The sequence below is a fragment of the Epinephelus lanceolatus genome, chromosome 18 (genome assembly GCF_041903045.1).
Source record: "Epinephelus lanceolatus isolate andai-2023 chromosome 18, ASM4190304v1, whole genome shotgun sequence".
In the NCBI taxonomy this organism is placed as follows: Eukaryota; Metazoa; Chordata; class Actinopteri; order Perciformes; family Serranidae; genus Epinephelus; species Epinephelus lanceolatus.
In genome coordinates, this window is record NC_135751.1 from 16258774 (window position 1) to 16330547 (window position 71774).

At 41.7% G+C, this 71774-nt stretch overlaps 4 protein-coding genes across 9 annotated transcripts; 1 reads left to right on the forward strand and 3 right to left on the reverse strand.

Annotated features, from left to right (window-relative positions):
- Positions 1-3325: 3325 nt before the first annotated feature.
- tlk2 (tousled-like kinase 2) lies at positions 3326-18285 on the reverse strand. Of its 5 annotated transcripts, XM_033645172.2 has the most exons (22): positions 17675-18285; positions 16488-16570; positions 14900-14977; positions 14737-14806; positions 14607-14650; positions 13220-13318; positions 12856-12891; positions 12660-12761; positions 12347-12439; positions 12031-12141; positions 11728-11864; positions 9309-9461; positions 9152-9218; positions 8933-9030; positions 8745-8826; positions 8086-8177; positions 7864-7953; positions 7568-7737; positions 6922-7060; positions 5202-5313; positions 4816-4923; positions 3326-4592 (listed from the first exon to the last, which is right to left on the reverse strand). In XM_033645172.2, exons 2-22 carry the CDS (start codon positions 16566-16568, stop codon positions 4419-4421), a joined length of 2136 nt encoding a protein of 711 aa, XP_033501063.1. In that variant the 5' UTR covers positions 16569-16570; positions 17675-18285; the 3' UTR covers positions 3326-4418. The 5 variants fall into 5 exon arrangements, with proteins under 5 accessions (XP_033501063.1, XP_033501064.1, XP_078017892.1 ...); XM_033645173.2 differs by lacking the exon at positions 12856-12891; XM_078161766.1 differs by having other exon boundaries at positions 9152-9461.
- Positions 18286-18633: 348 nt separating this feature from the next.
- Positions 18634-24048, reverse strand: mettl2a (methyltransferase 2A, methylcytidine). 2 transcript variants are annotated; one of them, XM_078161186.1, is made up of 9 exons: positions 23861-24048; positions 22908-22996; positions 22337-22599; positions 21991-22040; positions 21840-21915; positions 21602-21741; positions 21386-21492; positions 19366-19431; positions 18634-19247 (listed from the first exon to the last, which is right to left on the reverse strand). In XM_078161186.1, exons 1-9 carry the CDS (start codon positions 24013-24015, stop codon positions 19084-19086), a joined length of 1110 nt encoding a protein of 369 aa, XP_078017312.1. In that variant the 5' UTR covers positions 24016-24048; the 3' UTR covers positions 18634-19083. The 2 variants fall into 2 exon arrangements, with proteins under 2 accessions (XP_078017312.1, XP_033501683.2); XM_033645792.2 differs by having other exon boundaries at positions 21840-21900; positions 23861-24043.
- A 1976-nt stretch (positions 24049-26024) lies between these two features.
- itgb3a (integrin beta 3a) lies at positions 26025-44161 on the reverse strand. Its single transcript, XM_078161185.1, has 15 exons — positions 43986-44161; positions 42448-42533; positions 41936-42140; positions 41602-41854; positions 41298-41460; positions 40577-40738; positions 40397-40492; positions 40205-40294; positions 39954-40088; positions 39447-39876; positions 31858-32080; positions 30144-30244; positions 29787-29906; positions 29253-29419; positions 26025-29085 (listed from the first exon to the last, which is right to left on the reverse strand). The coding sequence occupies exons 1-15, from the start codon at positions 44050-44052 to the stop codon at positions 29020-29022; spliced, it is 2364 nt and encodes a 787-aa protein (XP_078017311.1). The 5' UTR covers positions 44053-44161; the 3' UTR covers positions 26025-29019.
- Positions 44162-54167: 10006 nt separating this feature from the next.
- rprml (reprimo-like) lies at positions 54168-55682 on the forward strand. Its single transcript, XM_033644413.2, has one exon. The coding sequence runs from the start codon at positions 54614-54616 to the stop codon at positions 54947-54949; it is 336 nt and encodes a 111-aa protein (XP_033500304.1). The 5' UTR covers positions 54168-54613; the 3' UTR covers positions 54950-55682.
- The last annotated feature ends 16092 nt before the right edge of the window (positions 55683-71774 follow it).

Below are 71774 nucleotides of genomic sequence, written 5' to 3' on the forward strand. Positions count from 1 at the left end.
CTCAACACTACACTATCTTTCTCTAGAGACATATACGGCACCTTAAAAGGTGCAGTATGTAGCATTTAGTGGCATCTAGTGGTGAGGCTGCAGATTACAACCAACTGAATACCACTTACCCCTCCCTTTCCAGAAAGTAGAGAACCCACGGTGGCCTTTAGGTAACATACAAACGTGAAAGGCCCTCTCTAGAGCCCGTGTTTGGTTTGCCCATTCTGGGCTGCTGTAGAAACATGGTGGTGTAACATGGCGAACTCCAAGGAAGAGGACCTGCTCATTCTATGGTAACACAAACACAATGATTCTTTCAGGTGGTTATACACAAATGAAAACATAGAAATTAAATTCCATTTCTGCCAATAGATCCCTGTTATACTAGCGTTATTGGTAGATTAATGAATGCCTTGTAGATGTGGGTGTAGTTTAGGCCAGTGGTAGGAGGCAGGGTCAGCACTGATGTCACATTTGGGGACTGGTGGTATTGGCTCATTAGTCACTATTAGCCACACCTGGAGAGAGAGCTAGGGAGGCCTTTGAGCTGAATGGGCATGCCACAAGGGAGACGCGGGAGGCAAGACATTCTGAAGACAAAAGAGACTGAGGAAACGTTTGACATGCCACCACAAACCATCCATGTAAATACACATGCACTCTGAACAACCACGAAGACAAGCAAGCTGGCCGACTTGTCCGATGGAATGGCACCCAAGGGATGTCCTGTGGTGTCCCGATCTGAGCGAGCTGGTTACGAATAGCAAGAGCGTTGCCCTGGTGGTGAGCTATGTGGAACATCACCCCTCTGGCAAGCAAGGAACCAGAGCTCTGCCAACTCAAAGTTGGCCTTGTCTCTTAGTGTATACTTGGTCTGGAAAGGGCTGGACCTTCTGCTTTTCTGGTGTTGCCCAGGGTGAGAGGCGCAGGAGGCATGGAGGAGATTCACCCTGAGATGCTGAAGGCTCTGGACATTGCTGGACAGTCCCCCTTCTTAAGAGAGGGTACCCAGAGGGTGTGCTCCCTGGCAAAGCTTATGACGGGGTGCTGGAAGGGAGGTATTGACTGAATATCAGACCTCAGATTCAGAAGGAACAACAGTGGTTTAGCACTTTCCCCTCCCAGGATTACTAGAGGGGACTCAGACGTTTGCTCATCTATGGTTTTTAAAGAATACCTCACCCCTCAAATTATCATTTTTGTAGCAATTACTCGCCCCGTTTTCAGTTGAATTTGTAAATTTGCATGCCTCTGTGGTGAATGAAGAATCCAAAAAACGTAGTCATGGCAGATCGCATTATACAACAGCAAAACTGTATTAAAACATTAGAAACTGTCACACAACTCTTGCAGGATAATCCAAGTCTCATTTATCCAGTCGCATGCCAAGCAAACGTTATCATTTAAAACACTAATGCATACCCTGCCCAGGTGTGCTACTTATCTGCGTGGAAGTGTTTTAAATAGGTTTTAAGTTGTGGTCGTGTGTAGGGCAGGGTATCAGATATATTTAGTGTCAAAACTTCTCCAGTCAAACCACACCTGCAGTTGATCCTTTTAGTACGAAGATGTAGAAAAAGACTGTTTGTATGGTTTTGTTGCAGCCAATCACTGCAAGTGTTTTCGATTTAATACAACGTGTGACTGGCCACTACACCAGCAGCTACAATCCATACAGTCTGTGGTGTGGTGAAGTCAAGTGTGGTGCATTTGATGGAGTAGGCAGTTCAGCTCAGATGCCATAAAATGATTGGTGGTGGCCTTTCTCGCAACTGTATGCTTCCATTCACATAATGGATACTGAATGAAGTAGTCTGTTGGTATCTGTATCACTTTAAGGGTCCTGGTATCACAAGTTTTTAAACGATACCCTGCCCTCGTCATGAGCTTTGGGTAGTGACTATAAGAATGAGACTGCGAGCAGCTGAAAAGAGTTTCCTCAGTAGGGTAGCTTGGCTCTTCATTTGAGATAGGGTTAGGAGCTCAGACGTCCTGAGGGAACTTCGAGGAGACCTGCTAGCCCTCTTCGTCAAAAGGAGCCAGTCTGGGTGGTTTGGGCATCTGATCAGGATGCCCTTTTGGGTGCCTTCCTTTGGAGGTTTTCCAGGCATGTACAACTGGTAGAAGACACTGGGATAGACCAAGAACACGCTGGAGAGATTACACATCTCACCTGACTTGGAAACGTTTCAGGATCCCCCAGGATGAGCTAGAAAAGGTTGCAGGGGAGATTGACATTTGGAATACTTGGCTTAGCTTGCTGCACAGCGATCCAACACCAAATAAACAGTAGGAAATGGAAGGACGGACTGATATAAAAACTGATGTGTTCCACTTCATAATCATGTACAGCAGGGATGCTTAACTCGCTTTGCCCTAAGGCCACTTATGCAAAATGACAGGAGGCCAAGGACCAGTTATTAAACAGACATTAATAATTAATATAGAAATAATTAGCCTAGACCTCTGTCAGGGAGTCTCTGTGATCCTCCCCTGACACTTGTATTGGATAAGCAAGCTCTACTTTGCTGCATTATCATGCACTCTGGCACCTTATTTACATTCAAAGTACAAAAACAATACAAGTGTGAATCAATTTATTTTCATCGTGAATTAGAAATTAGTCAGCAGGCCAACCAGTACCCTGTCATGGGCCAGATTTAGTACAGTACGTGTCAAAAGAGAGCTACTTGTCATCTATACAGAAAAGAGTGCAAAATCAATGTCTGAGGTCTGCTCCCAGAGTATGCGGGCAATTTATATTCAATTTGTGGCCTTTTATGGAGTTTCACATGCATGCTTTTTATGGGCTACATTGTTTAACATGCTGCCACAGAGACAGAGGACAAAGAGAACCCACTGAATATTGGCTTTTAAAATGTTCTATTAATTTTGTCCTTCACCTCCCGACAGAGGCTTGGTGACGCCAAACCAGCACTGAATCTATAAATGAGAGACAGCATTCGTCATGATGCTTTGCTGATGTGACTGCTGCACAGGTCAGAATATCAGTTCTTTCTAAATCAGCATAGTCAATGTGGCACTGGTCTACGTTTACAGTCTGTTTTCTGGCAGTTAACGAGATGTTTGATCCACTTAATTGTCAGAGAATAACTTAATTCTGAATGTGAACAATGCAACCCATTACTACTGAGAAAAGTGGATACATATCTTCTCTAGAACATATCTTACATTTATAGTCTGTAGCCAATATTCCTTAAGAAGTGAGGAACAAAACGTATGATTTGTGTCAGCTGTGTTGTTAATAGAGGGATATTCCTTCAAAGAAAGCAGTGATGGCAAACCCTTTCAGACAGAAGCCCAGAACAACAAACACATTTTAACCAATAGTATTTAATGGTTTATGCAACTCTCTGCTAAGGCCCAATCTCCCCCAACAGTACTATTAGGTAAACCAGTCCCTTGCATTTTATTGGCCAAAAATAAATTCAAACATACCTAAATAAATATGTGTTTATGGTAGGGGGTCAATCAAAAACAATAACAGTTCTAATTAAAAGGCAACTTGAAAAACACAACAGTTTTCTCCACAAAACTGGTTAAATTGAAAAGTTTTTTAAAAAATGTAAAAGGGGTCATTTCCTCAACAGCTTCCACTCCATATCAAGTAACACGACTCTAAAACCATTCATTATAAAAACGGAGGTGGAACACTGCCACCAACTGGAAGTTATAAGCTTTGGTCACAGGAGTTTGACGAGGAGACGGGAGAGGGTAAGGGGGAATAGTAGCTTCTGTCCCTCCTCGTCACAAACTATCTGGGTCTGGAATTTAAGCGGGGCACAGGATCCCAGAACAGCGGGTTGGGTGACATAGTGCCATAGATATTTAGGGTTCAATACAATAACAGGCCAGACTGGTTCTCTCAGCTAGGTTCAGGGAGATGAGAACAAACAAAATGTTTGAGCTTGGGGAGTTCAGACTACCTCAGACCAGAATGGCTCATGCATGGGTGTATGTGTGAGTGCGTATGGATATGAGGCCTTCCGCAGTCCTCTCCGTCTGCCAAGCTGAAGCAGTTCTATACTTCTTTTATTTTCTCTTTTTTAAGCAGGAAAGAAAAATCCCAAACACTGAACCCCACTTTTCACCAACACAGTGCCAAACCTCGCCCCTTACTGCGTGAGTCGTCCAGGGCTTTGACCCCCAGAACAATGCCACCCTTTTGAGAAAGGAGGACAGGTAGGCTGGGGTGGGTGGACATGAGAGATATTAAGGGTGACGTGAGTCTCCGTTTCCAACCCGTCTATGCCTTCTCACCCACCCCTTGCCGTCGTCTGACCTGTTTCTCTTGGGCTCTTCATAGCAAGGTGGGATGCTGTTGGGAGGGGGGACACAGTGTAGCGTCTCCCCCGCCCCACCCCACTCTTTCAAATGGTTCAGTCAGTCAGTTAAGGGGCATGGGCTCAGTTTGAGGCGCTGCTGTTGGAGGAGCTGGATGTGGAAGCCACGGCCATGCCTGAGGTGCCCGAGGAGGCCACCGACTTGCGGATGTGGGGCATGAGGAAGGGGTCACTGGCCAGCTGGTGCACATCGATGCGGTCCTCCTTACGGTAGACTAGACAGCGCCTTATAAAGGCCTGGGGAGAGACAGAGTGAGATTGGAATGACTGAGAAAATAAAAATGTTCAGCGCAGATATCAATGTTTTGGTATAAAGATAAGATTCCTAAATATATGCATCCAAAAAAAAACCCTTCTGAAACTATGTATATGAACACGTGTAGTTACAGCACAAAGAGAAAATACAAGGGAGGAAATGAAGAGGCATAGATGGGATGCAAAAGCAGCGAGGTGCCAATACCTTAGCTTCAGGTGTGACTACTGGTTTAGGGGGGAACTGCACATCTGTTGCCTTCAGTATGGTGTTCTCCTGCAGGATGTCCTGCTGCGACTGGTTGTGGCCGAAGGGCTAAAGAACAAAGAGAAGGAGAAAATGTGTTATTGAAACAAATGAAACATGAACTAAATAAATAAAGTGAGTAGGTACAATTAAAGTGTGTGTGTGTGTGTGTGTGTGTGTGTGTGTGTGTGTGTATGTTTTCAATACACTGTCCATAATAAAATGTTACTTCGTCTTCCTCTAAGTCTACTTTCACATAAAAATGATCCTCACAGCATTTTATTTACTTTACAACTGACTCAGTAGCTTCAGTGTTTTGCTGCAACGTATTTGTATGTGTCCCCTACCTTGCGGCCATACAAACACTGGTAGAAAATGACGCCAACGGACCACACATCCACCTTGTTGGAGATTTTGGGTGGTTCCTTTCCAACCACAAAGCACTCTGGGGGCAGGTACCTAAAAGACAAAGATTGTAATAACATGAATCAGTTTAAACAGATAAGACATAACGACACAAGACTAGAGTAAGAATGTTTTCCCCAACATGATCTGAGATCTCTGTCCCCACATATGAAGTAGTCACATTGCCGACAACAAACAACAAATGCTGTGCACTAGGAAATCGTCAACAAGAACCAGGGTCTGTGAGTTTGTTTGTGACTTGGACGAGTATTTTGTACACTTATATACCTATTCATATCTCAATGATACAACAAATATTGTGATTAAAGGCACTGCCCCACAAGATGTTTGTGCTGTGTGTTACTACAGTATTTTAGCAACAACAGCACTTTGCTGTTCGCAGGTTGAGTACAGTTGGTATTGTTTTTCCCCTTCATAATCCCAAACTTTACATTGGCATCAAGATAGTGGAAAAAACCCTTAACTTAATAAAAATTTATCGCACTGTACATATAGTGAAACTCTCTGAAGCCCATTTCCCACTGGACAAAAAACACCATCACCCACTAACATCTGGCTTTTGTATTTAATGAGAAAGGTTACAATCAGCATTCACTCCTGGGACAAATGACTCTGCAGCAGCAGTGGGTATTAATTGGCTCCAGCTCCGATCGACTGGTGCACTGGCAATGGGAAAGGAGTCTACTGCCTATTTTTAACAAATATTACCACATTAAAAGAATACACATACACGTGCAGATTTTGGTGGAAAAGGAGTCTAACACTGAACCTATTTAGAAAATCCTGAGATATGCAGTGTAATGTGATTATGACCACTATTTATTTTTGGTTTAATATCTGTTAATAAGTCAAGTCTGCAACTTGCATGTTCTTTGCATTAATTTGTGAAATGACACACTCTATTCTTCGCCATTAATTTATCATCTCTTCTATTACTGTTGCCATGAATTCCCTAATGTGTGAGCCATGACACTGTTTAGCCTGGAGTGCAGCTTCTGGCAAACTAGTCAATCCAGGGTGCTGTCAGACATGGTAACCATATACTAGGACACTGCTCTATGTGCCATGAGAAAACTCACTGCTGCAGTGTTTACAAAGGGATTTCAGGGATGTAATGTTTGTCAGTGTGAAGTAAGGTTGGAAGAGTTCAATTAAGAGGTGGTCATTCAATACAATTCGTACAATTATTTTGCCTTAGCTTTGCAGTTCTGTTCTCAGGATGGATTTAGTCACACCTCTTTGTTGCTTCCAACTGTGTTTATTGCTCTAGCACATAAGCGTCATATGTCTATGTAAGATGCTTTCATTTATGCTTCATCAATACTTTATCAGTGTTTCAGCTTCCAACTCTGATTCTGCATCTAGAAACACTGATACTACAAACTTTAGATTCTGCCATTTTGTTTTTCCTTCTATAGCATAAAATGCCTCCATACAGCAAAATAATGTTTTTGTTTTTTTTTTTAACTGCAATGTGTTGTGGGAAAGCACAGACATAGAGAAATATTTCAGACCTGTCTACCGAACATAAATTTGACCCTTGAGGACAAACGCTCAGCAGAAAAAATATCAGGCCAATTTATTATATCACAGATGGTGGCAGCCCTGCAGCAGAGTGGCATCTTCCAGTGTAAATCTCACCAGTATGTCCCCGCTCCCTGTGACGTCAGCTCCATCCCGTCCACTGAGTTGTAGCTGTCGTCGTCCATGATCTTCGATAGGCCAAAGTCTGTGATCTTGATCTCCCCGCAGGCAGTGCCGTTCACCAGGAGGATGTTACCTGAGCAGGGCGAGGAGAGGATGTACAGATATGAAATACAATCTCCGCATAGTTCAAGTTTATATTCACATTTTGAGTCTGAAATGACAATTATACTTGGGATGGTTGAGTTCTGCTGAATGCACAATGATTCCAATTATTAAAAAATCAAACATTATTAAATTAATTTGAATAGAATAATGGGCAACAACTGGATTGGATGCCAAACCATCTATCAAGACAATTTGTTACTGTAATTAGCCCTACAATTGTATTGTGTGTCCACCCATTAAGCCATTTGTAAATAACCAATGTTGGGCACCATGTGAACCACTTAAATTTCCCCTCTCATCACTACAATAGCTGCAGTGGTTCAAGTGGTTAACTTAACCAATAGTTATGCTAATAATTCAATTTAACTGACAGTCACACTGATAATTTAATCCGAAGCAGAAGTGTGCCAAGAAAATTTGAACAGACTCATGCAAGCTCTTTGAGTGTAAGAGCCAGAGTGGTGCAGAGACCCACCAGGTTTGAGGTCGTAGTGGATAATGGGCGGTCTGATCTCATTGAGGTACTTCAGGGCGTTAACAATCTGCATGATGATGGAGCGGCCCTCCTTCTCCGACATAAGCTTGTGCTGCTTCAGGTAGAAGTCCAAGTCATTGCCCTCGCAGTACTCCAGGACTGTGCAGAACCTGCTCCACAACGAGGGAGGATTTGGTACATCAAATCGAAATTAAGGCTCTAAATTAACACAATCTGCGTGAAAGGTGAGTATATATTTCGGAAGGGAAGCATTTGTTTAAAAGGAAATGACTTACGAGTCAGTGTCAAGCGAAAAGTAGTCGTAGAGTTTAACTATTCGTGGGTGATCCAGCTCTTTATGGATTCTATATTCTCTGCACGCGTGTCTGAAACAAAGAACATTTCCAACATTTATTTCAAATGTGGATGATACACACAGTGAATGTAAAGCATTAATACTCATTCATAGCCATTGTAGATGTACTACAGTGTTGCTTTGGAAATTGCACAGCACTCACTTGTGATAATTTTCCTTCTTCTCATCCCTCCAGTTCTTGTTTAACTGGTGGATTTTGACCGCAACATACCTTTGCTCTGTTAAGTCAAAGGCCTGGAAAATAAATGTCTCTTATTAGTGAGGAGCTGCATTTGGCATGACTTTGTTTTAGCTGCAGTGAGGCTCTTGCTTCACATTAAATGGCTGGGTTCATTCATCATTTTTACAGCGATGACAGCAGGTTCTTGGAACAACTCACACTCTGGCACAATCATTTACTTAGAAATGTTGATGACGTCAACTTAGTGTAATGTAATGAAACACGCATCCTCAAATATTTTCCAAAGTATGCGCAGCACAGCCGCTCCGCTCGCTTTCAAGAATACGAGCAAGTTAGTTTTCACCAGTGTAACACCACAATCTCTGACCTCAAAAATTACCACAGACTTGAATCAACTCACAGCATCACTCTTTTTTAGGCAACAGAAAACTGGTAGTTAGTGCAGGGCTACTGGATAAGATTGCACCAAATTCTGCCTGTGCTTATGACCTAATTTTTTTAGTTTGTAAAACAACTGTAATAATGAGTGGCAATGCTACCTTTTCAGTGTCTATTAGTTTGACATTATTATAAATTACAAAATAGAAACTGGAATGCCTTAATGACAAAGTTCCTCTCACCTTATAAACTTCACTGAAACCTCCCCGTCCAAGTAAATGGAGTAGCAGGTATCGGTCATTTAGCGTGGGGTGATCTTTGAATCTGGACAGAGTGAGAAACAACTCAATTAAACAATTAAAATTAAACAGAGGACAGGGACACATCAGTACAGAGAACTACCAAAGGGCCATATAAGAAGAAATCGTACTGAGAATTATCCTCGTTGTGGATCCTTTTCAGCTCGCGAATGTGCAGGTTCCGCACTCGCTCCAACCTCTCCAGCTCTGCCTGGATCTCTGCCTCCTCCTGCAAAGAACAACAAACTAATATCAAAACCTGTGCAGTTAACAAAACAACTCAAGAAAAAAAAAAAAAAACGACCACAATAAAAAATGAAAATAAAAAAAGTATACCAACAAACCATTACCTTCTTAAGATGGCCTAGTCGTAGCTTAAAGATTTCCTCTTGCTCGTGGTACTCTGCCTGTGATAACCTGTGAGGACGCAGAACAAACCTCAGTACAACTTCCGATATGCCAGCAGGGGCAAAACAGCTGGATAAATGACAAACAAAAGCATCGTACGTTTCACTTTCTGTCCCGTTGGTTTTGCTTTTGCGTTTGTTTTGCTCCAGGCTTGGAGGCGGGGTCTGGGCCATGGAGGGCGGCTTGCGTTTCGCCAACAGCTTCCTCTGTCTTTCGATTTCCTCGCGCTGGGAATTGATCCTTTCTTGTTGCCTGAAAACAGATGACACATTGCAATAACGTAAAGACCTAATGCATTTATCAGTTTGTGTATGATCTGATGTAAACACTTTGGCTACCTGGCTGTGATTCTGCCTTTACCTCTTCAGTGGAGGATGTACTTATGATAAATGATGGTCGAACACTGGGTTTAACACTTTGCATTCACACATGTAAGAATCATTTTATGTAAAATTCAAAAGTTTCTGCATACAATGACAAAGTATGTTTGTCTCATAGCCCTTTTCCATACACATGTACTGGCTTCGCTCGACTCAGTTTGACTTGGCGTGTCAGCCCAGCATGGCAGGGATTTGCATCTTGATACAACAGGGCTACCTGCTCGAGGGAGTATCTTTAAGGTGAGACACTACAGGTGAATAGAGTAATATATGATAATAGATATCATCATGAAACTTCCTCAGTTGATTACTTACAATAGTATGAAAAAAAATGTATTACAAGTTTTTAAAAATTTTATGTTTAATTATGCAAATTGGCATTATCTCATTGAATATGCACTAATTTGCACATGTTTTAGGAAGATAAATATGAACATCTGATAAAGCCAGGTGCAAAATTCTTTTTTCATTTTGTTTACATATAAGATGAAAAATGTTACAGAGGGATTTAAGGATATCTGCTTTTATTACCTAGAAAATCAAAATATACTGTCCATAGCCTTGTCGCCACATTTTTGGGACTAAAATGTCACATAAATCAGGCTAGGAATGCTTTCTTAACAAATCCCTCTGTAAATATCTTCAGAATATAGCTAGGTGTATAACTGGAAAGTCTGGTGTACATAGGTGCTACAGATGCTGAGATGTTTGACTTGGAGTATGACAAAAAACTCATTTTGAGAAAACAGCATTCAAAGATTTACATAGGGAAATTTAATACATTTCTATTGGAAACAATTGCTCAAAAACAGAATAAATGTTCAGTCCCTTAGTAATAATAATAATACAGTATATTTCAAGCTCATGAAAATTGATCATTTAATAACATGACAGGCATATAAGGCCTACAACTGTAGTGACCCAATTAATAAACATATTAGCCTACACTGAACAATAGGGCTGCAACTAACGATGATTTTCATTGTCGACTAATCTGTCGATTATTTCTTCGATTAGTCGACTAATCATTTTATCGAAAAATGTGTTAAAATGTTGAAAAATGCCGGTCTGTCTCTCCCAAACCCCAAAATTATGTCCTATAATGTCTTGTTCCGTACTCACGCCAAAGGGTTTTAGTTCACCATCATGGGAGAGTGTGTAAAGCTGCAAATATCTGAGCGTAAGAAGCTGCAATAAGAGTATTTTGGGGTGCTTTTATAGTACTTTTCTATGACAAATGACTCAAACCGATTAGTCGACTACAAAAATAGTCACCGATTATTCTAATAGTCGATAAGACATCGATGAGTCGACTAACTGTTGCAGCCCTACTGCACAATGCTAACTTTTTGGTAAATTCAAGAGAAACTTACTGCCGCAAGTAGACAAAATGTAATAAAATAAACATCTAAATGTATAATTTGTTGGTTTTTTTTTTATAGCAGTTTGAAAAAATACATATTCAAGGAGTAAACTAGCCCAAAATCGCAAAATTGACCACCGCATGAAAAAAAAATCAATGTTTTTGCCTGCCATGTCTCGCCTTAACTGATCATGCACTTATCGTGAGTTGATGACGTTTAAAAGCAACGCTGTCTTTAGCGCTGTTTACTACTACACTGTGAGACAGTGATTGGTAGCCAGCTACTTATCAACGTGGATTTCCCGGCTGTTGTTCCAATTTTGCTTGGCATCTACCACTTTTTACTTGAAAAACAGAGACTGAGACCACTGAATGTTGTCTCTGAATGACGATGAAACCCATCTGACATCTCCCCCGCATCAACTCAGCACAACTTGGTGCATTTCAGCTAGTCATGGATATGCAAATCAATGTGGCATAGTTTGACTCTGCGCTGCCATAAGTGCCAATGGAAAATCCCCATTATATTTATGTAAGGCTTTACATTTATAACATTGCTGCCAAGATCTGAGGGTTTATTGTTTAGGTCACAAAAATTGGTTTTCACTTACATTGATATTTGCACAATACAAAACTGACTTGGGTCATTAATTTCATAATAATATCACATGTAGAGGAGTGTGTTGTTATTTTTGGTTAGTGTGATTTCGCCTGTTAAACTAGCTGTTACCTAACAATGATAACATAAAGAAAGTGTTAAAGGAGAAACCCTCACTTGATAAGGTTTTGGAAAGCATATCCATCCGTCCACTGCTCAGTGAAAGACGCTCCATGCCTCACTGTCGTGAAGTGACCCAGTCGAAGCCTGTCCTGCATGCTTTTGTCCCGGCACGCCATCTTCTCCTGTTTGGACTGGAGGGGAGGACAGACAAATACAGGCATCAAACCAGTGCAGCTGATTCCACATGGCTTATATAAGGGCTTCTAAAACTAGCTAATGCCACAAAACCCACAATGACCCACTCGCTTTGGAAACTAATAGCTTGAAATAAGTCACGGTGCTATTAGACAAACATACTTTTTCAATCAGCAGTTTCTTGGACATGGTCACACACTTATTTAAGCGCTCCTTGTATCGTTCCAGCATCCTCTGCTGCTCATCAATCTGTCTCCTCAAATCACAGTTTGCCTGGAGAAGAACATACAAACAAGTGGAAAAAAGGCCAGGTAAAAGACTTAACAAAATGTCCACTTATTTATTCATGTGCAGACAGAAGGAATGTGTAAACTCTAACATGCTTCCAGTGAAAACCCAAGACAGACAACATGATATTCTCAAAACCATCAAAAATGGCAGGCAGAGTAGCAGGGATGAAATGTAATGAGATTAGTACCCGCAGCAAATCGTCTATTCGGCCCTCCTTCTTCTCCAGGTCAGAGTTCTTGTTGTTCTCCATTGCTGTTAGTTTCTCTATGGTAAGGTCAGACTACAGGGTACAGTGAGCACAAAAACAGTGTTTATGTTAATGGTGGATCATTCTCTATCAGTGAAAAATGTAGTAGTAAAATTTAACAAATACTTGCAGTTGCTTATTGGTTTCAAGTTGCACATTTATTGGTTTATATACCAATTATAAAACAATTACCTTTTGAATTATAATATAATCTTATTGAATTATAATAAGAGATTAGATAAATGTCAAGTACCTGTGTGGCTTTGTGGAGCATGTGAAGAGAAGCAGGCTTCAGTGAACACGACGAGTGCTCTGTGTTCACCGAACTTATGGAGGAGGGGCTTCCCTGCTGCACCTGGAAGGCAGAAACATTCACCCAGTAAAAACCCTGCGCAGACAGAGGGCGTCTTAATGTGTGAATTTCATCACATTAAAGAAATTATCGAGACCTGCAGCTGCCAGTCATGATAAAACATGAGACCAATCTGGCGAAAGAAATGTGCATTAAATTGATGGCCAGAAACTGAAGACACTCAAATGAACAATGAGAGGTATGCAAGGGTGGGTTCAATTCTCAACAGACTAGCACTCAAGAAAGATTCATAACAAGGCTTTTTAGTTTTACTTGAAAAGATGCAAGATATAAACACATTTCTGTACAGTGTTTACAGACCACATCTGATTCTTCCCACTTGTGAGTAAACTTGACCTTAGTGATGTTAATAACAAGCATGGAAGAGAGAATGGCAGGACAGAGTGTTAAGAGATTAAAATCAAAAAGCATGAGACAGGTCATAGAGCAAACATGCTCACCGTGACAGGGGGGTTGGAGAGGGAGTGTTGTGGGGAAGAGCGGACTACTGGTGGAATTCCCCTGGCAGGGCTGGTACCAGGACCGCTACCTCCCGCAAACTGACAGACACGCAAAGAGAGAAGAAAGAAGTTCAATGGCAAGACCAAGATGGGTTAAAAAAAAGGGGGGGTGTTAGAAATAGGGCTGAACGATAAGAGTGCAATTAGACTAAGTGAGCAATTTTTTAAAAAGTTCCTTGTCTTCCTCTATATTCTTCTTCATTTGCATTAAAACTATTATTATTAAAAAATAAATATGAATCTTACTAATCTCCTGGCGAATCACACAAACTGACTTTGACTCTACCACTTGAAACTATTTGGATAACTGAAAGCCTTGATGTAAACATGTTGCTAACTTGTCCTGCTTCAGCTTCCAGATTGTGGCCAGGATGTTGACGCTCACATCGTGGCTAACCCTCTTCACTTTAGCAGCAGTTAGGAAGCAAGACATGGGAACTTTGCTTGGTCTTGATGAGCTGCAGCATTTATTCATGGACAAAACGGCACCTACATTGTACATTCACTACCACTTGACAACTATTACTACTATTAATTCGTTCTCTGCTCCAATTGCTAACACCTGTCTGCTCTCACCATGTCCACCATCTTCTTCTCTCTCAACAACACACTCCCTATGCACGTTACACCGCTTCCTAATTGGACGCTAAAACAATCTGATGTTCACTCGCTCGTTTGCATAGTGTTTCGCAATGAAGATGTCCTAACCTGATCTGTGTGTCAGCACAGACTAAGTGACTTGTTGCTTGCTTGAATAAACACTAGCCCTGGCCTTTATGAAGGCTTGCGCACCTACAATCTGTCTTCAGAGCAGCTACGAGCCATTACTTATGCTCGCTCAAGGCTTGACAGGCTCCATGAATATTGTTGTCACTTGTAGTATATCTGGACACTTATTAATGCTCCATCCACCTGACTTCGCTCACTCGCTGTAGGTTAGGAAGGACTGTTACGCTACCCTTATAACAATGTAATATGTAAACGTGGATTGCACTTAAATCTGTTTTCACACAGTAGCACTGTGAGCATCAAAGCTTGCCTGTAGCATTTTACAAGTTGTTTTCTTCATCTTCTCTCATTCCTAATGTCACGTGGAGCGTAGAGCAGCATGTACACGTGAAGCTCGCGGGGTAAGGTGTTTCTGCCACTTTGCCTTATGAGAATTGCGTTCTATCACATCGCGATATCGTTTTGAATTTGATTAATTGTTCAGCCCTAATTAGAAAGTCAGTATGGAAAGTTAATACTGAAGCATTTATAGAGAACATGAGCTTTGCTGAATAGACACACAGTACAGCAAAAAACAAAAACATTTTCTGCCACTCACCTCAAAATAATCACTAATTTTATGCCCCCTTGCACCAGCTTTGCCTAGAAAAGAGAGAGGCAGGGAGTTTAGAGAGAAACCAAAAATTGGGATACATGATGAAAGGATCACAGCAGTGGAACAATCTTACCTTGGCTGCTGTCAAAATGGTCTGCTTTCCGTTTTCTCACTCTCTGGTCATTTGCTTTTTTCTCAGGAGTCTGTCAAAAGAAGCGAGTATGAATCAACTGCATGCACAATAACAGGAACATGGTTGGCCTTAACAATTCTGCTCATTTGTAACAGAGACTAACCTCTAGCTCTTTGTCACTGAGTGAGCCCACGCTGCATAGACTCTGATTGGATGACTCATTTTGGTTCTGACCTGAGCCCTGTTAAAATCAGGTAAAGATGAATAAAAAATAAAGCACAAGGAGATATTAAATACAGATATGCATAAAACATGCAAGAAATATATTCCACTTAGTCTAACTTACAAATGTGTGCACAAGTACTTGCTATGTATGCATGCACTTGTGAGAGAGAGTGCACGCAAGAGTTAGAAAACAAAGAGTAAAATGGGTGAGAAACTGAGAGAGGGGATGCGGCGGTCTGGCTAAATACCGTCACCATTAACTTCCCACTGAATCTCGACCTGCATCAGTCCTAATGCTGGTTCCCTAGGTGATGCCTGTCAGTCAAATGAATCACATCAAAATTCAGCAGACACTGTCCAATCAGGGAGAGATACTTAGTCATTCAGAGCACACTGGAGCTCTCTCGCTGAACCCTCCTAAAATGGCTGAACATTAGGCATGCTGCTGGGGATGTATTCCTCCCTCTGTCTGTCACCTTTAGATAATGTCATCCATTTTTCTCCTGTTCACCGTGGTCTTCACTGTTCTTTTCTTCTCCTCCCTCTGGAGAAAGCCAGTGAAAGATGCTTTGCTTGATTTAAGAATGACAGCTTGTTTTTACCCCTCCCAGACACCTCGGTTGTTTGATCAGACCTGTTCAAAGGGAAATGCACTAGCCGACAATTTTAGTGGGCCCTCTCTGTTCCATTACCAAAAGTTCTGCTGGCCCTTTGTCCTCAAAGGATAACAATTTCCCTTCCTTTATACCAACTCAGTGATAACAGAGAGAGCAGCAGTGCCACAGGGCTGTTCAAGGTCAAGAAAAAACTCCATGCTCCTCTGTGACATTGAAGAGCTTTTAGACCACCAACCCATATTCCTTCATAGCCATTTGTTGACACACTTCCCTCTCACTTCCCCCCCTACACACATTGCATCTCTAGTCATACAGGGCGGCTGTGGCATGATGCCTTAGCGAGAGCCGCCATTTTCTCTGCGGCAGCAGCCATGCCATGCTCTGGGCTCAGCTCTGCCTATGGCTGGCACAGGGCCCACTCCTGGCGCTGACTCTCGCTCCCTAACTGTTCCAAGATCACCTTCCACAAAGACGGCTCCATCCATGTAGCGAGCAAGAGGGTGGAAGCTAAATGCTGCCTACACTCATCACACCTGGTCAAGAACTATTTCTGCATTCCTCTTCTGCCTTCACTCCTCCTCCCCCCTACCACCCTTGTCCTGTCTGTGGCCTTTTTGGCAGGCATCACCACTTGCATATGCAGCCTCTACATCATGAGCCAGGGAGAGATGCCATATCACACCAGCCAAAAAACACAGACACAGCTCAACCTTCTCCAGAGACAGACAAAGAAAAGGAGTGGGGCCAAGCTTGTCCAGGCCAAACAGCAGAATGATACTGAGGCAGAGTGAGACAAAGAAAGGAAGAGGTTCACAAAAATGTGTAATCAAGAAAAATCTGTGATTATAAGCACTTTGACAGGAGTGTGTTCTTATGCTCCACCTCAGCGACATGTGCTGTAACACAAACCTTAGCCACGCCGACCCCAGTGAAACGAGCCTCCAACAGCTCCTGCCGTCGGGGGTCCAGGCTATGCAGTTCTTCCATCATGGCTGCAGAGACAAGAGCACAGATTAAGGAAGGCATTGTGGGGTCTGGTATATTCAAGTGGGAGTGACGGATCACTGTTTCAAAAGGCATTGGTTGTGATGAGTCATGGCTGTTTTTAGCTATATGGATGTGGAAAATTCCTGTTCTGAGTCATCAATAAGCCTGACAATAATGTTTTCCACTATCATGTGTGTTCAGCAAGCACCAGCCATGCAACTCGAGCACCCAGTGAAATAATCACAGCACTGAAATGCACCAAAATACAGCCAATAAGAAATACCAAATATGCATCAAAGACTTGGGCCAGATGTGTAGAGTCATTGCCTGCAAAATTACAGCATCATGTGATAACACCCTGGCATTATGAGACTAAGTTACATGGCGCTGGAGTTCTGAAAGGTCACTAATGGAGGGACTGCCAAGTATACTCACAGCAATGGAAAAGGCCACTATAGACAATAAGTGCCCAGCTTGCTAGCCTGTGCAAAGGTTAACGTTTAAGTTACACGCCCAACTCTGACGGCTGTGTCAGTGTGTTATCTATAGCTTGCATACATTAAATGAATAGTGTAACCTACAGCATTCGTGTCCATTTTGGGATAAATTCGAGTCACTATTCTTGTGTAACTTTATACGTGATTGAGTTTGCTGGCTCAGCTAACAATACAATTTGAAACATCATCAGTGAATGATAGCTAACATTGGATAAATGAGCTAACAAGCCTACAGACGTTGGCCATCATCACTCAGCTAGCATTGCAATCTAAGAGCTAACGGTTAACGCTAGCTAGTAACATTAGATATGATTTTGTCAAATAACGCACCCAAGCAAGGCAAACTGTGATTTATCTCGGTCCAATAACAGTTGTAAGATTACATAACTTTAATGGCTCACACAACTACTATCCACAACAATAAACTATTTTACAAACACACGTAAGATGGCTAGCGTTAGGTAGCAATATGCTAACGTTAACTCGTCTGTCAAAAAGAAGCATCTTCTCGGTTCTGTGTTGTCAGGTGCTGCTGCCACGACGCTTGGACACATTGTAAAATGAGCCCCGTCTAGATATTTTCTTTTTTCGACAACCTGACGAGATACTTACTGCAATTCAATATTTTTTCGGTCCTCTGGAGGGCCTGTTGTTAACCCTGAAACCGTCCCCGTTGTTTCCCCGGTGCTCGGCAGACCCTCCCAGGCTAGGCCGCATCCACAGCCGCGTCCCTCGCGTGCTGGCTGTTAACGATGAAGACACGGGAGTGTGCGGTGTAGCTCAAGGTAGACGACGGTGGATTCCCTCGGAGGCCTCGACAACTCCGGGTATCCCAAACCCGCGTTGCTGTGCTCCTTAGGCAGGGATCCCCATCATATCCCTCTTGCCGAGGACCATACCGTCCCTATGGGTATCTTGCTCCACACAATGGCGACCCTCGAGATTCTGCGTTTTTCACCAGGTATAAATGATGTCTTTGAGCTCTTTAGGCGATAGTTACCCCTATCTTTTTCTCCCCCGGCGGTGAGATCAATTTCGGGTCCTGGCTTTCAGCTCGATCAAAACAAAGTTCGGCTCCAGTCGCCTTCCTCGCCGCAGGGAAGAAACCAATCTGTTTCGGAAGTTGTGCTGTTGCAGGCGTTTCAGCTGAATCCGGATCGATTCGGTTCGGTTCTCATGTTTTTACAATGTAAACAATAATCAGTAAAATCTCATATTTTCTCGTGAGATTGTTCAAGTATTTTCACCTTCGCTCAGTCCACGCCTGCCCCAAATCTCTTGTCTGGACCAATGGCAAATCCCTCTGTACACAATACAATTTAACAGCGCCCACCCAGGCAACCATCAAAATGATCACTTATCAGAAAGTTGCCGTTCCCATGACTCACACCCACATGCTCAACTTATATAATAACCTTACATTGCAAATTTAATGTTTTTTAAGTCGCCATTCAAACATAAGATAGATGCATTAATAGAAATAAAGCAGTAGCCTTGTGCCCAATATTTTTAACGTGATTTCTTTAACAAAACACTTTGAGCACAGCATTTGAACACCAAAGTAAATCAGATTAACAGTTTAGATTTTTATTGATTTTGCATGTACAAAAAGGTAATAAAGTTATCTTAAAAATCATGCATTTTATTCCAAAACATCAGCTCATTAAAACAGCATCTGTCAGAGTAGAAACACTGAAACTGGGGTAACCAGCCCTCTCTTAGATTACTGAACTCATCAGCATCAAATGAGAAAATCTTCACTCTCATAGGCAGAATTGTAGCACCATCAGGAACTTCAGCCATAAAACAAGTCCATCAGCATCACCACAGCTGGATTAGTCTAAGGCTTTTACAGCATTTAACTATCCAGGTGTATCCCCCTTAATCACAATCATAATGGAGCGTCTCAATGCCACATATCCTTGGAGAAAGGGCCCGGCACCACCTTGATTTGATCTCCTAGCTTCAGTTGTGGTTCAGCTGAAGTGACGGCCAAGCCAGACATGTTGTCCCCCTCTGTCTCAGCCCTGCGTCTCAAGCGGCAGAGCTGCAGCCTTGCGGTACTTGCACTGGATCCACACCCTGTACATGGTGAGCTGTTTGCCTCTATTCACCTGCAGCCGTCTGTCCACAAGGTTCTGCACTTTCTCGAGCCCTGCTTCAGTGAACATCTCATGGAGCTCATCTGAAAACACAAAGCACAGCATTATTATCATATACATATAAATATATATAAAATTAAGGAACAATCCTGCAAAAATAATCCAAATAAATCTGTATTAACACAATGTCTTTATTTTTACCTTGAGTAAAGAAATACACTCTTGTTCCATCCCCTCGGACGTAAAAGTTTTCTGACAGACACCTTCCTAAAAGAAGTAAAGGCACACAATATAACTATTATTTATTAATGCAGTGCTGTTTTAATTTGCAGTATACCATTAGAAGTACTGCATATGGAGCCCAAGTGTGACAGGTCTTGTGCAGCCACACTTGTTGTTACTATACATTAATTGGAAACTTTTTTTATTTTCTTACCTGGACCCTATTTTCCCATGTTTTTGTGTCTAAGTCACTAATGGAGACAGCTAATTTTAAAATTGGTCCAGTGCTAAGAGGCCGCAGCAGCTGCAAAGTAATCCCTCCATGCAATTGTGCACAGTCATTTAACGTCCATTTAGAGTGCTTGTTTTTGCCACTGACAGGCTCATATTGTTGTTGCAAGTGTCTGACATCATTGAGAGGACCCTACAAATGTTTTTCCTTTGCTGATCCAATCTGTTTGTTAGTGTGTGTAACCAAGTCTCACTCAAGGAGAAGCAAGCGGACTTTTCCACATCGTTGAAATCAGCTAAATATTCAGCCATGGCACTACACAACAAACTCTTCCCCACACTCCTCTCTCCATCTCTCACTAACGTTTCCATCATTGTTTTTCCGAGTTACCTCTTGCAAGATTTCAGAATGATAATTCTCTTTGAGCAAAAGGTAATGAAAATTATTTTATTTTTCAAGACAGTCTGTCAGTGGCAAAACAAGCACTTTTAAGTAAAGTGAACTGTAAACTGACAGTGCACAATTGCCCACAGGGATAACACTGCTGCTACTACTGCTGTTGCAGCAGTCTCTCTCAATACTAAAATTATGATGCCCAAAATTCAGATGGAGGGCAGCAAGTGATAAATCCATACACCACATCAAATGGATATAGAGGAAATAGACGACATAAAGAGCTGGATGAACCTTCGGGCAGCAGAAATGGATCATCAAAACTGATCCATACAAAATGAAGAAATATGATTTTTCCCACAATTTGACCGATTTGCCTGGTGTGGACACGATCATCGTTACAAATTACCTCATCGTTACAAGGCGAGCTGATGGAGCGTACAAGCGTCTAGTGGATTATAAGTGTTTTGTGTGCTGTTGTGTCCATGACAGAAACGACTGCAATCTCGTTTTTGGCCAGGTGAGAAGATGTGCTTGAGTGTAACTGTCTTTTATATTTCAACTATTGCAACTGTACATGGATGCACTGCTGTCAGGCAAACATTACTAGGTAATGTTAGCTACTGTTTTCTACATACTAGGTCAACTGTTCCCAGAGGTCTGGTGAAACACTGTTAAAAATCTGGATCGTGGCTAAAAACAGAGAAGCTGTCACACCATGTAATGGGGCATGTTTAACACAATGCTTCAAAAATTTACGTTTGACATTAGTCTCCAGACTGAAGACAGAAGGTTTTTGATCCACATCTGCTGCTGTTTCTCAGAGACTTCTTTCTCTTCTCCCCTTTACTATTTTCGGGACTTTAAGTGGCATCTGTTTTTTCCCTAGTTAATTGTTTGTAAAAGCCGTAAACACCGCAATTTGTAGACATTTGTGCAGTGTTAGTAGCCTTTGCCACCAGTTGCCTGCCCTCCATCTGGACAGCACACTGATCTATGACGTCATGCAAATAAGCTACACTGGACTTCAAACACTGTTGTTGCCAATAGTTGCTTAGACACAAACATAGGAAAATAGAGTCCACGAAGAAAAATGTCCAAGTTTCACTTTAAGTGTGGTCCATATTAGTCTTTCACGTATTTAAAGGCAGCATACTTTGACTGTCATTTAAAATGGACAGACACAAACAGTAACTTTGGTGTGACCTAATGCAGCAGTCAATTCTAAAACTGTGCTACCACAAAAACAGACCTTAATGAAAGACATCTTCCAGGATAAACACAAGTAACAGGCCATGAATAATGGACCCTTCTGGACCTGGACGATCTGAACAGCTGTTTGGACCAGAGCCACAGGACTTCATCCTGACTAACCTTTCTTAAAGCGAAGCTGTGCCATATCGTAGCGTCCATAGTCCCTGAGCAGCATCACTCCCCCAGGCTTCAGCAGCCGTGCTAATCTACTGATGGATGCCTGCATTCTGAGACAGGATGAAACTTTAAGACAACCAGTACTACATTAAATGACCCACACTGAGTGAAAACCAAAGAGGCGAGAAGAAGAAGAAAGCCGGAGAAACAAGTTCATACTTGTTGGGATGCAATGCTGATAACACGAAGATTAGCACTATAACATCAAGGGTTCCATCGGGGATGGGGTAATTGGCTTCCACATCACTCAAGTCATGAACAAAGGCGAAGCAGCGCCCAGGGTCGTACTCTGGATTAGTCTGAAGACAAGAAATCAATGCTAATTCATCAGTTAGCCCACAGCCCAGGAGATGAATACATCTATCAACACATCATCCTTTCATTAATCCCGTCTCACCTTGACTAGCTCCACAGCGGTGCTGGAGAAATCACAGCAGTAAACAAAGAGTCCCGGGTCACTGCAAAGAGCAAAGCTGCCATTACACCTTCAAGTGCACATCATAAGACACAAGCAGAGAACAGTGTGTCAAACATGGCTTCAAACTTACTTGTTGGTCTTCAGTATTGGGAAAACTGTATTGCCTACACCGCAGCCAACCTGTCCAATACACACAATTAATATAGCGTTTGTTTTTTTAACTCAATGTCAAACTCAAACACATACAAAGTTTGTCTCAAGAGAATGAATCCTGACAAAAACAGAGGTTGATCATTTTCAACAATGCTCAGTATAATTCACCAACACTTTAACTTTGCACCAAATGTCACTGAAACCTGTTGACAATCTGTTCAGATGACTTATGTAAATACAACAGCAGACATTTTGCTTTGTAATTCAATGTGCACCACTCACGTTTAGCCAACTTGCTAAATGCGTGTCAATGTGTCTCTCACCTCCAGAATGCGATATGTGGCCGAGGAGCCGGGGATGTCACCGTCACTGTGAGACAAAGCTGCAGCTTCCCTTCTCTGTTCTTGATCCAGACTATCCTGCTGACTCTCATCTGTGCCAGAGACCTCGAGGCAGGACTCATGGTTACACTGTGGGGCCAACTCTGGGAACTCTGTGAAGAGCCAGTGGCGGTCTTTGAAGAAACGGTTCTCGTGGATTGTGTAAAAGTCATTCCAGAACTCATTTGCCCGGCTGTCGTACTCATCTGCAAAAACAAGTAAGGCAGAAAATGCAAGAGTTTAAGTCATAATCTAGCACATCTGGCCATGATGACAAATCATCACAATAAAGCTTAATGCAGCTTAATAAGACAAAAATGTCAAAAACGAATTACAGCCACAAACCATATAGAAGCATTCTTCAAGGTAATTTTCTGTATCATTTTCAACAATAATCACACAAAAATGAGATGAAAATAAATGCATATACAACACTGGGGAATGCCGTCCTCCTGATTAGAAGCCGGTCACACTGTGGCATTCATGTGTATGAGCTGTGAGTCTCGACAGCTACCTTGTTTCTCTGGAGGAAGTGGCTGATTGTTCTCTAAGACCTTCTTCCTTGCAGATGCTTCTTGTTCCTCAGTCCACTCCACATTGTCCCTGTTAATAACACAACACTATTATCCAGTGTGGATGAATAACAGCACAGGAACACTTGACCTGACTTGTCCGGAGGTACTTATAGTTTTCCAGGTTATATTCAGATAGGGCTGGGAAATAAAGGGACAAAGTGAAACTTGGGACAGTGATACATGATATCACATTTTATCTATTAATATCTGCAAGCATGTGCAAACTAATAAGCTGATGTTTAACATATGAACGGCATGAAAAGGTGCAGCTTTCACACATGATATATGGACACAGACTTTACTCTGTCCAGTCACCAGTAAATTACAAATTTGTCTAGACAGTAGCATGCAACACCCAGTATCTTCAGACTTTCAATATAGATAAGGGGAAAAAAAATCATCAGAATAATACAAAACAATATAACCTAAAACCTTTCACAGGGAAAAAATACATCACGTATAATGTTAATTTTGGCAACAGAATGGAGTCAGAGTACTAGATACCATCACTTTATTCACATATGATTATTTAAATGTAATTATATTTTTAAAATTTGATACTATATGGCCTGATAATTCACTGTATATATATATATATATATATATATATATATATATATATATATATATATATATATATATCATCATGAACATTGCATTAGCATAACAAGACCTATCATAACAGAGAGCTATAGCTTCTGAATAACAGCTTTGACATTTACTTATTGTCAGATATAATCATTTCAGCCATAGCTAATCCATCTGACTGATGTGCCACCACTGTAACAGCTAAGTGATGGTGAAAGCCTCAGTCAGGGGGACAGAGGCTCTTTCAGAGATGGACACCAAACATCTGTCTGTCCTTCTAGGTCTCTGGACTAAAGACACCCACCAGGCGTTGTGCTGGAAGACCTGCCGCGGGTCAGTGAGGAAACGTGTCCCGAACTGAGGTCTCTTCACGTCTCCGGTGGCTGAGTCTGACACAGGCAGTCCTGTTTCGCTGCTGCTGTCTCCCTTCACACCGACCACGGCATGGGGCGCCGCCATGTTCGAACTGACGCGACGGAAGAAGGACCTGTGCTGCGTTCAGGGACAATTGGTATGGAAGCACATTTCCGCCAATGAAGAGAGAGAGCGACCGAGAGAGAAAGATGAAAAGAAAAGATGAAAAAAGATGAAAGCGTAGTATTTGTAATAATAATAATAATAATGATAATAATAATAATGCTCACGTCAAGTTAAAATTACGAGATGAAGAGTCATAATTATGACATAAACAGTCGAAATTATAAGTTAAAAAGTTAGAGATTATGAGATAAAAGTTAAAATTACTAAATTAAAAATCAAAATTATGACAAAAAGTCATAATAGGGGGATAAACATTTAAAATGATCAAATAAAAAGTTAAAATTATGAGACAGAAACTCGAAATTTTGAGATAAAAAGTCTAAATTATGGGCCGCAAATGTTATTAGATTAAAAAAAATAAAATAAAATGCGAGTTAAAAAGACACAACTATGGGATTAAAGCGTTTTAGTTCTGAGACTTAAAAACAATGATGAGATAAAAGATTTAAATTACGAGATAGAAAGTCAAAATTATGAGTGAAAAAAGTAATTGTGAGAAGGGAAGTAGAAATTGTGAGAAAAAAATCCCAATTTTGAGATAAAGAGTGATAGTTCTCAAAAAAGTCATCATTAGAAGATAAAAAAATTAAATTATAAGATAGAGTCAAAATTATGAGTAAAACGTCATAATTATAAGATAGAAAGTAAAAAAAAATATGAGAAAAAAGTCATTATTAGCCCATGCAATTAAAAAAAGGAGGAGCAGCTCTTTTGCGCGAGTTCTCCAATTACCAGACATATTAAATTAGGACTAAAAATATAAATGCAACTCATTATGTCCAAATTTTGGGAAAATTAATGCTGCAACTTATCTTTTCGATGCGATAGATGCAGAGATGGCTCTGTAATTATGATGTTTGGATCTAAATATTTGCTGTAGACATGTTTTTACTTTGTCACTGTGGTCACACACAATAACTTGAGATACATTTCATCATTTATTCTGTATTTTACAGACTAAAGTACGTGCCTCTTTGTTAAAATCCAATGAACTACACTTCTCACTGTCCTAAGAACAGACTGCATCACAGGGAATGTACAGTACATAAGCATAAATAAATAGTTGTATAGTTGCAGTGCATAAATAGTTCCAGTCATGTTATCATCCAGCTCTGTAGTGCACAGTCTACTGTGGGCTACTTGACAACAAAATGATGTGCACACAACTTCCAGCATTTGAGCAGTGCAGTGTTTATACACTAGAGGGCGACATCACATTATCATTGCTGTGGTCCACCGGTGTCAGTCTGTCCCACATGTATGAGGAGAATACCTGGACTGGAGATGCACATTTATCACTTTTATCTTAACCCTTGTGCATTAGCCCATTTCTCACAATTGCAAGTCTTTGCACAGAGCCTACAGCTATTACTTAATAACTTTCTATCTTTAGCCTGAGAGATTCACTGATAAATACTTTGAAAGAGAGCAGCCACACATTAAGTGTTAAATGTGACTTCCAACATGCATAGTGGTCAAAGCAATGATGTCACTGTGTTATATTACTCTTCAGTGGCTCTTCAGACTCTTCTACATTTTTATGCACATTTCCATTTGCATGTGCTGCAAGAGCAAACCTAAAAGGTTAATTATAGATGGAGAGCGACGATTAGCTGACCTGGTAGTTGTGTGAGGAGGTAGGTCACATCTGGACTGAGATATTGATAAGACGGCTCCATGGTGCTGCAGATAGACACACTCATCATTTAGAATACTGATGACTGACAGCAGAGATGCTACATACCAATGACCAAACTTACATAAGAGCATTACCCAAGATTCACTCCATAACAAATGATACCAAATACTAGAATAATAAAAATCTTGCTGTATAAGTAAACAGGAAACCAGTGCCAGTAACACATTCTGCACAGTTGTTGGAGTTTTACTGGTACTGTGTCGGCTAATAGGGACATTAATACAGACAGTTGTGATGAAGGTGCCTTTATATTTTCAGTGGAAACTGAAGTACCAACAAACTGTATGAAAGACAACTAGACACACACTAACTGGTCCCATCAGGCTGATGTGAACAGGATGTGGTGACAGAGATATGTTGTGGGATGTGGAGGGGAAGTGCAAACTTTTGCTACAATGTTACGTATCAGATTAAATACCAGATAAATACACAAGAGCAGACAAATGACCTAACAGCCTCAGTCTGATGTCATGTTCCATGTAACAGGAAACATTGCCTGTTTGTTAAATATGTGGTGCCAGAGTGTTGTCAAAGGAAATGCCTGCACGCTGACAATCATTTTATATGTTTAAAAGTTGCAGTATGAAACACACATCACAGTGAACTCGCCTGAATTGAATGTAAGAACTTAGATAACTAATCATTGATTGTTTCTTGGCTGTTACATTTTGTGTTTCTCAGAGTGTTTGTGTATTAACTTGCTGTGTGTGTGAATGAAGTGGGAGGCAGGATGAAACGTTCAGCTTCTCACTAAAATCAAACAGAGCATCAGTGGTATTTATCGTAATGTTCATCCAAAATGTATTGCCAGCCAGCGTCACACAGAGTGAATACAGACAAAGTTTAATAACTTTTTCTATTTCAGCAACTTAAGACAACTTGTTGCTTGAGATCTGAAATATGAATCTCAAATAACTTGTGTTTTTAGGCTTCTGTACCGTAAGTCTGATCTTAATAAAGGCTGAAAGTCGCATTGACATTTGTTTAAAAGAAACCAAATGTCAGGCATCTCATAAAGGTCGGTGAAATTAGGTGTAATTCATCTTTATGCGCTCCCTCTGTGTAACAAACTAAAGCAAAGCCCTAGGTATCTTTAAAAATGGTGCAAAACAAAAAACTATGTAATGAGCTTGCAGGCCATATCTTAAGAGAGGATGAGCGCTGTACAACCAAAACACTCTGTTTCCCATAGAGGTTACAAAAGGCCAGTATCATTTGTTGCGCAATAAAATCTGCTCATATACACAAACAACATCGTATTTCAGCGTGACACAGTGCTGCTCAGTAGAAAATAATTTACAATTCAGCAATGGCAGGACAGATCACTATATTGTCTAACAGTTTTACAAAAAATAAAAAATAAAAAAGCCCAACAAACACAAAAACGGGTGATGGTGCAGAGAAAACATGTCAAAGTATTTGTAAAGTTACCATTGCTGATATACATTTCAAAAAACAATATAGACCACAAACATCACTGCAAACCAAGTCAGCCTAGAGGCTGTAGTTAAAGGGACAGTTCACCCCAAAATCAAATGTACACATTTTTTCTCGTACCTGTAGTGCTATTTAACAGCCTGTATTATTTTGGTGTGAGTTGCCGTGTGTTGGAGATATTGGCTGTAGAGATGTCTGCCGTCTTTCAAAGCGGTTAGCCGAGATAATCCACAGACCTTGTGAGCAGTATGGCGTCCTCACAAGCTGCAATGTTAGCTAGCTCATTGGTGCTAGGTGAGTTAGCAGTAGATGCATGCTTCCCTCTGCACAGTGATTCGGTTGGCAGGTGTAATTTGGTAGAAAGAAAATAGTTCCTACATGAAACTGCTCACGACAAGGTCTATGGATTATCTTGAGTAACCAGGTCATGATTTCTGGAAAGAGACATTGCTGTTCAGTTGTTGTTTTTTTTAAATTTGATGCTTTGAGCACCACAAGCAGAGTGCCATCTAGTTCCATTATATTTGAGAGAAGGCAGACACCTCTAGGGCCGATATCTCCAACACTCAACAACTCACATCAAAACAATCTACACTGATCAATAGCACTACAGTAAGAGGAAAAATATGTAAGTTTGATTTACGAGTGAACTGTCCCTTTAAGGTGATTTACTCCTTTGTACAGTTAATGAAAACTCCATAGAGTGCTGCATTATTGGCAAAATCATTACTAAAAAAGTCTGCATTCAAAAATATAAGGGAAACCCTTAAAGCGTGTTCTAATAATTTATTAAAATTCTATAGTACACGTTTTAAGTGTATTGATAAACTGCAGTGATTCGTTTGAAATTCCCCTTTTTTTAATTCAGTTAAAAGGGAACTTTAAAACAGCTGCACTCTGTGGGAGGAAATTACAAAATTTGCAAAAAACACGACTTGGGTGTAAATAATACATCAAACACGGTGGAAGACGACTTTAAAAAAGTGGATGGATGGATTTTCTATATTGACTGATCACTTTGAGGTCACAGTGATTCCTATTTCTTTTTGAAAATGTGAGCAAAACTTGAACAACAAATATTGCAATGGCAGAAGAGTCTCCTAAAACGACCAAAGTGACAGACTCTCAGCAGCAGTTCCCCTTACTGTAAACTGACAGTACAGCTGTTTATATTAATGAACTCCTATCTGACTGCATGTACAGTACTTAGAGAAAACTACATGACAGAGTGTAAAAACAGAAAGCCTAACAGCAGGCAACTGTCTGTGACTTACATTAAGATATACTATGCAGGATTAAAAAGCACTCCATGTCAATCATCACTCAAGACCCACTAGAAGTGTGTAGTGGTGCATTTTTCTGCCCTCTGCCTGTATTTACTTATTTTCTTCTTATTTTCTGTGCTCGGGATGTTTATGAGCGTGTACCCTCATAGTGCCCAGGTGAGGTTGGTACTTTATAAAAAGGTAGCAACCATCAGTGGCAACAGCATGCATCTAAGAGACACAGTGCCGAAAAACACACAAGGCAAGACAGCAACAGACTGTGAATCTGGGGTTAGCTTTTACCTTCAGTTTCACTAGCAAGCATGTTTAGAAACAGTAACCAACAATCCTGCATAGTATACCTTTAACATTTATAGTTATTTTAACAATATGTACATCTTCTACACCATGTCGTTGACAGCTTTTCAGCTACAGTGTAGGATCTTCCTCCCATCCATTTCCTCGCTGCTACATTCCATCTCTGTCGTTGACCCCTGAGTTTTTCCTCATTGCATTTATTGATTAGTTGCCTCGGTACGCTACATTGGTGAAGGTGGAGGTGGCTCCTTTGTACAAAGGATTGTTAGCCTGGGGAATGAAAACATTTAATTCAGTCCCACATAGATATTCAGCTTTTTAAGTTCACTGTAGACTTTTCCCTTTACAGGGCCATCATATTCTGTTATTGTATTTGCAATATGCCATCGATCCCTGAATGAGAAGCAGTCAGGGTTTGAATTATGATTATCTCTCACCGTATCCCATTTAGCTTTGGCTCTCTCCTCCTCAAATTTGGCGAACTCTCTACGGTCATGGATGGTGATCAGCAGCTTCCAGATGAGCAGGCCAATGAGCCCCAGCAGCAGAATGGCTCCGGCCACCGACAGGAGCACCACCAAGGTGTCTGGACCCTTAGGACACTCTGAGAGATGAGAGACAGGAAGTGAGACAGACAGAGATAAACAGCCAATTTTCTCTGTTGGTTTCCGTGATGTTTGTTAATCAGTGGGGCTCAGTCATGAAGTTAAGCAACCACTAGGCTCCAGTGTCAAACGATGATTCAGTGCATCATCACTACATGTCTGGGTGTGTTCTTGGTCATGCTCATCTTTAAGAAATAACTGATTACTGGAATTACACACAGTTCTGTTTTTGCTTTAACTTGCCAGACACAGGCTGAGGTGGTGTTCAAGAACACACTCTTCTGTCCTTATAATGCACCTCAATTACAATGCTCAGTTCTCTGGCAGTTTAAATGTCTCATACATGCACACAAACTCTTTTAGTACCTGGCTCTCTTTCCACAGACAGAATGGATTTGCCATTTTCATTTTCGTAGTACTGGAAGTGAACCACGCAGTCATTCTCATCTTTGTATGAGCAATTCACCGAATTTCTGGCATGGAAACCTGTAGGAGCAAGAAGAAGCAGCAACAGGGCAATGAAATGATTTTAAGCTTCAATAAGAGTAATACAATGACAGAATATTTATCAGTAAATAATATTCTTTGACACCAAACGCCTCACACTACTCTCAAGGATATTCTTCTCATATGATCAACAGCAGAAAAACAACAATAAGCATCACCACAGAAGGTTAAGGTCACAGTAGGTAATAAATAGGTCAGAGACAGAAGAGTTCTCACCCAGCTTATCCACTTCCTTGATTTCATCTCTGCAGATTCGACTACAGCTGTTGTCGTCAATGTACTGTCCTCTTTTAAAGTGTTGACACTCAACACATTTCCTGCAAGCAGAGACCCATGCAGTTACTTTTGATGCGTACACAGTGTGTATACTATTGATGCTCTTTGGCAGCAGCGCATGATTCAATACGATATGCAAGGTATGGACAAACTACTAGAACTACAAGCATCTAAGAGTTGAGACTAAGAGTTGATATCTGCTGGCTGTTGTGGCCATGAGAGGAGTTAGATCTTTCTCTGCTGTACGTGAAACCACACCTAAACTTTTTAAAAATGTGTGTAGGAGCAGTTTGTGATGATCCTGGAATGAAGGAGTATCATAATGGAACAATGTTTCCACTGCAGAGTGCGACCAGTCAGCTTAGTTACTCTCAGATGCTTTGCTGAAATATTTTACCCTGTTAGGGGCAACGCCTGAGGATGTAAGAGTCGGTTGTTGACATCAGTTGATCAGTTGATAGGTCAGTCACTGCAACATTCTGGTCCAGAGCAACATGTCTCAACAGCTACTTTCGTACACACGTTCATGGTCCTCAGAGGATGACCTCTAATACTTTTGGTCTTGACCTGTTGTCACCATTAAATTAATAAATATTTCCTTGACCAACAAGATACAGTATTTTTGAAATAAGAGGTTAAATTGCTATCAGTTTATCTGTGGGTATTCATTGTTCCAAGAGGAATAATTTTGTTTGTGATGACCTTCTCTCTAATTCTACTGGTGCCAACACAAGGCCAAAAGTTTCACTTGTACAGTAACTCCACAGGATATCCTATTTCCTGTGGCGTAGATATTTGTGGTCCCAGCTCAGTCGCCAGAAGAAAATGTTTGTATTATACATTTCTTCAAATCACAAATATGTTACATTTCATAATATATAAGTGTTTCTAAATGGACATAATGTCTAAGCTGACTTTTGTCCTCCAGGGGTGATGGGTGAATGCTAATGGCGTCTCCCAGAAGCATTTTCGAACCTAGATGTTCTTCATCAACATGTTGCAGCTTTTCCCAGTGTTGTTTGAGCCACCAGACTGGGGTGTTTTTCACCAACCCGTCCCTGCTTTTCCAGCTTCTTTTGTACCACTAAACATGGGTATTTTAAGCTATATCACAATCTTTTCCTAACCAAAACCAAGTGATTTTTGAAATCACACGTTAACCACAGCGTTGTTGAGAAATGCAAAGATTCAGCGTATTTGCTACAAAGTAACCTACAAACGTCACATATCCAGGGTTTGCAGAAACCTACAATACCATCATTTTTTCTGGTGAATGGGTTGGTGGTCTCCCAAAGGATGAACCATGTCCATTTTGGACACTCCATGATCTTTCCTCTTGCACCATCCTTAGGTCAAAATATCGCCTTTCAATACAATTTATCTCATCACCAATTTCATGGTAGACTTTATGAAATTTGCTGAGCACGTTCATGCTCCCAGGAATATAAACCCAATGGCTTTTTCTCAAGCAACAACCAGGGGGCAAAAATATTTTAGCCACACCCCTTACAATGGCGTGTGCTGTCTAAAACATGAAGGTTACATCTTTATGAGGTGGGATTCTGTGTTTGAGAATGAGTTACTTCACAAGTGTTTTTGTTTTGTCCATTTCCTCATTTCTCTTGTTTGTTAAAAACTTAAGAAATACACTTACGTTTTAATAGTGCAGGAATCAGGACAGGTAGGGCATTTCTCACAGGTGTCTCCATAAGCGCCAGGCTCAGTGCATTGACAAACCCCACAATTGCAGTAACCCCGGCCGCTGCACAGCAGGTCGTTGCTGGATGTGCAGGTGACTGTGATTGTGGAGCAGTTGCAGTTTTCTCCTGACCAGCCAGCGTCACACTGGCAGATGCCACAGCTACACTTCCCATGATCTAAAATGATCAAAAAGGATAAGGAGGTTAATGCTCTAGTCCTTTGGAAGACAGTCTTTCAATTCAAATCAAATTTACATATCACATCTTATTGCGTTATAATTCAATCAATATCAGTTTATGTTTATCAGATCACAGGTTAATCACATAAGGGCTAGTGCAAACAAGTGCTCTCAAAGCCGCAGTCATGTTTCGATTGCCAGCAAAGCCCAGGCTGCATGTAAGATCAGATGCTATATGCTAGCGACTGCATGAACAGAATTCCACTCGACAGTGAGACTGATTTAATGATGGAAGCAGAAAGTGGTGACACACAGCAGAGAGAGCAAGTAATGATTCAAAGAGATAGGAACTTGTGACAGGTAACTGCAGTGTGTCAGAGATTTTCTTATGATGTTTTAAAGGTCCAGTGTGTAGGATTTAGTGGGATAGATTGGCATAAATGGAGTATTATGCAATAAATATGTTTTTTCTTCAGTGTATAATCACCTGAAGATAAGAACTGCTGTGTTTTCATTACCTTAGAATGAGCTGTTTATATCTACAAAGGAGGTGGGTCCTCATTTACAGACTTTGCCATGTTGCACTGCCATGTTTCTACACTAGCCCAGAAGGGACAAGATAATAACAGCCAGGGCCATTTGTGTTTTTTCATCAGCCACTGTAGTTAGCAGCCCTTCCGTTATGAGACCAGTGTTCAGTGTTTTTACTGGTATAGGGAATGGGCACAGTGACGTCACCATGGACGTCACCGCCATGTTGATGGCTACGGGCAGCAGTAAACAAATGTAGTAGTTGAGTCATATCGAGTGGAGAAAGTGAGGGGAAAGATGTTAAGATGCCAGAAAGGAAAGGGAATTTACTGGGATACATTGAACCACAAAGCCAGGGACCGGTAAATGGAGAAAATGAACGCTACAAATGGTTTGGACCTAGCCTTGGACCAAAATGTCTTGAAAACGAACCCCGTTTTTCGTGTGGGGGTTCTCGGTCTAGACCGATTCACGTCTCCATAAACATTCAAATCAAACATGTAATGTACTCACCTCATAGGTACCGATGTTAGGAAGGTGTACGGGGGGTTGCCGTGTGTTTGTATTTCCGTTATTGTTCAATAAACATGCATTTTTAGAGCCTCTTACTACCAATGTGCAATACACCTCCCAACCGCTATAGTGGCGCTGTGGCGCATTAGAAAGCCGGTGCACTCATTCATTGCAGGACGAAGAAGGGGTGAAGAAAATTTCAGACATCCGAGATAAAAATGCATTCTAATAGGTGACTTTAACTTCTACTAATTCGTTATTTGTATACTTATCTGTTGTATTTTACTTTTTAACATTAGAAAGTTTCATCTTTTGTCATTGACATAACTTGACTGATTATTAGTTTATTAAAACCTCTGACAGGAGAGTCATGAACTGATGGTATTTCAAGTGGGTAAGTTTATTTTCTTTTAATTACAAGTAAGTAAGCTTTGTGTGCAGCTTTATTTATCTTTCTTTACATCCTCTCTTTCAAACAGTGCTAAGTCACAAAATAAGTTGGTAACTAATTGTTCTAAAATGTAATCTTACTCAGCAAGGGGCATTACACATATCTCTTCATTATCCCTATCCTGACAAAGGCAGGAAATGTTCTATTGTCAATGAACACACTAATGACTCCCCGTGTCCTTACAGGCAGGCGCACACACACACACACACACACACACACACTTCCTCAGATTCTACTGAAGTGTAGAAATCACAAAAGCCAGGTCATTTGGGGAACAGTGTTACAGTGACGCAACCGTTTGCTGACAGAATGTGGAGGCGAGCTTTTCTCCCTGGATTACAAAGAGACAGAAAGAGATTAAGCTACCTTAGAAACAAAGGCACAGCCCAAGAGTCTACAGTGTTCTTTGCAGGAAACCAAACAGGATTTGGCACCGGATGACTAAGAGCAAAGTGAGTGAGTCACAGCCCAGCTGGATCAGACTGGGGGAGTGACTGGTCGTGAAACATCGCCGAGGGGTCCAAGGGTCCCTAATTCCACACAGCTCAAAACAAATCATCCGCCGTTGTATATTCGGGGAAACAATTCCCCGGTCTCCACCCTGTCAATGACGGCTTCTCTTTTAGATTGTGTTCATAGCCGCGATGGGATCAGACAGGGTCACTGGTTAATCATTAACCGTCTCACACAAAGCAATCGTTGAGTAATCTTTCTTACTCAGTCGAAAAGATAACAGCTGAGAAGTGCTGAAAACACTTTGAAAACAAGACATTTTTTTGACAAAAACATTGCCAGACTACATTGTTTATGTTTACATGCACAGAATATCTGGGTTTTACCCTTACTCCAAAAAGATAATATTCCTACTAAGTTGTTTACACGACGAATGAAAACGAATATTCTACTAATATTTCCATTTACATGCAGCCATGCATATTCAGATTACCATGCCCATGTGTCGTTCATCACATCACAATATAAAAAAGTGAAAGATTGTTGCTTGTGTCAGGTTTTTTTCAGGGTTTTCATTCCCTCATCCACCTTCCTGAAAAGGTCAGCGCTTTAATATTTGCCCATATTCAAACATCATATCCAAAAACCTGTTGATATCCAAGTCTTTCTAAAGTAGATGTATTTCTACTTCCAACCAGAAATGTGAGCTTTTCTTTGGGGTATCTCTGCCCCAGCGTTGCAAAATGTTGTTGAGTTGGTTTGTGTACAATACATCCATGACAATGCACGGAGCTGACTTTAAACAGGCAAGAGGCCGTGTGACGCAAACTGCGGTGAAAACCCCAACTGAGATGCATATTTTGAAAGCACTGTATACATGTCCAAAGAACGCTCCTAAAGCCTGAGTAATATCAGCATATCCCACGTCTTAAATAGAAAATGCTACATTCGAAATTAAGCCGAACTCTAACTGAATATGCTGTTTACATGACCTGCATCAAATTCAGGATATTTTGATATCTGGAATAATGTGGAATACTGGTGTGCATGTAAATGTACCCACCCCAGTGTAGAGCACTTAAACTTGACAAGAATGAGTAGCTGTTTTGATCTTATTTGTTCTGAAGTTGATTCATGCACTTAAAAGGGAGTTCTGGGATTTACATCATTCTACGCTCTCTGTGAGACTGCACAGTAATCCTGCCCATTAATCACATGCCTGGGCTTTAGAGAAGGCTAACACAGGGGCCATGATAAAAGGACGAAATCAGGGAAAGAGACAGAACAGTAAAACAGAACTGCTGGAGGACGAGAATGAACAGAATCATGTGCAGTGGGGACACAGACACACTGGAGGGAAGGGAGGTTGGGCAAATTGCCAGCAGTGGAATGCAAACTTTCCTGTTCTCTCTCCCCTCATATTTATGGGCCCTTGGGCTGTGCTTGCTGACTCCTGCTCCCTGCCTGGCCCTGCACCAGTCCCACAGTCCCTCAGCACACTGAGAAATACACAGCCACGGGGAATATCGCAGAGACGGAGCTTTCTTGGAACCCCGGGTCGCGGTAGCTTCAATTGTGCTGGGGCTAAGGGACGCTCGCTCTTTAAAGACAACAACATCACGGCTCTGCTGAGACACAACAACTCTGCGGTCCTAAATTGAGCTCTGTGGACTGTCTTACCCCAGCTATTGCTTTGTGTGTGTAGATGGGCAAGTTGGGTGAGCGTCTCCGGCCCAGCCCTGGGTGTCATCACCGAATGCCTTAATCCTCCCTTGAGGTAGACTCCCAACTCCTCCTTGTTGATATGAATACGTCATGTTCCAGCTTGCCAACACACACGACCCTTCATCTTCTCCTTAAGTCATGGTGCACAGGCGAGAGGCCCAGGGCAGGTTTTGTTTAGTTTTGGATGTTAAACCTAAACTTTAAGTACTATGAGGCTGTGATGAGTTTATGTACACCATTTTGGATTTTGGAGAGTCCATTGCTGTGGAAGTTTATGGAGCTTTTAACTTGTGATTTTATAATGACAGTGCACTCCAGCGATTTAGAAGTGCACTACTGTACATCACAAGACACAGATTAATAAGAATGATCACAATCAATACAGCAAAGACTGAGATATTCAGGCTTCTTGCTCCAAAAATGTTGGTTCCTACACTACCCATAATGCAACTTGACAGCATCTTTTAATAAGACCTTTCCTGCTTGATAAACATGTTGTTTTTTTTTTAAACTCTGTCAGCCTAGATTGTAAGACGGGCTGCTTTTTATTATGCTAACTTATGCTTCCTCACGTTCTTACTCCTCCGTGACCCAAAAATCATTCCCCCTTCGCCATCATGGAGGAATTTCCAGTCCCCTTAAATGCACCTCAAGGAAATGAAGAGCGAGAGGAGGGGAGGCTTCTGGAGGAGCTTAGAGCGAGGAAACACAGGTGTATCAAACGCATGTCCTCCTCGCATCTCTTTCTCAGGTGTCACATCACAGGAAGGAGCTAAGATGTGGGGAAGAGATGTGAATGAGGGAAGCGAGGAGGCACATAGGCCTAATATTTTTTAATTTTTTTAGTTTCCACGTTCAAGAGCAGACATCATTTCCTTGAACTTGGCAAAGCTCCTCCAAGAGCCACAGAAAACATGTTCATAGGTTGAGTAGTAACTCCAAATTGGTAGAGTTCCCCTTTGAAAAAATTAGGTCACATTATTAAACATTAATCATATTTAGTATGCAAAACTAATATTTGCTCTGCTTAATGTACGTTAAGATAAAAGAGTAGTTTCCTGCTCTGCTATTGCTCAGCCTCGTCCTTAAAATCACAGGCCCAAACTGCTGCTACATTAAATTACCCAATGACAGAGCCTATTAAAGTTTTATCACTCTGATTGAGTAACTGTTCACTGAGCTGTGCAGACTTGTAGGAGGGAGTGATAGCACATCATGCTGCGCTGCTGTGAGCGGTAAGAACATGAATCAATCTCAGCGCACATATTAAGTTTACAGACCTGACAGAGGATTGGTTATTTGTGAGCATTACTGTTTATGCTCAGCAGCGAAACTATGCAATTATTTACATGTCCTTTACAAGCAAGGACTATAATAAGATTGTACATTAGTATTTGATTTGTCAAACTAATTTATAGACTGAGACCAACTGGGCCTCAGAGCAGGGAAAAGGAAGGGACGGGCAACTTCTTCTTTCCTGCTCACATCGACCTAAAGTAAAGGGTTGCTTCACCCCAATTACAGAGAGAACATTTTAGAGAGCAGCACATTTTCTTTTGACCTTAAGTGATATCTAGCCATGCAGATAATTTGAGTTTTTATGTGATCAGATTTTGAGATTTCTGCTAATTCAATGGAGGGAAAATGACCTTTAAACAAGACTAAGAGCCTACAACCATGCTGTGCTTTGAGCTAATGCTAACACCAGCATGGCATTGAGCTCACAGAATGATCAACATGGCTCTATAGCACAGAGACAAAATATGTGACTGAAACAGGCATCATCGAACAGCATGTGGCCAAATAAGGTGCCTCTCAGCTCGAGGACAGAGATCTGTCAAGTCAAAGAGTCCTTGACTCTGATGAAAGAAAGTGATGTTGCAAAGTTAGTCCGTTAGCACCACTAAAGGCTGTAAATTGATCGATGTGCTCCAGTGTTGTCAAAAATATTGATTTACCGATACATATCAATTCTGAATATGAAATGGTTTCATTACTCTGCAGTATCGATACCTCAGTAACAAGGGTCCATGTCACTGGTTTGACAGCCCATTGGTTCGACATCCCATTAGTCCGACTGTCCGCGGTGCTGAACGACTCGCGGCGGGCGTATGGTGCGCTGCGACCGGCTTGAGGCGGAGCAGGCTCACAGCTTATGTGTTTGTCACTTTCTTTTTCATTTTAACCCACACCATGATCTTTTCCTGACCCTAACCAAGTGGTTTTTGTGCCGAAACCTAACCAGACCTTAACCACAGGGCATCATGATGATTTCGGAACGGACTTCGGAACAATGAGTTTAATATGGTCGGAACAATGGGATGTCGAACCAATGGGCTGTCGAACCAATGGGCAGTTCCCAGTACCAGCAGTGCTTTCTCGCTCTCTCTTATTGTTTAGTAGAGTCGTTCCGCTATTCTCTGCTGCTAACCAAGAAAAGAAAAGTTGTTGTTGTCAAGTTCCAGCCTTGTTATAGTAATCTTCATATCTAATTTATCCCCATGGTATAAAAAATGATATTGAGTATTGATATTTTTCAAGGTATTGTATCGAAGTTAGAAATTCCAGTATCGTGACAACACTATTGTGCTCCAGTCCTTAAGGCCGGTGCTTTTGATTTGATTGTTCTAAAGACTGAGAGCAAAATGTCAAACCAAACCAACATGGTGGCTTGTTTGGAAATTTTCAGTTATATTAAAGGAGAAGTCCGGTATTTTGCACTTTGAACCCCATTTCTGGGTTGTTTATGATGAAATAGAGCGGTTAAGACCAAAATTGTGACGATTGCTCATTTTCGGAGAATGTGGCTTTCCCCTGCCTGGCTTAACACTGCTGCCTATGGCCATGTGTGAACCTGTCCTAAAACCACCCTAAATGTTCGTTTTCAAAGCCATGAAACTCACCGAGTGGTCAGTGGTGTTCGTTGATGTTGTGACATAAAAATCGTAGCAAACTGTGGTTTCCATCTGTGTTTTCGCTATTCATCTCAATTGTGGAACTATTTTTTCAGCTGCCTTACACCTGTGTGTAAACTTCCGCTTGATCGTTCACTTGACCCTGAAGCGTTATACACTCCTGCCCACTTGATGGCAATACTGCTCCTTTACATGGGTGTCGCCAACCGGCAGGAAACCATTGTGATGTAGTGGGACACAGAAAAGAAGCATAAGAAGAAGAAGGCTGGCGTCATGTTCAAAGGCATCATTACTGCGAGGGTTGTTTACAAGCAAGTAATCCATTGTGCAGTTGTTTAAACTTATTACAAAACTTTTTCATTTGTTCTCGTTCTTCCTCCAGGAGCGCACACAGCACTGTCAAGCCAGCACTTTTGCTGAGACATTTTTTGGGGAGTTTCCAGAAGTGGTCACTCGCGCTGGATGTGCCTGATTTGCATCAAGAGGCCTAGATTCAACTTCATTCAATTGAGAAGTGGGGCCCTGTTTCTTCAAACGCAACCTAGCGCTACCAGAATGCATTGCACGCTACATAAATAATGAATAGGAAGCATGGAATGATGGCTCCTGTGGACACATATGATAATCCTCATGAGTATAAGAGCAACATGATTGGTTAATGGCTTTTCTTTGTGAAAGTACTCATGACAAAAACATCAGTTCAAAAAATATACTTACATTTAATCACACAGGTTAAAAAAAAGAATATAAAAGGATATAAAAGTACATCTACTCACCAGAGCACAGTGCCCCTTTGAAGCGTAAGCAATTGAAGTCGTCACATTCACAGTACTTGCCCCACACCTGACCAAACTCATTTGCATGGCAGGAGCACTGTCCACACAAACAGTCACCCCTCCCGCTGCAGATCGGGCTCTCTGGCTTCGGGATGCAGTTGACATCATCCGATGGACTGTAGTCCCCCACGGAGCACTCGCATCGTGGGCCCAGACGACCAGGATGACACTGACACACGCCACACTCGTAGGTCCCATTGCCATTGTTACAGACGGGGCTGTCAGGTACAGCCTTTGCCTCACAGTCGCAGGTACAGGCAAAGTCCACCGTGACCTCCAGGGCATCCTTGAAGCCTCGAGGTTTGATGGTAAAGGTACGGGTCTTCTCTTTGGGACAGCCACGCAACTGAGCCTCCACGCTGAATGACACCTGCAGAGGAGGAAGTGTCTCTGTGACCTTCTGTGTGTGTAGACACCAGATGTGCATGTGCCTCAACAGATACGTACTGTGTCTCCAATCTTGAGGCCAGAGCAGGACTTGAGTCCAGGGATAAACTCTCCATTGAGGCAAGTGGCATTGTAGAAGAGGTTCAATTCTTCTGGGACTCCCAGTTGCTCCAGCTCCACTTTAGAACGAATTCTCTATTCGACACAACGTTATGAGGTCAAACGGTTAAAATGCATCATACCTTTTTACATAAAAAAATAGATTACATGAGCTCTCAAGTTCCACTTATGGTCCTATAGGAGAAACTTACTGCATAAGCCTCCTCAATGAGCTTAATAACATTCCCAGAGTCATCGGACAGCATTCCCACAGTTGTGCCTGGTATGAGCTTACTGTACCCCTGGGAAGACGGACATGACCACAAGATGATGACCCAGTTTTTGTGTTGTTCATATCAATAACTTAAATTCATGCTGTGGCACAACGGTTACAGCTGGTTTACCCTGTAGAGCTCCTCCACAACACTGGTCACAGCAAAAATCAAATTAATGTTGTTTTCAGACATTTTGTCTGTCATGAGTGCCAGAGAGGGATAGTCCTGGAAGACACAGGGAGTAAATTGTCTTCAGTGGAAGCAAAATGATTACAAACCAAAGTAAATGACTTTATTGTTTGCCTTTACCAGCACTGTAGTTTCATTGTAAACATTGTCACTATCAAGGTGACACAGTCCATCATTGGGTCGGACAATCCCAGCTATACGTCCATCCAGAGCAATGTGAGTTTTGGCATCAGTGGTGAATACCAAAAGGTGTGAGGCATCTGAACGCCAGCCAATCCTGTCCTAATGACGAACACAGAAGTCAAGTCACACCTCATTTAGTTGGTCTTGTCATAAAACTGGGCTGTCTATGCAGTAAAATGCTTTTACAATTGGTGCTACATGACCACAGGAAACAAAGGGAAGGGGCTGCGGCATTCGCTTTTTGATCAAGAGATAGAAAACCTACAACTACCAGAATGCCCTGTGCCGCAACATACACATAAATGCGCCTGCTGGTTGGCCATTTTGACACAGGAAACAATGTGAAGGTCAGCTGGTCACAAACATTCTCGAATTACAGTTAAACAATAAGCTAAAATATGTTTCTACAGCCAAAGTCTGCTGGAGATGAGTTGACCACAAATATTAACCACAGCTATGATACAAAGCTGGTTAAAAATTGACAAAGTGTCCCTTTAATAAGCATCGTTGGAGGGTGCCTGAGGCCTAAGATTTTCATTGCCAACGACAGCTTCTCTGTAACTGTTGCACACATGATAAGAATAAGAAACTTCAGCTTGAATGCATACAGTTTCCACATCAACGAGTATACAGTACGTATGTGATTACATCTTCATACCTTGCACACCACAGCCTGCATGACAGCATCAAATCCACCCTCCGGAGCGTCTCTGTTTCTAGACACCTTCTGTTTCTCCACCTCCTCAGTGAAGCGACCCACCTCTTCCGTCAGCGACAGCACGTGCTTGAACCCGAACTGAGCCAGGCATGTCGTGCCCATTCTGTATGTATTGAACGGGTGAATGGGGGGATAGGAAATCAGTGAAGGAGAACTGGACAGACTTCCTCTGAATATTAGAAAATCTCCACTTCAGCTCCTTCTCCTCCTCAAATGTAACACCAACAGTAGAACCCACACCTACCCATAGCAAGGGTTTTTCACTGCCTCTGGGGGGTGCATGTACATGTAAGGGGACGTGGTCTTGTCCACGAAGGCTCCAAACCCCATGCGTAGGTTGCTTGTGGTGCGGCCCATAGTCGCGGCAAGCTCACTGCCCAAGGTTTGAAGGCGATACAAGTCGTCTTCCATCGAATATGAAAGATCCATCAGATAGTAGAGGTCCACTGGGTAATCCTCCACCTGTTTCACTGTCACAGTGAAATGCTTGGAATCTCCTGAGAGGGAAATAGCAGAGGACCACAGAGTGAGTGAGTGAGTTGGTCTTACTTGGGATGTCTGGTTGGGTGTTAATGTACCTGGTCTTAGTGTCATGCGGAGTTTCTGAGGCTTTATCTGAGTGACATCATCGGCAGTCCCAGAGGCCTTGCTGCTGAGCGCTTTGTCCTCCTGAATATTCAGAGTGCTGGAGGGAAACTCAACTGCTGCTGAGCTGCACCCTCCATCCAGCAGATTCTGCTTCAGATCGCAGCGGGACGCGCTGGAGCCCCCCTGCCCATACACCTGAATTAAGCATCGACACAAGAAGCTTTTAAGGTTTGCATTTATGATATGATGCTGATATAGGCTCAGGTATCTCATGCTCAGGAGACCTGAGGCCAACACCCACTTCCCTCTTTTTATTTTTTTTTTTTACCTTAACAGTTCAGAGGCTACAGTGTATGAGCATGTAAACGAACAAACACCAGAGGATGACAAGACGAAGAATGCTATTGGGAAATGAGGATTCTGTTCTAACTTGTTGCAGAGTGATTAATGGGAGGGGCGACCAGACACAGTTTGTGTGTATGTGTGCTACTGGTGTTTTTACCTCCTGAGAGCACCACGCACAGCTAGGGTGAACGGCCAAGCACTGCTGACAAGTGGTGACTCCTTGGGAAGTGCAGATGTTGGAACCTTTGATAAAGCAATAGAAATGTGACACAAAATCAGTAGCGGTAATGCTCAAGTAAAAATCCTGCATTCAAAATGTTACTTATGAGAAAAGTACAAAAGTATTTGCATTAAATTTCACTGAAAGTACAAAAAGTAATTATTGTGCAGACAAGCAGAGTAATTTTCATTACTATAACTGTAATATATTATAATATGGATGTGTGAATGTGTACATTACTCCAGTGTTGCAGCTGCTTAAAATGGGGCTTATTTTTTTACTACCGGATAGTTTGCTTCCATAATACAGTAATACATCATCATTATTTATTGATTATATTTTTTTATCAATTTGGATTTGCAAAGTAACAAATAAATAAATGTAGCAAATTTAGTGAAGTGCAAGATACAAGTAGAAGTATGACATGTTTAAGTAAGCGCTGAAGTAAATGTACATAGTTACATTCCACCACTGCACAAAACACATTTTCTTACACACACTGTTGAGTCAAAGTGACAACACTAACCACACTGGGTTTTTTTTGTTTTTGTTTTTTAAATCAGAAGTCCCATGCAGCTCTGTTCAACCACAGACACCGCTGTCTTTCATAAGAGCACTGGACGTTGAAGTCTCAGTACCCGTCACATTAATGATGCTGATCCTCATTATGTTTTTCTGAGGATCATTTCACTGTGCTGGCAAATTGCGCCAAACGTTTAATTCCCTGAAAGTCAACAAATGCATTAATTCCAAACGGCTTTACAATTTGTTATCTGTCTTGGCCTATGGGTGTGGCTCACTGGAGTTTAAAACTAAGGCACAGCCACTAGTGTTAATCTACCTGTGTGCAGCTGACAGAATATACATGAAAAAATACCTAATTTGACTCTAAAAGAACTGCCTGACATCATACCTATTCCCAAACAGTCAAGGGCCTGAATAAGCACCACACAGGATATGGTTTCTCAGCTACACTTCTTGAGCTATTTCAAAATACTTTAATACTTTATAGGAAAGTCTGAGTGTTTTATTCATTAATCTAGTTTGTTAGGTTTTCAGTTAATCAAGAAAAATGAAAACCACAAACATACAATGGCTTTAAGTATATATATATATTCTATTATATGCTGATAATAAAATTATTCTTGGCGGTGCTGGGGAGCCTGTGAGGGACTCCTCACTTTGGGAAACATCTCGACTATTTTCACTCCCTTATAAGGACAGGAGGCGAAAGCTCCAGCGGAGCAGCGCACTTACAAACCCAACAGAGCCGCTCCATTCAAGACAGAAAACAGTGAATTGTTGTGTCCGTTTGAGAACATTATGTTGAATAACCATCAGCACATATACTGTGAATATTAATAATAGGTGGTGCCTTCAAAGATGACCTTCAAGTCGGAAGAAAACACCCCATGGTTAAGCAGGTGAAAGTTTTCTACAAAAAAAAAAAAAATAGCGCAATGCGTAAAACTTACCCAAAACGTTTGACGCCGATAACAAAAGGACAAAGAGTATCACCAGACGGTGTAAAAGAGTTCCCATGGCTGGAGAGTAACGGAGCCGACTTGACAGCAATCGTCTGTGTGCTCCCTGTGGGCTTGTTCACTTCGCGACTTGAACGCCTTTCCTCATTCTTGACTTGACTAAGCGCATGTTGGGTCATACAGCTTCGCCTCACACATCAAACCCCGCATCCTGTCAATGTGACGGGCAACAGATAAGACTGTGGCATGTTGGCGTTTCCTTATGGTTTGATAACTTTTAATAAAAAGTTAATGACCCAAAAGCTTACTTTAATGATGCATAAGTGGAGTAAGTTGCAGAATATTTTTATCTATTTATTTGTAGGATACAAGAAACACCTAGACAGATTTCTCTGTTACTGTTGTAGGTGTAGAGATGTAGATTTCAGGGTGGGACACATGGACACATCCCCCTCAATATTAAGGACACCAGCACCACCAACGCCCCCCCCCCCCCGGGAATTTGATATCAACAGGAGAAAACGTGATATCATGAAATCTGCCATAATGAAGATGCAATTCATAGAAATCAGGGTTTTCCTTACTATTCTAAGTTTTTTTTTTCCAATAAACAATGCAGTCGTGTGGAAGAGGTCCTCTTTAATGGCTAAGTCATGCAAAAACATTAAGGAATGCAACGTGAATCTCATGTGGAGCACTTTACAAAAGGACGGAATGCAGTGGCGTAAGTTCGTTACCATGGGCCCCTGTGCACGCCAGTTACTAGTTAAAAGGCGCGCACACACACACCACTAGCAGCTGTTTATAAAAATGCCAGATGAATCTAATTTAGGGTGCCTTGCTACATTTTCCTCCTGTTCGTCTCTCTCTTGTCCTTTCTTACTGCTGCTTTTATGTTTAAAAGGCATGACTGCTAGCGACCTTATCATGTCGTCTTGTCACATGATCAAATAGTGACTTGATATTAGGCAACATCAACATATATGTTACCCAACAAGCATCGTTGTATACCTATATATGACAAAAATATCAAAGAAAATGAGAAATTGTTCAATTAATTGAATAGTTTATACATAACAGTTAATGGCGCATGGCAGCGTCAGGGGAAAAAATGGTGGGACAAGAACAAAAGTTAAAACGGCGAAAGTCTGAGTAGGGTGGGCAGGGGGACATTGGATGGATCCAACAAACACCGACTTTCATCCAGGAGAGTGGCGTTTGTGTCCTGTAAGATTGTAAAGCCAAACCCTGTCTTTTTTTTACTAAATCTAACCATGTGTTTTTGTTGCCTAAACTCAACTGCATTAGTTGTTGGAGGAAAAAACAGCAACATGTATGATGTAGTGCGACTATATTTAAACAGTAAATTTCCTGTGAAAATGGAAGTGCATTTTGAAAGAGGACAATGCATGTAACAGGCAGAACTTGACACGGCCTTCCAGTATGTCAACAACAAACGCATCCAGGGTGCCTGGATGTGGAAATATGCGATGAGGTCAGAGTGAGAATGTGTTGCATGGTGGCAATCTAAATCATTCTCAAGGGCCCCCCCACCCCGCAGGCCCCAGCGCAACTGCCTGCACTGTCTATATTTACGCCCCTGATGGAATGTTTTGTTTGATGACTGTATTGAAGCACTTAAATAAAACGCAACAATGTGTGGTGGTAATTAAAGTTTCAATTTCATTTTTTTTTTAAAATTTTATATACTTTATTAATCCCCAAGGGGAAATTCAATTTTTAAGTTTGAATATTTCTTATTGAATTGTTGATATTCTATTCACCCACTGCATGTTTAGAGCTATTTTTAATGACAAAATGTACTTAAATTGTAAAATACAGAATTCAGAAAAATTAAAACAATAAATATGGAATCTGGAAAAAATTAAAACTGATTTCAGGTGGCCGACACCCGAGTTATGTAGGTGGTGGTGGCAGTTACAATCCTCTAAAGCAATTGTTGGCATCATAAAACGGAAAAATGATGAAGCAGCTACACACAGTTGAAGAAGGAAGTGCCTTGTCATCTCAATCAAAAATTAATAGCCAAATGTTTAAAAAAAAAAAAAAAAAAAAACTAACACCAAAAACACTCCGTCCTTGCCTGAAAGCTGAACATCAAATTGGGAGTAGGTGTGGTGGGAAAAATAATACAAAGACAAGAAATTCACTCTAAATGCCAGCATTGTGTTTCACTAACAACACTTTAAGTACAGCATGGTGACAACTTGGCAGTCCTCTGTTTTGGCATTAGTCTCCAGATATAGATGTATTTAAGTTTTTAAAAAAGAAATAAGAGGAATCAGTCAAACTGAGACTGTTGAACACAGAGTCACAATGAAAATCAAGTATGGATTTATATATAAATGAACTGATAAATTAAGGAGGGGAGGGAGGGGGGATGACATGAAGCAAGGGGCCACAGGCTGGATTCGAACCCGGGCGACTACTGCAACAACCTTGTACATGGGGCGCTTGCTGCCTGCTATACCCACTAAGCCACTGATGCCCCATCACTGTGTTTTCTGAAGAGAAATTTGACCATGTTAGTATACTGAACCAAATGTTTCTTTTAAAGGTCCAGTGTGTAGAAATTAGTACCATCTAGTGGTGAGGGTGCAGAACTGAAACCTTTTCCACTCGCCAAGTGTGTAGGAGAGCTACGGTGGTTGACACGAAAATGCGAATGGCCCTATATAAGTCAAGTTTCCACCAAGCAGCAGTTCATTTCAATTTGGTGCACATTTTTTTCCATTTCCATTGTGAGAAATTGTGGATGGTACTGTTCCACACCATCTCCATTTCTTTTATCACTCCTCTGTTGAGGTACCAAGGACATTGATCCGGTACTAAAAGGTGGAGCTAGAAACACTGCAGTCTGTTGATTGGTCATTAAAGAACTGTCACTCTTGCTCAGGACTGAGTTGTGTTTTGAAGGTTATGTATCTACTGCTTATGCTGTGGCAAGTTTTACATACATTAATAAACTATAACTATAAAATGAAAGGATCTTTTGCTGCCTTTACCAGCAGCTGGAGTCAGAGAAAAAATAGTTTAATTTGCTGTGTTGACTGCTGGCAACTTTAAAGGTGGAACATTTACTTGTGATGTTACTCAATGCATGAGCTGACGACGTGACTCCACCAACACACCTTAAATGCCAATGTGACAACTCTGACCATCCCAATAGTTTTAATTGTCTCTTTTGGATTACATACATTTTTAGTAATGAGTGGATCTTCAGGCATTTAGAAAATATATATTAATTTCAACCAGATTATGTGACTGGCATATAGACTGGCATATATTTGAATCCTCATAATTAAAAATAAATAAATAAATAAACGTAGTGATGCATCATTCTGGTGCACTCTCTCTTGCCTGACAAGGACTAAATGCACAAACCTGCTATTTCAAAATATCCCACTAAGACAGACTCTCACTGCAGCCTGTTCTTTTTTGTTCAAAAAATGTTGGCATGCAACCCCGTTCTGTGGACAATAAACTTGGTGCAGGCTTCCCTCTGTATCACTGCAGAAGAAGAGATACAGTGAGAGCTGGACGGAGCAGTGAGTGACAACAGCCCTGCCCACATTTAAGAGTACTGTCTGGGTGGAAACCCTAAACGATCCAGGGCCTCGGTACATGTCCACAGGGGTTATTTTTGGTTCTAACAGTACTATACCAAAAGTTTTTGATGGAAACAGGGCTTTAGAACCAGTGTTTGATTTGTCCGCTGTGGGCCACTGTAGAAATAACATGGCGGACTCTGTGAAAGATGACAAGCTCATTCTAAAGTAACGAAAGCACAACTATTCTTATTTTTAGGTGATAATACACTAATAAAAAACATAGTTCTGAATATTATATATCCTTTCTGCCAATATGATTCCCCTAAATTCTACACAGTGGTCCTTTAAGTCAAATTAATTTCACACCCTTTTCTATTTGTTATCTAGCATGGCCAGGTGTGGCTCCTTGAGGAACATATGTGGTGTGGAACTGGTCTTGTAGTGGTGGACTAAATATTAAATAGGGCTGGGCAATATTTTGATATTATATCTTGATATAGTCTTAGATTTTGGATGTCATAAGTATTGTCTTTCCCTGGTTTTTAAAACCTGCATTACAGTAGTGGTGTAACTTTCAGAAATTACCAGACTGTTCTAGGTGTCCTGTCATTAGCCTTTACCTGCTTTATCATAATATCCACATTACTGATGCGTATTTATCAAAATCTTATTGTTTAAATACTTTGAGAAAGCACCAATAGTCAACCCTACAATATTGTCATAATATCAGTTTTGAAGTATTTTATTTAAAATACTGAAACTTTGCCACTGGTATTAAATAGGCTTACAGGAGGTGAGGACCATTTTAAACAGAGTCCTTGTCAAGACACAACACTGCTGCCAGCACCGTGTTGCTGCTTTGCATGTAGTTCATATTACAGATACAGCTCATTTGAAATAACTATCATAGTGCTACTCTAATAAAACTGATGAATGGGACCCACATCCTGTTAACTATAAAATGCTTTGCATGTTGCCCTGCCCTCTACTGGACTGAAATGAGCACAGCATATAACAGGTAATGCGTTAGATGCACAGTATGTGAGTGTAAGGCAAGACTGGAAAACCTGCCATGAAACCCTGAATATTAAATAATAACATACATTAAGACCTGAAACAGCCAGCACCAAGTTGTGCAGTTGTGATAGAAGGACCCCTAGTGGGGCAAATAATGTATAAAATAAAATACACAGTAGGTGATTGTGATCAGCAGTCATTTCTTAATTTTTTGGGGTCTAAAAAGGACTGACTTTGCCAGAAGCTATTGCTATGTAATATGCATTCCCATGAAACAGGCTAGACAAGCTCTGGGTCCTCCTCACTAAATTTATGAATTTGATAAGTGCCCGCCACAGAAAGCCTCTTCCCATTCCACTGAATGATGGAGCATGCAGAAATTTACCAGCTTCTAAAACAAGAAAAAAAAAAGACATAAAAAGAAAATGAGGCAGAAAATGGGATAAAATCTAAGATTGCCCTACAGAAATGAACTTTGGGAAGGGTGTGATGGCGGTGATGTGTGTGTGCGTGGTGGGGCTTGCAGAAGCAGACAATGCTTCTTATCTCTGCACTTGTCCATTTATTGAATCTTTATCCCTGTGCCCTGCTCTTATTCTCCGGCTTGTTGCTAAGTTACTGCCACCCGTGTCCAAGAATTGCCGCGAGAAGAAATGACGAAAATAGAGAAATAAGTAGAAAAGCTATAATAGTCAACTGTTCTGCTGGCATTAGGCTCTCAGTGTGGGTGGATGGTGCAGGTAATACACTGGGGCCGATCAAACCCCCATTCCAGTATTGAACAATTTGGATCTATTGGCTCCAAAGCCCTCTGTGACGATCACCCCCACAGAAGAATGGCATTCTGGGGAGAGCATAGCGCCGGTTGTCCTGCGTAAAAAGCCAGAGACTGGGTCAGATGGCAGCCAATTAAGACTAAACAAGAAGCGAGGACGAGGGCTGGAGGAGGAGAGGGGGGTGGAAGGGTCCTGGCCTGTGGTACAGATCTATCTGGAGCCCTTTAAGCTTTTCACTGAGTCCGAGAGTGCTGTCACAGGGAGCCAATATCAAAACGCTCTCAGACAAAATCAGTGTTTGGTTAACCACAACCGGCTTACCCTTTTCTGCTTTGCTTGGTTTAACTGGTGTGTGTGAGGGTCAAGTAAGGGGATATGAGTTTTTTCCTCAGGTGAAGGGTTGGCAGGCTCATAAAATGCACCCCCAGAGTCGCTGGCGTGGGACAATATGTATTTGTGTTGTGGTGTTTTTCTGTCTGATCTGCCTTCCCCTCCTCTAGTCCCTCTGGAGCTGCAGCTTCCCTCTTGGATGATGTGTGGAGAAATTCAAAATAAATAAATAAGTGAGGATGCATGAGGGATGGAGAAATAGAAAGAGTGCATTTCCGTTGTTGTTTTTTTTTTAAGTGCATCCAGATTTCAGAACTGTGGGAAGTCTAATGTGGCCTGCTGTTAAGTATAACCGAGACAGCTGGAAAGAAAGTTGAAGGAACAAAGAAGACTTTATGTGGCAAATGAATGGGCAGAGAAGACAAGGCACACCATGGTCGCCTGCAGTACTGAGATGTGTCTAAATGGAAATGAGGTTAATAGGTAGAGGCTGGTGGGGTGCATAAGACACAGGAGAGGAATTCCTTCTATTGGATTCATAAAACGTGTAATTTGTTTCTCAAACAAACAGATTTTCAGCAGCCATTCAAACAGACATGCTGCAGGAGGAGCGCAACACACACACACACACACACACACACACACATTGAGTCTAATATCCCCCTGCAAATCAAAGTAATGAAGTCATTAACTCCTTAAAATAACTTTAATGACTGATGGTTGCTTAGAGTGGGGTACCACTCTGCTGTGACACTGTGTCCTTGCAATCTGTAACAGTATGTAATTAATGACTGTATTTACCTCTGCGTGATTAAGACTCCCAAAGGTGGAAGCCCCTCGGGATCAAAACAAGGCCTCTCACGCGTTCTCCGTCATCTCGTGATACTTGGTCTATCCATATTTAATATCCAAAACACATTCTGTTAATGCACACTTTACCCGCCTTAGTGTTTCCTGGCACATAACTGCACTCACTTTCAAGCACACGCAGGGACACAGCGGCTCCCTCGCAGTCCTGTGGGTGCTTTGATCGGCTAATAGGAGAGGAATCTGTTAATCGAAAAAGAGGGAAGTTGCGAGGACAGTCTGCTTCCTCCGGGGCGGAGGGGCTTGAAAGGGTGTGTCTGTTTTGAGTCCCGTCAGCTCTGTGGCAGCACCACGGACAAAAAGGATGTAGGGGTAAGGAGCAGAGGGGGGGTTGCTAAGGATGTCTTCACTTAGTTTGTGTTGCTAGGCTGCCAATTCCCTCATGTTAAGTGGAAACATCCCCCCCCCCCCCCTTCTCTCCTCCGTCCAGGCACCTCATCGCTCCCTCCCTCTCCTTCTCCTCTAAACCAAAATAACTTCACCAACCATCTGTCACTGGGCTCACAGGTCTACTGTTGCTTAGGAACAAGTCAGACACTCACATTCATGTCTATATGCATCCTCATAAGAATATATCTTCATATAGCACCAGTTAGATACATATCTCCGCCTGTGACCGCCGCTTCAATGAAATGTGCAGCAAATCCCCAGTGATCCTCCAAAGATTGTGACGCTATAAATCAGCCACAGGTTCCTCAGTGTATGAAGCTTCATAAAGGGGAAACTTCTTGAGGACATGTAATAATGACATGACAAATTTAAAAAGATTGTGGTAATTAGTTCAAAAGAGCAGCGTGTCCATTGAAGTTCCCTCCACCTCCACTTTGCAGCCACTTTCTCCTCATTTGTAAATTCTTTGAAGTTTTATACTTTCAAGCCTCGGAGAAGCATCGCCGGGCTTTAACTGTAGCTGAGGATTTACATATTGACAGAGAGATGAAGTGTAAGTACAAGCTACTTTCCATAATCACCCCGCAATAAATAATAGACCAGAATCAAATTGCACAGCATTGATTTACATGCTGCCAATTAATTTGCGGGAACCAAATCCGCAGGCTAACGAGATTACTCAGGCTTATTGTAAATGGGCAAAAAAATATACTCCTTGTTCGTCTGTCATCAGCCATTAATAAATGATCTGAAAGTAAACCACCTCCAGGCTTATGAAAGGTATTTGTGGATGGAACTAATCATTGTTTGTACACAAGCTTGTCAGTTGGTGGCTGAAAGCTGCTTACCCAGACATCAGGAGCATCCCAAATTGGATTTCATGGCCTGTGTTTTTTAGACAAACAGCAGATTAATTTTCTGCAGACAAGACTTGGGGAGTCGTTTTTTCCATCAACCTGCTGAAATCCTTCATCGTAGCTGTTCAGTTTCCCATGTTATAAGGACATGTGAGGTATTGTGTTAAAACAGGAAAATACAGTTTCTCTGCTCTGTCTTTTAACCAGCATTTGAGTGTGTTCATATACAATATAATTACGTTATATTAGCAGTTATGGGGAGTTATAGCACCTGCTCTCCTTTGCTGATGTAATTAGATAATAAATATCAAATTGGTGCACATTCAGGGTAGTTTCCAATTTGATTACAGTACCTCAGTTCTGTGATTTTACTGCACCGCTGTCTGAAATAGTCATTAGTAAATGTAATCATAATCATAAATTTTTATAAAAACTGCAGTTCTGTGTGTGTTTTGTCCAAGTGGTGTTGCCATACTCCAACAGAACACAGCTTATGGGCTTATAGGCTTAATGTCTTTATTATGTTATAATTGTCAGATAGCCCATGCAAAGTATGCGTAAAGTGTCAGTACACTGTATAGCTGTACTTACTTATGAAAAATAATATAGTAGGGAAATTATTTTGCGGGGTGGAGGTGCCTCCAGACCCCCTGGAAGGTTCGCCCCCCCGCCCAGTGTTGTCTCCATTGCCATGGCCCTGTCCTAAATTTGAAATGCTTTAAATACCACAGCACAGATTCGCTGGAAATCATACTGTATCTCTCAGATCATTTCCCTGCTGCACAAACTGGCCTCCTTGGGCAACTTTCAAACCTACTGGGCATGTATCCATCCATCTAGTAGCAATCTGTGGTGACGTCTGGCAGAAATCTGCTTCTAGTCATCAGGAAAAAAAAAGGGAGAATCTTGCAGACATGTCACAATTTTCAAACAAGTTTCATGTATGGATGGAAATCAGTTGAAATATTCATAAGAAATCTAATAATAAAAACACTGGAGTTATTTTAAAGCGTAGGTAGAAGGACTTTATGACTAATTAAGCACTGACCTTAAGAGAAAGAGCTACGTTTTGAGCAGTTCATCTAAAAGTCACTGCCATTACTTTAAAGTCTGACAGAGATACACAGAGATGATACTGTTTAATGTAGACTGTTACACCAATAACAAAAAGGTCATTCAAAGATAAATGCCACATTACGGCACTGTACATATCAACATATTTTATTCAACAGATGCAGCCTGTCAATACCGTACTGACCTCATACAATAAAACCTCACATTATGCATGCAGGAGGATGTGAATGATGAGGGAGAATACCATTAGCTTCATATAGACAGAAGAATACTCTATTATTGTAATAAGAATCAATAATGCTTTGCTCACCCAAGGCTCATATTTCTTCACAGATAAGGCTGCAGGGGTTCCAAAGGGGTTTCCTTTAGGAAACCGGTGTCCCAGGCAGCTGCAGCAGTTACACGCAACACCTGAAAGACAAAGTGACATTTGAGCAACACCTGCAATAAAAACAGCGAACAGTCTACTTTTCAGGGGTTTCATTAGAGCCGCTGCCTGAAAGGAGTCAGTGGGCGCAGTGAAAGCAGGGGAGACAATATTTCTGATAAATATTTGCCATGGTTCAATCGTAGATTATTAATTCATATCTTCATTTCTAAGTTATAGCTCGCTGTGCCTATATTGGTCTCTCTCTCTCTCTCTCTCTCTCTCTCTCTCTCTCTCTCTCTCTCTCAGGGGGGCCCTAAGTCACGTTGACAGTTCCCTCAGCAACAGGCATTAAACTCTATAAATACCTCTTGAAGTAACAGACGACAATCTGCAACACATTTTTTGATCCTAATTAAACTGAATGTTTTCAGGTTTTAAATGATTTTCATCACTTTCATGAGAAGCCTTCAAAGTTAATGTATGAGTCAATATTGGTGAGGCTTTCAGGTGTTACTGATGGGTAGAAATGAGTGCTACATCAGAACCAGAGGAGCACACTTCAAAGTGTCCACGTTTAAAAGTGAATTAGCCTCACTCATTCTTTACTCTTGAATTAAGAGGCTAACGGGAAGTGCCACTTGTTTGAAATACATTCACCTGTTGGAGGATTTTTAAGCAGTATTACTGCACTATTCAATATAGATATAAAAAGAAATGTGGGATAGTTCAATGTGCATCTGACGGCAATTTCTTATTTTGCATTAGAAACTAATTTTAAAAGAAAATCAGGTCAAAATAAGAATCAGACTGAATGATACATGTTCAAATTGAGTTTTCTCATTTATTTATGTCTATATCTCCTACATCAGAGGAGCAGCGCATTATCTAAGGCTATCTGACTACCTCCCCTGGTAAGGAGTGGTGGTGTGGTCCAGGGGGAACTCATCATCACTTTAAAACGCACCAGAGACTTGGCACAAAAGAAGCGCTCGCAGGCGAACACAGACGCAAAGGGACTGTCTCTTATTACAACGGAGGGAAACACGTTTCGCACCTTGCGCGCTGTCCAAGAAGACTAACTTAAAGTCAAAGAAACGTGGACTTTGAGTTGAAGAAACTTACTTTTGGCTGCACCTGGCAACGCTCTTTGACTCAACACATTCCAGTGATGTGGATGTGGTCATTACGCACTGAGGCTCGTTTAGTTGGACTCTAAAAAGCGAATTCTTTTTGGAGTTTCTTCCTCTTATTTTTGTCTGAACAGTCACATGACGCAAAGTTTTGCTCGGAGTCCAGGTTTTGTGGTGAGACTGTGTGCCTGCCAAGTGGAGTCGCGTGTCTGTTTGTTAATAACCCACAAGGAAACATGAACGTCTCCTTCTTCGACGTGACCCAGGGCGCGCTGTTTAACGGGAGTCAGACCCTCGCCGGGACTTTGGCGACATACTCCGGTAATGGCACCGACAACGTAGTGACCGGCGACGGTGGAGGGTCTCTGGTGCTGGTGCAAGACGAGCGCAAACTCTTCGTCATGCGTGTGGTGCAAATCGCGGTCCTGTGCGTGTTGTCGCTCACAGTCGTGTTCGGTATATTTTTCCTCGGGTGCAACCTGATGATCAAATCGGAGAGCATGATTAACTTCCTGGTGAAGGACCGGAGACCCTCCAAAGACGTGGAGACGGTCATGATCGGGCTCAGCTAGAGCATGGAGAGCAGGTACTGTGAAGAAGTGGAGCGAAGATCCGGTATGAGGATCTGGTGCGCGTTTTCTACTGCAGGTCAACATCTGCATCTGCATGTACTTCTCAAACACGCTGTGTGTGTGTGTGTGTGTGTTAGTGAGGAGATAGAAGATATGCAAAAACTTAACATTTCCTTCCGACAAACGGCTACAGGAAAGTAGTCCAGCGACCAATGTCCGTGCGTAAAGCTTGTGCGTAAAACACGGGAAATTGTTTACACGTGGGCCGATCTGTTGAATCTTTTGATTGAATTAAATGTTGCCAACTTGAACTAAGTGACGAAAATGTTTACAAGCTGTTACCTCATTTTTTTGTTCATTGAGTTTAAATTTGAAATGATTGTTAATGAATGTTTTTAAAACTGTCAAAAAGCATGATTGTGAATTCTTAATAGTTCCACGTCTGCCAGTGTATAATGTGGACGTGATGGACATGTGGGTATTCTCTATACAAAGTATTTTTCTTGGTCTCGTTTGGTAAATACTTGATGAAATCTTGCACGTTTTTCAAGGAACTCCGTCACAGCTTTATGGAGTGGTTCTGGTCCTGTTTGGCATGCTCGCTAATTGATATGTAAAGTGATTTTTGGACCCGTTTTGCACTTTTTAAATCACTGATGCTGCATGAATTATTTTGTACCAAAAAAAAAACAACAACTTGAAATTGCAGCATGCAATTAAACATTGAAATGACCACATTAGACTTTGTCATCTTTAATTAGCACGAATGTTTGCAAAGATATTTTTCTTACAGTAATGTGTTTGCCTTTCAACATAGATCTGGATTAGCAGTCTACCAGTCTCACAGTGTAACCTTTTCATTTTGAACTCATAACAAATCAGACAGTGTTCTCTAATGTGATCTATAAGCACAAGATGGAAGCATCAAGTGAATATATTAACACACTATAGTAGGTGAACTTTTAAACTCATAGGGTAATTTTTTTATAAATGTTAAAGAAACTACACAGGAAATGTTATTTTACATAGCTTCAAAAGAAGATAGAACTTTGAAGCAGTCATATGATACAATCACACTCAATACTTAGGCACTCAGTTAAAGCAGCACAGCATTTATTGCGGCTTTATATAGAGAGGCGATGAGAGGCCAGGCTGAGTTATCAATCTCATAGACAACAGGCCGCCAAGCTCTTATTGGCTTTATAGCATTTAATCTGATCTCTCTGCACAGTGACCAGCTGCAATCAAGAAACATTCAGGCTCGCCTTGACCACTTAACTTCCCAGCAGCCTCCTCTGCATCTTAAGAGTAAAAGCATGGCATTCAACGCTCACATTCTTTTGTGCAGTCAAAAGTGTGTAAAGGAGAGCATAAATGTGAGAAGGAGACACATACGTATGTCACACAAAGAGTACAACTGTCCATGTGCTTTAAAATATCATGACTCTTCCTTCCCCTCAGTGTCTGCACATCTTCCTTTCCTTTCACAAGAGAAGAAACTTTCCAATTTTTATTTCAGCCAGACAGAAAACTCACAGAAACTGTCATTATGTGTCAGATATTAGATTTTCTTTGTGTCCAGCTCAGCATTTTGGTTCAATTTCACTTCTATTTCTTCTCTCTATCTGCACCCCCTCCTTCTCTCTCGTGCTCCACTCAGAAGCAACTACTGTTCTCATTATTATTTCAGTACTTGTTAGGAGAGCTGGGGTAGATGAATCCTTACAAACACACCCATGCATCCACACATGTGCCTATTCACCATGCACACATCGGACACTGATGTGCAACAGACCGGCAAATTCTGACCTCAACCACAAGTATCTCAGAAAAACAACATGAATAAATAAAACTCATTAGATAATTAGTCTTTAACGGCTGAGAACACAGACACAACACTCATTATGCGTGCATATGAAAAATACTGTGTATTTAAACATGCTGACATGGTGCAGCCTGTGTGTGAAGTGCATTATTGTTGCAGGAATGATTCATTCATGCCTACAAAGATTAATGTTTAAAGCCTGATCATTATATTTTCTGTTGAAGCAGGACACTATAAGCACTGTTGTAAATGGCAGGGCTGTGATTTCACTCAAATATAAACTGTAGATACCAGATTTCATATTGAGAGGGGGTTAAGAGGTCAGGCTGAATTATCTACTGCAATAAATGTAGTAATGTTGGTGAAGAGAGCTACTATTAAGACAATTTATGACAGTCCTTTGTAAGCCTCACCTTTGCTTCTACAGTCTGTAATGTATCTCCAGGGAAAAATAAATACAATTGTTCTGGTGTTGTTCTCATGTACCAGTGAATACTTGTTGGAAACAAGGACGCATGCATGCTATTTTTGGAGAGACGTTAATCGTTCAGTTATTAACTTGTTGCACAGAAACTCAGTTTAAAAAGATATTGTACAGTAAATCAGACATTGCCTCAACACAACGGCTGAGGAGGGGGTACAGTGGGGCTGAATGACAGAGGGCCTGGAACAACGGGGTTTATATATGTGTGTTGTTTTGCTGTTGTCAGGTGGCTGAAAAGTTTCTAGCAGCTCCCCTGCCTGAAGTTAGCCCAGTTCCAGACCTGTGCTGCACACATCTCCACTTTTTTAACCTATGTAAATATATCTGGTGTTGTGCTCATTGAGGCCTGTTTCCCAGGTTGGATAAACAACTGAGTCAATCAGAGCTTTGTAGGCGGGGATGTCAGAATGTCACCGGGATGTCACCTTTCTGTGCCACAACAAGAAAAACAGCAACAGAAAAATGCCAAGAAAACACACGGACGGGATCAACACAGCTATAAAAGTTCCCGTAAGATGACTTACAGAAATAACCACTTGTAAATTGGCATATTTCTTTGATCAGCGTGTCAAATGTTAAATACTTGCAGCAGCTGTTCCCACTGGCCATGTATGTATCGACTGAAACTGACAGCAACAGGGTGGATATGTCACTCACTGACATTTCAGCAAGACTGCAACCAAGGAAGCAAAACAGCAAGCATCCATCATTCTCTGCAGCAGAACAGGGGCGATACAATATATAAACAAATCTAATAAATTTGATGTTTAGCCCTTAAAAGGTACTGCACGCTTGAACATGTTTTAATGAGCTGTAAATGAAATGACATGACTGTAATGTGATGAAATGCATCAATGCTGGTGTTCATATAGACATTTTTACATCAAAAATCTGCATTTTAAGGATTAAAAATAGGTCAACACGCCACCTACTGTTGTAGAAAAGCCCTGAACTTTGCAAGGCCAATGCTGACATATACAGTCAACCTGATGGGGCTTATCTATGTCTGAAAACTTATTTTAAAAACAGGAACGTTAATGCCCTCTAATCATCTTAAGCCTCACATGTTGGTGTAAACTGTCAGGTTTTCAGAGCTTTGCAGACGGCGCACTGCATGTAGTTGCAAGTTTCAACTCGTCTTGATGCAAAGTTTTGGTCTGAAGTGGGCCTTAAGCTCAGACCTGAGGGCGGTTTAATCCTCCCCTGTACTAGGATTCGCCTTTAAATACAGCAAGAGCCAAATGAATTACTGCTTGTGCTGCTGGAGCACCAACGCACACTGTCATATCTTTCCCCAAGAAAGAGAAATTGAGGTTCTAAAAAGGAAAAAAAAGAAAGGGAAGAAAAGCAAATTGAAGGAAAACAGTTTTGTGAGATTTCTTTCAAAGGAAAGGTGAGCACATCCAAGACAGTTTAAGAATGGTTTAGTTAATATCAGGGCGGCACGGTGATGTAGTGGTTAGCACTGTCGCCTCACAGCAAGACGGTTCCTGGTTCAGTCCCAGGAGGGAGCCCTTCCGTGCGGAGTGTGCAGCGTGGGTTTACTCCGGGAACTCCGGCTTCCTCCCACAGTCCAAAGACATGCAGGTTGGGGATAGGTTAATTGGTGACCGTAGGTGTGAATGTGAGTGCGAATGGTTGTCTGTCTCTATGTAATGGCCCAGCGACCCTCAAATGGATAAGCGGTTACGAAGATAGATGGATGGATGGATGGATGGTTAATATCAACAGTTGTTTAGACTGAAGGCAGTCAGACAGCCAGGAATCTAGCTTGAACATATTTGCATTGTATTACATAAATTAATTAGCATAATAAAATAGCATTATAGCAACAATGTTGTATGGCAACAGTAAACATTAACATGTACCGTATGGCTTCCAGTTTCAGAGGCAGCCACAGAGAGTGGACCAGCAGCAGGTCCTTTATCATCTCCTGTTAATGTTACTGAGGACTTGAGACAAGGTGAGCTCATATCGTGGGAACTAAACGTTATTCCAAGCATTCATTTGTAGCAGTCTCAGCTGAAAGGTGCTCAATAACACTAACATCAAGTAGACTGCTTTTTTATATTAGGATATAACCGGGTTAGAAGGTTAATATCAATCCTGTATGCCTCATTCTTGGTCTGTCCTTGTGGCAGATACGAGCAAGAATGTGTGATAGAGAATGATGGAAGTGCAGGGAGGAAGGAAAATGATGGTTGCTTAGGGTAGTGAGAAGGATGAGGAGAGGACAGAGGAAGATGAAGACTGCTTATGCATAGGGCCCAAAATATGGTGCTACACCTGCTTTATACTGCACAAAATAAACATCACACAACTATTAGCACTGGTGCTGAAAAATGCAATTTAACAGACATTGCTGATGGAGAATCACTGCTAATGAAGCCAATGTTTCTTTATAAGCTGATTCAAGTAATAGAATTCACTGAGCAGCTCAAATCACATTATTTTTCGTGTATTCTTCTGTGTGACAGTCACTTTTTAAGTTATTTCTCCTGACTTGGCTGAATGTCAATGAAAATTACTCACCATCTTGCACTAAAAGTTCTTACTTTCTCACTTCAGAGGCACAACGAGTCGCCCACGATCACTGAGCATATGCTTAAGAGTTAGCATGGAGCACCACCCATGTATCCACAATCTGTCGTGGACACATGGATGGTGCTCACGATGGTGCTTCTCTTCACCACTTGAATGATCCACAATAATTACGGTATGCTCGGAAGTCATGTACAGTTATCAGCCCACAAGTTGGACTACTTACCAAAGTTGGGTGTACTTCACTGTGATAAGTGTGCAAAGAGGATATTAACCGGCTAATGTTGCAGTGCCAGTGCAGGAAAAACATGTTAACCCTTCACCCCAATCAACATGCGAGCAGTTGTGCAGGTTTGGAGTGTTTCAAGCTCTTGCTCCATAGGCTGCTGTACATTTGCTTATCAAGCAGCGTCACCACTGACCTTTTACAACAAAGACCTCATGGAAAATAATGAGCCGTACTCTGGCCATGAAATAGCGACAAAAATAATGGTGAGTAAACCAGCAGTGGCATGGAGCACTTAGCTGTAATAAAGAAAACTCTTCCAAGAAGCGTGGCTTTGAGTGAAAATACCTAATATATCATTGTGAAGGCAGAAGGTCTCTTGTTGTGCTTCGCTTTTCACCAAAAAAGTTTGACACACACACAGATTTGTCAGTGTAGGCGACACTGTGTGTGAAAGCCTTTTTGAATTCCCTCAGTATTTTTGATTGGAGGACATGATACACAAAAGATCTGTTTTCTATGCCACCGCAGGTCCCACAAGGATGAAGTGGCCTTTCTCAGCCCCATTCAATCTGTTTCTAATGGGTTGTGTTGTATTCAAAGGAGGGAGCAATAATAATACATGCAATGGAGTCGAGGAAAGGAAACGGTATCTCATGTCTCACACAGGTGAGGGGATGTAAACACTTTTCTCTGTCTACCTTTGATCCAACCACACACACACACACACACACACATTAGAAAGTGGTATGACTTGGGATACATCTGAAAAGGTATGACCAATGCCCCACCTGACATCTACACTTGAATTTTAGCATAAATGTTGCTTTCATTTCACGTTAACAAAGCCTGTTAAAGGTACTTCCCTTCTCTTGCCACTAAAACACTACCATATTTCACCTACCAAATAACCATCTGTGTATTAATTATTCCCCCTTCTGTTCTGAATTTGTGAAGGAAACTTTTTCTCGTACACCTCTGACGAACGAAGAATCCATCAAAAAACCATGTTGTGATGGGATCACTCCAGTTGCAGTCAGCAACTTAAAACAAATGTGGGCCAAGGGCGTAAATTGGGGTGCCAATGGCCCATTCCCTACTTCTTCCCCCTGTCTTCTGCCCCCCTTTGCGCCCTTTATTTTGATCTTAACTACACACATAAGCCCCGTTTCCACCAAACACTTTCAGTATGGTACCTTTGGAAGCAAAAGTAACCCTTCAGACATGGTACCTAGACCCTAGGTCCCCTTAGCATTTCCACTGCAAACAGTATCCTTTCATGTAGGTGGGATTGTTGTCACTCACTGCTCCGTCCAGCACTCACTGTACTTCCTCCTTTATCAGTCTGCACCTTGTTTATCGTCCTCAAAATGAGGCTGCACACCGACATTTTCAGAACAAAATAGAACAGGCTGCAGTGAGAGTCTCTCTCCATGGGATATTTAAAAACAGCAGGATTGTGCATTTAGTTCTTCTCAGGCAAGCTCAGGGGTTTAATGTTGCTGTAGCCCACAGGAGTGACGCTCGCAGATGTTTGCTTTTTCTCCAAGTGAGGATTGGAATATTCGCAGTTCACGTAATCTGGTTGAAATTAATATATATTTGCAGATCCACTCATTACTAAAAGTGTATGTCATATAAAAACTAAAGTAATGGTCAAAGTTGTGAAAGTGAAATTTAAGGCGTGTTGATGGATTCACATCATCAACTCATGCATTGAGTAACATAACGAGTAAACGTTCCACCTTAAAAGTTGCCCGCAGTCGGCCCAGTGAATTAAGTTATTTTTTCTCAGACTATAACTACTGCAAAAGGCAGAAAAACATCCTTTCATTGTATAGTTACAGTTTACTAATGTATGTAAAACCCTCCACAGTATAAATAAGCCTCAAAACTAGCTACAACTCTGCCCTGAGCAGAGTGACTGTCCGCTATTGACCAGTCAACGGACTGCAGTGTTCACAGCTCCATCTTTTAATACTGGATCTGTGTGCTAGGTACCCCAACAGAGGGGTGAACAAAAATGGGAACAGTACGGTTCCATTGGTACCATCCACGACTATCACAGTGGAGATGGAAATAAAGTGTACTGTACTGAAATGTACCGTACCTTACTGCTCGATGGAAATGGGGCTTATCTGGGGCTTACCTTATCTATGCTTTCCTCAAAGCCAGACATCCATTGACAAAAAAAGTAATTTTACTTCACTGAACACGGGGGCTTCGGGTCTACAGTACCACTGCCTCAATCAGTAGCTTGTTTGTGTTATTGTGTGATTTTGCTGAATCCATACTAACCCCTTAAAGACCAAAGTCACACAAAAACTAGAACAAACTAACTGGTTGAGGCAGCAGTAGACCAGTAATGCCCGTGTTCAGCAAGGTAAACTTACTGCATTTGTCAATGTAGCATGGCTTTGGAGAGAGCGTAGACCCCCATGACTTCCATTCATCAAGAACTGTTTCTGTTTTTGGATTCTTCATTCACCAGATGCATGCAAGAAAAATGTTGTCCTCACTAATTCAGCGTAACACGGGGTGAGTAACTGATATACACATGGTCATTTGGGGGGTACTTCTTTAAAACAACTGCATTCATTTTTTATTGTTGTGAAACCTCTCAATGGTTTGAGACACTTAAAAAATTGGTGAGGTAAAAGCACTGGAAACACACACAAATACACACATATACACACTTTTCCTCCACATCACCCCAGGCATATTGTGCATGCTGCATCCAATTCAGTGGGGAACCAACAGTCCTTGCATTCAATCTCATGAAATTTTAAATAAATCTATTATGCGCAGGCAAATGAACAACAAACAACAAAATTGCCTCATTCTTTCCATTACCCAAAACACTATGAGGTTACTGATTACGCACACACGCATAAACACATACACACATAAACATTTAACTCAATTAACTCATTGCAACCATCCACAAAATGATACATGTACATCATATCACGCTCACAAATGTGTTTCTATGCTGCACGTATTCCCAGCGTGAATGTGAGCATCATTTGCCAATGTGACTGTTGTTAATAACACAATAAGACTGTGCTGTCAGCTATTACCAAGGCGTTCTTCCATTTTTTTGGTGATGTGATGTGTCACTGTGCTTTTTTACCTGCCTGAACTTCGCCTGGCAGTACGTCAGTGTGTTCTCACTTCAGCAGCTCTGTCTCTTCCTCTCCTGATGCCCTTTATCTGTCTGCACTCTCTACAGCTTTCTTTGTGAGACACTACGAACCAGCAGTGCTTCATATAAATACAGGCTGTCATGTAATAATGGATGAAATTCAAAATAAAAATAAATAAATTTAAATAAATTAAGTGGAAATGTGGCTCTGGGACATAAAAGGAAAAGGAAATTGCCAGCGAAAATAGGGAACAACAAAAGCTCTACAGTTACAACAAGAAATTAATTATCTTCCTTCTTATGAATTTCTTGACGGATGAGAACACTTATTTATTTGTGTGCCTTTTAAAGTGTTTGCAGTTTTCTAGAAAGAGCATTAAAAAATAAAAAAAACAGCAGAATTTGAAAATATAACTTCCTCTTGTAGCTCTCCCCTCTTTGTCCTACGCCCCACCCACCAGACGACCACAGGCACATGCACACACTTTATACAGTAGCCCAGTGTTTCCTGTACACTGATTTATTTAATCTTATTTCATTGTAGAGCTCTTTCTCTGATTGTCAGACCACATATGGTTCAGAGCTTGAGGGTCATCAGTTCAAGTCCCTATCTGGACCAAATATGGAGTGTGGACAGTTGGAGAGGTGCCAGTTTGCCTCCTGGGCACTGCCAAGGTGCCCTTGAGCAAGGCACCAAACCTCCAACTATTCGGGGTGCCTGTCCATGGGCAGCCCCCTTGCCCTGACATCTCTCCATTTAATACATGTATAAGTCTTGGTTGTCAATGCATGTATTTTGGGCCTGTGTGTATATGACAACAGAGCGAAAAAATTGAATATCCCCTCAGGGATTAATGAAGTTTATCTTCTTCTTTCTTAGTTACCACAAGAGCCTGGTCTCCGAAGTCATCAAAATCCGGCACTTGAGCAGTGACTTGCAGTGTCAGAAACCAACAAAGAAGGCATCCTTTAACATTGGCATGATATGCAGCTGGTTGCCAATGTAGTTTAACGGCATCCGGCAGCATCAGGGGGAAACGCGGCGGGCAAAGGACAAAAGTTAAGGCGGTGAAAGTCCAAGTCAAACCCTGCTCTATATTCCTAAACCTAACCACATGCTTTTGTTGTCTAAATCCAACCATGTGTGTTTGTTGTTGAAGGAAAAATAACATCAATATCGATGTAGTGCTTTTACTTTGAAAGAGATTGTATTTAAATGTTAAATTTCCTGTGAAAACGGAAGGGTATTTTGAAAGAAGACAATGCATGTCACAGACCAAACGTCAATAAACTGACCAAACATCAATATGTGACAAGGTTAGAATGAGAATGGGTTGATACAACCAAGTTCCCTCCCCTTCACTTGTCGCACTATGGACTGCTTCCCTGAGAGGGCGGGCAGCAAGGAACCTTTGGCTGGCGGCTGTAGCAATTCAGATTCAGCGATCACAGCAAGCTGGCAGCCAGCAGCAGTGCAAAGTCTAATCTGTGTGACAACTAGGGTTGGGACTCGTTAGGATTTTAACGATTCCGATTCCTTACCGATTCCTTCTTAACGGTCCGATTCCTTACCGATTCCTCTTACCGGTTCCTACATTATATTCATTATACTTGCTATACTTAAACAAGTAATAAACACAAATATCATACAAATACAAAAACTTTATTCTAACTGTTGTACAGTACAGTATTAGATGAAAATACACATTTGTGTGTGGTGTGTATTTCAGATTTAGAGTTTGTATCATCTCCCTGAGAATATATAACAACAAAAAGTGATTCTCTGATTTCTACAGTAACACTATTACCTCAAATTAACCACAGCAATGTAATAAAAAATACTTATATGCATTCATGCTTGGACACTGTTATTTACGTGACAACACCTGAACAGAACACACACCGCTCCCCTTGCTGGAAGCCTCGAACCTCCCGCCGACAGCCTCCGCCTTCATTAAACACTGAAAATTAAATAAAAGAGGGAGACAGGTGTCTCCTATTTTATCTTATTTTGTTATATTTCTACCGCTCCCCTCGCTGGAAGCGGACCTCCTGCCCGTCTCAAACACGGAGGTTTCACTCTCCGCTGATCACCCACGGCGCACGCCCGGTCTGTTAAATAGCCTGTAACCATAACAACTGTGTGACACAAACTCAGTGCCTTAGTAATTAAATAATGTCGGGCTCGGTCGGGTTTGGACAGAAATATGCAGCCCGTGCCGCACTCTAATGGAAATGCATGTGACGTTTTTTTGTTTTTTTTTTTACAATCTAGGAACCGTTTGCAGGAACCGTTACTCCAAATGTGATGGAACCGGTTCCGGAACCGGAACTTTGGACCCGGTTCCAAAAAAAGAACCGGATCCGGATCCCAACCCTAGTGACAAAAGCAACAAAGTCGGGAGTTGGTGTTGTCTGCCTTACCGGCTCAGGGTGAATTTATTTGCTGGAGGTCCATCTCTGAAGTGGCTGCCCACTCTCCTCTCAGTGAGGTGGTCTGTACTTGTGGGGAGATAGGCGGACATACTGTGCTTCGAGGCTCTAGCTACATAAACATGAACTTGAATAAGTTGCAGCTGTGAGCCTTTGGGTTCAGTTAGCAGTTAGCCCAAACTATTAGCGATGTCTTCTCTCATGCTCTGAAACGCTTTATCAGTATTGACAGGTGTTTTGTTTATTGTCAGACCTTCTTTCAGACTTTCTTCATGATAAGTCCATCTTCCATTTTTGGGTTGCCCCCCTATATATGCCCCGCAGTATATGTCAACACTGTGATTTTGTTATGCTAATCTATTCTGTACACACAACATCTTTGACAAGTCTGTCTGTCTTGGGTGAGGGATCCCTCCTCAGTTCCTTCATTCATTCATCTTCCGTGGTCACTTATCCTGTTGAGGGTTGTGGGGGCGCTGGAGGCTATCCCAGCTAACACTGGGTGAGAGGCGGGGTACACCCTGGACAGGTCATTATACTATCGCAGGGCTGACACACAGAGACAGACAACCATTCACGCTCACAATCACACCTAAAATACGGTCAATGTAGAGTCACCAATTAACCTAACCTGTATGTCTTTGGATTGTGGGACAAAGCCAGAATACCCAGGGAAGGCCCACGCTGACACAGGGGGAGCATGCATTGCCAAAATAAAACTGCCTACCCCAGCTTTAAAAGCAAAATATTAATTGCAGCTGTTATCTCAAGGAGGCAGTGGTATTACACTTTTAAAATGTGAGACTCCATTTTGTATGAGTCATTGTAAACAATATGCAAATTAATACTTGGTATTCACTGGTTTAGCTCTCACATGTGCAATTGTGTGTGAAGAGCTTAATCATATTCAGAAGAAACAGATGTCTTCAATGAAATAAAGCAAAACACACTGAGTAAAAGCCAGTGGTAGTGTGATCTTTAGCAGTACAGTGCAGCCTGGTGCGCTGCAGCTTTTATGCATGCGAGAAAAAGAGGCAGAGCAGGTACATCAGTGAGTGACGCACTGTTACAGATACTTCATGATTTCATTGAGGAAATCATAAACTATTCTATATTAAATTATCTAATGAGCCTCCAACCCGAAGGAAAGTTTTAGACGGAGCATAAAACCACAAAGGCTCATTGTCTGTGCAGGCCTTCGGCGGTAAGCTTAAATCTAATTCTCATGAGGGATGGCAAGTCATACGTTGCACTAAACCATCTTCCATCTCTGTTTTTGCATTTAATCGAGGATCACATCCAGGTCAGTCCTGCATCTGGATACACACACAGATCCAGTTGGAGCGAGGAGACAGCTCGGCACTGGGGGAGCAAAACAGAAGAAAGGAGCTTGGCACAGGTTGTGTCTGATTAAGTCAGCATTCAGAGAGGAGCACTGAAAAGAAGGAGCTGAGACACAGTGACACCAGCATGGCTGCCTGAGATGGAGACAATCACCATGGGACTAATCAAGCATACAATAAACAAGGAGCAAAACATCCAACAGAGTGGGAGCTCATTCTGCCTAAAACATTAATATGCTCTTCTCTAATGACCGCGTCCTCTCGAGGGGATGGTGGGTGTCGCGTACCATTGATTTCCGCTGAAAATCACTTGTATTGACCGTAAACTGGTGCACTGTTCTGTAGCACCATTACAAACCCTTCCCATTGCCTACACCACACCTCCCCCAATCACTTACATTTAAATGGCCAAGCGCTAGATAATTGGTGTCTGTGTCTAACTAGTTTATTGTGTATTAATAAACTCACAGTGTGCATGGAGATGTGTTAATTGGCTCGAGTTGGTGGTAGGCACCATAGAAAGCTTGCCCACAGCCGGGGGAGGTGGTGGTGGTGGTGGTGGTGGTGGGGGGGGGGGGAGCGTCTGTCAGTCAGCCCTCCTCCTTAGGGAGAAGAGAAAAAGAGGAGAGCGAGAGGAGATATATTCAAAGCCTTATCTCACATTGCTTCCCTGGCTCTCTTTCTCCTTCGTCCCTACATGCCAGACAGCGGATCGCCAAAGAGAGAATAACATCCACACTCTCTCTGCACTGTCCTTCACTCTATCTCAGCTGTGTTATGCCACTCTTGTGCTCTCGTCATCTCTAGATATCATCTCTTCCTTGTTGTCATTATGTCATTCACCGTTAGAGAATATGCTACTGAGACGGCTCCAAACTTCTGCTTCCCTAAAGGGCTCGAGGTAACATTGGATGGCCCCTAATGAGAAGGCGTACAGCCTTTCCGACTGTCCAGTCGCTCCAATCAGAGATTTACTACTCACCCGCAGCTTGGATTAATCAGAAATTATTACAACACAGCGGAAAACTTATTACAACCCTGTGAACATACGCTGGGCTGCAACATGTGGCCACCATTCAACGTCCATTGTTGAATTTTGTCTTTCTTGAGGCTGCCCAAGTTTATCAGTGACAGACAGCGAGAGGAAGAGGACGACATTAAACCTTAACAAAAAAAAAAAATTTGATTGTACTCTTCGCTGACATTATCTAAACAAACCTCACGCCACACACACCCACACGTGATTGTGAACACACACATACACACACTGCTACCAACACATAAGGGCTGCAGGGTGGTGTTGCCATAGGAACGGGGAAAGGTAATGGCCATGTTCTTGAGCTGATGCCGCAGGGGGTGAGGGGCAAAAGAGGGGTGTGTGTGTGTGTGTGTGTGTGTGTGTGTGTGTGTGTCTGAGGGTGGTGGAGGAAGTGAGTCAGACTTTTGGACTAATGATAACAGCTCTAACTTCAAATCTGCCATCTTACTGTCAGCATCCCCACGACTGATGGCGGCGACAACTCGAGAGAACACCGGTGTACTAATAGGATAACATTTGAAGAAGTTCTAGGCAACAGTGCTGCCACGCCATTTACTTTTAATGCCTTCAGCAGAACATCCAGCTAATGTGGTTAATGCTGTTAGCTTTGATGCAGAGCGAACTGCTGGGCATCTCCATGTATGCCCCTCCCACTCCACCCAAGGGGTATGAATAAATGATCTCTAATGCAATGGGCTAAACCTTAAACCAACACTGATGACCATCTGTGTGTGTGTGTGTGTGTGTGTGTGTGTGTGTGTGTGTGTGTGTGTGTGTGTTATTGAAAGCCTAAAGCTCCTGGCTGCACAGGATTAGCAGTCTTGCTTTTCAAACAGAGAGCGAGTGTTAGCCTGATTCTCTCTCCCTCTCTGAACCCTCTGCCTCGTCAACCACGTCCATTGCCTGCCCCTTTCAGGTACCGTCACACCCCCAACAGTTTGAACTGTTTTGGTCCGTGGGCTCATGGCCCCGTTTCTGGGTTCAGACTGGTTCAACACTCGAGCCTAAACCCCAGAGACTGTGAGTGGGCTTCCAGCCTGATGAACAAACTGTTACCTGAGTTAGTTCCTGTTCTGCCTGTATTAAAATACAGGTCATTACTAACTGTCGCTGACTTCCAGAGCGTTGCATTGGGGTCCTAAATACACTCGTCACAGTTAGGTTGTATCTGAATACCTCATTTATGGACGTCCTAGCCAAACCCAGTCCGTTCTCATTCCCATGCCATCAAAGTCCAGTGCTTTGTCACACCCCTTGATGTGTGATATCCATGCCAAGGGCCCTTGAGTGTGTGACAGCTCTTTGGCCTCCGACCTACTTTTTGTTTGGTTGCCTGGGATCTGGGGAGTGGCTCATTAGGAGAGATGGCTAACACCTGATTTGGTGTGAATGCTCACCTATTTATATTGGGGCCTGAGCATCCATTCTCTCTCTCCTTTTTGAATTGCTTGGTTTGTTTGATCTTGGGTTATTTAGGTTTTTTGTTATCTTACATCTAAACACATTCACACACCCACACACTTCAGACATTACTGATAACTGACATACACATTTAAGTTAGTCTATTTAAATAAATTAGTTTTTTCTACTTTAAAGTCACGTGTGGTCTCCACATTTTGACATACCTTTGAGCCAGGTCGTGACAAGTGTCTTCTTGAGATGCAGCTAACTCCCATGTCAACCTATGCGTAGCAACGGGTCAAACAAAAGTGAAATTTCTTGCATGAGACATCAGTTCGTGTCCTGTGAGAAACCAAAAGTCGCCATTGCTTCAGTATACGATATCAGCCCAATATAGCCCGACACAGCGTCGTATGGTGTCGGCTCGGATTGGGAACGACAATAAGTACTGTATGCGATAATCCATCGTTTCATCTCGTGTAGTGTGTCATAGTAAACAACAAGTGATGCCACATCTGGGACGCCCCATGATGTTCCAAAAGAAAGTCTAGCATGTTTGATTTTCTTTTTGTCGTTCACGACTTCTCCCATCATAGCCATCACTTTGACCAACAGGAACACAGAGCGATTTGTTGCCGTAGACAGCTGTATCTCAACAACACTCCAGCCTTTTAGATATTTCCTGGATGGATTTTACCACACAGAGTTAAAAGGGAAAATAATGGTGTGAAACAGCAGAGACACTTTATCAACCCGCTGAGTTAACAATACTGCCATTAGCATCAAGCTAGCAAACAATGTTCTTTCTTCATATTGGAGGATATAAAGGAATAAAAAAAATTTAAAAAGTAGCGGGATTTTTACTCACCACAACTGCAGAGGCTACCAGCTTCATTTGAAACAGACTACATCATAAATGGGCCATTATTTTTATTCACTCTGTATTTTTATACTTTTACTTTTATTGTGAAACATTTGCAGGAACTTGTTGTGGAGGATTCAGTGATTTGCAGGTTTGTATGCCAGTCTTCAAATGTTGCTCCATCTTGTGGCATTTTTACGTTACTACATGAACAGTTCAGCTAGCACATGAACAGACACAGTGACCGAAATAATAGTAATAATAATAAAAATAGGACAAGATTAACCTGATGACATCACACACGTCGTGAAAGATGACCAGGAATGATTGGTCGTGGACCATCATATAGTCTATCACGTCTGTTGGCCAAGTCATGGTACAATTTTATGACTCCACAATCGTGTAATCTGTGTAATAGTGACTGTCGGAACAGACAGAAGTGTCATGTAGTGTGAGCCAAGCATTAAAGAGTTGTTTATAAAACTAATGACGGAGCACCTTGAACTGCAAACAAGGTAAATTATGACTCTTTCTATTCTGGATTTTTGAGCCATGGTGGTTTTATATTAGTAATAGTTTCAGCGGGCTAAATCTGTGCCATCTTACTGTACGTTCACACCAAAAGCTGCCAGAGCTGCAAAATAGCTGAATTCGCTCTAGCAGCGCCGCTAGTAAAATATTTTTGGCAGCAAAAGCAGCTCAAGTCGCTCATGACATCAAATTCTGAACGTTCAATTACGTGTCTCAATTTAAAGAAGCCGCAAAGCAGGTTACTGGCTGGAGCACAGAAATGTGACTTTGTGCATTTGCCTGAGTACAGAAACTTTCATGAAAACAGGATAAAAAGTCTAAATAGGTCTGACATTAAACATTAAACACACACAGCCTGTGTTGCGTTCAGGCTTTGTCACGGCCATAGGCCATAGCACCTAGGGGAAACACTGTCAATGGTTTGGGTTCGAGTGCCTACAGTGCGATTAGTTAAACTGGTGGTAAGGAGAGCAAATGAATTGCATTCCCGCTAATAACAAGTGTTCCAGAACACAAAGAAATTGTATAAGTACGTGTGCTTGTCCACACTTGTCTATCGATTCAACACGGAAGAAGACACTTGTCATTTGTGCTGCCGTGTGGTACCTGCGTGGATGTAGCCGCCATCGGGTCTAGGTTCACGATATCCTCCGGGGGCCATGACCAGCACGGGGAATATCATCGGCCGGTGCGGGAGCTGCGGCAGGATGGGAAGAGGTTCCAGTGCTACTTCAAGCTGAACATAGATCAGTTTGACAGCTTGCTGCTTGTTTTGAAGTAGGAACGAATGTGTGGTAGGAACTAAAAGTTTCCGAGGATGTTCTCTGGGTTCCACACAACAGATGGACATCTACATTCCGACTGGTTGCTGATCATTTGCAGCTCAAATGTGTCATAAAGTTAACCAATCTTCAACTTTCGTTCAATCAGTTGCTTTATTTGTCCCCAGTGGGGCAATTAGTTTCGCAGCAGTGGGAGCAACACAAAGTACAAAA

Bases quoted from the DNA above. Each gene is read 5' to 3' on its own strand.
- tlk2 (XM_078161766.1), bottom strand. From the start codon at position 16,568: ATGATGGAAGAACTGCATAGCCTGGACCCCCGACGGCAGGAGCTGTTG. The intron at 14,651-14,736 runs GTAAGATTGTTC...TCTCTTTTCTAG, and splicing joins CCATTTTGACAGCAGCCAAG to GCAAAGCTGGTGCAAGGGGG. The intron at 9,031-9,151 runs GTAATGGTTTGT...TGTTCTTTGCAG, and splicing joins GACTAGGCCATCTTAAGAAG to GAGGAGGCAGAGATCCAGGC.
- rprml (XM_033644413.2), top strand. From the start codon at position 54,614: ATGAACGTCTCCTTCTTCGACGTGACCCAGGGCGCGCTGTTTAACGGG.
- mettl2a (XM_078161186.1), bottom strand. From the start codon at position 24,015: ATGGCGGCGCCCCATGCCGTGGTCGGTGTGAAGGGAGACAGCAGCAGC. The intron at 22,600-22,907 runs GTAGCTGTCGAG...TTGTTTTTGCAG, and splicing joins ACTTCCTCCAGAGAAACAAG to ATGAGTACGACAGCCGGGCA. The intron at 21,742-21,839 runs GTGAGACGGGAT...TCTTGTCTTCAG, and splicing joins CCGCTGTGGAGCTAGTCAAG to ACTAATCCAGAGTACGACCC.
- itgb3a (XM_078161185.1), bottom strand. From the start codon at position 44,052: ATGGGAACTCTTTTACACCGTCTGGTGATACTCTTTGTCCTTTTGTTA. The intron at 40,739-41,297 runs GTATGAAGATGT...GTTCGTCATTAG, and splicing joins TGCAGGCTGTGGTGTGCAAG to GACAGGATTGGCTGGCGTTC. The intron at 40,089-40,204 runs GTAAGTTTCTCC...TGTGTCGAATAG, and splicing joins TCATTGAGGAGGCTTATGCA to AGAATTCGTTCTAAAGTGGA.